This window comes from Esox lucius, chromosome 1 (genome assembly GCF_011004845.1).
Source record: "Esox lucius isolate fEsoLuc1 chromosome 1, fEsoLuc1.pri, whole genome shotgun sequence".
Lineage (NCBI taxonomy): Eukaryota > Metazoa > Chordata > Actinopteri > Esociformes > Esocidae > Esox > Esox lucius.
Window position 1 is genome coordinate 26,726,918 of NC_047569.1, and position 72,089 is coordinate 26,799,006.

General features: G+C 42.4%; 1 protein-coding gene across 4 annotated transcripts; it reads right to left on the reverse strand.

Annotated features, from left to right (window-relative positions):
- Positions 1-20,272: 20,272 nt before the first annotated feature.
- On the reverse strand, positions 20,273-52,041 carry tbx4 (T-box transcription factor 4). Of its 4 annotated transcripts, none has more exons than XM_034288662.1 (9): positions 51,999-52,041; positions 45,123-45,268; positions 44,764-44,858; positions 38,011-38,130; positions 31,227-31,374; positions 24,338-24,490; positions 24,070-24,158; positions 22,423-22,661; positions 20,273-22,240 (listed from the first exon to the last, which is right to left on the reverse strand). In XM_034288662.1, exons 2-9 carry the CDS (start codon positions 45,264-45,266, stop codon positions 21,558-21,560), a joined length of 1,671 nt encoding a protein of 556 aa, XP_034144553.1. In that variant the 5' UTR covers positions 45,267-45,268; positions 51,999-52,041; the 3' UTR covers positions 20,273-21,557. The 4 variants fall into 4 exon arrangements, with proteins under 4 accessions (XP_034144553.1, XP_010867183.1, XP_010867122.1 ...); XM_010868881.3 differs by lacking the exon at positions 51,999-52,041 and adding an exon at positions 49,982-50,035; XM_010868820.3 differs by lacking the exon at positions 51,999-52,041 and adding an exon at positions 49,545-49,968.
- Between the last annotated feature and the right edge of the window lie 20,048 nt (positions 52,042-72,089).

Here is a 72,089-nt window from a genome sequence, read left to right on the forward strand (position 1 = left end):
TATATTCCTCTTGTCAATAAACACTGTCAAACAATGTTAGACTTAGGGGCTCCTGGAAAAAAAAGATAATTTGTCCTGTACATAATTAATATCAGCATTTGCTTCTTAATATCTGCATTTATCTTCTTAATATCATAACCCTAACCCATATGAAAGAATAATGTATATAACAGTGATATGTATGTTTTGACTGCTATGGTGTCTGCAGGGGTTTCACTAAGTGCATCCTCTTTGAATTATGTATAATTTGTATTATATGTTTGTATCAAAATCAACATTTGAAATGGCTTTCTTTCCCTCTGGGGGCTCTATTTTTCTTGCCATTAAGTCAGCGCTTAAAAAAACACAATCGCTGTCAATTTTGACATGTTAGGAGGATTTCCATTCATCTTTGAAATAAATTACTACGTTTGATTAATAATAAAATAAAATTAGGGTGTAGCAAAGCAGTGACCAGACATGCTCTTTCTATGTAAGCCATGTTGAATACATTATGTAGGCCATGTTGAATACATTATGTAGGCCATGTTGAATACATTATGTAGGCCATGTTGAATACATTATGTAGGCCATGTTGAATACATTATGTAGGCCATGTTGAATACATTATATAGGCCATGTTGAATACATTATGTAAGCCATGTTGAATACATTATGTAAGCCATGTAGAAACACCATTGGCATCGATCACAGCATTGAGTCTTCTTGGGTAAACCTTTTTCCAAACCTGGATTTAGACCAGTACCTGTATATGTTTTACAATGTGGTTCTATGCACTATAGCATTAAATTCCACAAAGAAGTGTCGCAGGGGTTAACGAATATCGTTGCTGTGTCTCGTCATGCTGACTTGTGGCGGCTTGATGTGTGTGTTCTAAGTCAAAGGCCAAAGAGTGTGTTCCTGCCTGTGCATTAGGATTCCAGCCTATACTTCATGGTTGAACGAGCGGCTCGATAAGAACTGGATGGACATCGGATGTGCTCCAGAAGACACATATCTCTTCATCTACTGTCCCGAGTCTGCAGGCAGGTGCTGCAGTGAAGCAGGCCTTTAATCTCAGAATTGGGGAGAAAAACATTTGAAGTAAAAAGGTTTCAATGATTCCTGACAATGTCGTATTGTGTAGCACATTAGCATTGAGGGGGGCTATTTCAGACGCAGACTACCTCCTTTGTTCTAATCTACAGGACTATTTAAAATGACACAGTGCTTTCTTTAACGTGCGCCACCACCTGTACACCAGGTAGTTACTTGAGATAACTTCTTAGTCTCTGAGCCACTCTATTGGATCTATCAGACAGTAAGCTGACACTGATAGAAAGGCCAATACTATTAGGACTCATTGTATAATGCGTTATAGACATTTCGTTAACATACTAATGTTTGTAATTGGCTAAATACAACTTAATACAAAGGCACAACCAGAGTCAACATGCAATCTTTTACTCAGCTCCTCGGTTGGCTATTAGCAGGATAACACTACCAGGATCTGCCCGGGCCAATCCGGCTTATCCACGGCAGATATATAGGTATGCCTATGATGGAAGGCATCTTTGTGGGAGTTGCATAAGATAAATAAAAGCAAATGAATAAAATAAAGTACAGCAAACACAGATAAGATAAATGAGTTTCCTTTAGATTTTTGGATACTGAATGTGCTACTGCATCTGCCTTTTGGTCTCTGTCTGTCTTGACTGCCTTTGACAGATTAGGTCGGGGGTGGTCCTTCTAGTTGTTCCTAAGCTCTTTTTAACAGGTACACAAATGAGGAAGAACGCGTTCATGTTGTGTTGTTGTCATGTAATCGCATTACCTGTCTCTTGGTGGTCATTATCACTATCATTCACACACACTGTTCCAATCTGTTCAGATTAGGCCACATTCCAAGGTACCACAAGGTAACCAGACCCGGGCTGGGTGTAGAGGACTGAGAAACAAGCCCTGTTGGCAATTCCTATGATGTTGTTTCACAAAACAGATAGCGTGTGTCTTGTGCTATGCCTGGTTATCGCCCCAGTCATCTCCAAGCAGACAGCTATCATTGGGATCAGACTGAAGCCTGGAGGTTGGCACCTCTAGATACCCGCACTCACACCCACACAGCTCACCCACCCTCCTCCATCTGATAGGAACACCGTCTGTCCTGTTCCTTTCCTCATTCTGTAATTATATCACAAGCTTGTTTTTTTTTTTTTCATCTGTGAATGTCCACTGTCTAAACTGTGTGTTTGTGTGAATGTCTCTGATACACGGTCCCCAGCTCCATGCTGGCACTGTTTTAACCATCAGAGATATGAGCCTTGCTAGCACACTCCCACACACACCTGCAAGCGGATACACACCCTTTGAATTACATTCATTGAGCTACAAACAAACAGAAACGGACTCCAAACATGACACACTCCAATCTCCTACACCCAAAGCCGTGTTGTGTAGTCGTACACCACCATCCCTCCTTAGAAGAGGCAATGCATTGGAGTCCGACTCGTTGTTTTGGTGTGGCGGGCATGTTAATGTCGCTGAGGTTGTTGCTAAGGTTCTTGTCTCCAGTGTAAAATTGTCGGAAGCGATGTTATTGCAGCGAGAGCGGATGTTTTCCAAAGCCAGACAGAGGGCAGTGATGCTATCCTACCCATTAGCTGTAATTGTGCTTATTTGGGGAGGAGTGGGTTCAGCAGGAAAGAGGCAGCGGAAAGGGAGGTGTCATCCTCTCCCAACAGGAACAGGGGGCTTTAAGGGGAGCGGAGGACTTTTTTGGGGGGGGGTTGTCTTGGTTCTGCTCTTCTACAGTTCGCGGCTCAGGGCTAAATGATAGACTGTAAACAGAAACATGACTTGATAAATGTCAGGTGAGTGAGGTGACTGGGACTCTCCAGTCGGGGGTTGTTATGCTGTTGGTTAGGCTCGTCACAAAGTAGCTGCCATTCTGTTGGCAGTGGATCACCCACAGCCAGGGTTGTCACCGGAGAGTGCAGTGATTGTTAGGGACCACCGGAAGGCAGATGAACAAAATCTATTTTTAGAGATGAGTTACACATTTCACTAGATAGATGTGTCTTGGAAACATTTCTCTTGTATGTAATGACGGCATCTGACATTTTTTAAACCCCTTAAGAAGACGTGTCAGCATGTTAATTAGAAACAACATCTGGTCATGCACACATACACACACATTCCCTACTTGACCTCCTCATAAAGGTCGTTCTTTCAGCGTCACCCAGATAAGAGTCCTGTTCCCCTCTGTGCTACTCAGAGCCTGTGTGTCTTCCCTTTGGCTCCTGCTCTGCAACATGCAAAGCTTGGGACTGTGTGAGTTCCTACGTCTTTTATTGGCTTTGTTCTCTGCTCTGAACCACTCAGTGATGTAAAGCCTTTGTGAGTTTGTATGCATTCCTTTTGGTTTCTTGTCCCCACCACTCAGATGTTTGGTCTGTATGAACAGTCTTGGCATTTTTAGTTTACAATAATACTGGGTGATTGGTAGACTTGATAAGTTTCCATTAATTTCACAGTCTTTATTTATTTATATATTGACAACAACCTTAATATAAATTGTTAATTGTTTATATCCATGAGCATCTTTTCGCCCTTGAAATGCTCCGTCTGGTCATGTGGGTGTTAGTAAACATTTTGAAGGTAGTGTTCACGGACAGCCCACTTAGAGGATGGGTCATTAGTCTGTTATAGTCAGATTGGATTGAGTCATGCTATCATGATGTGGACCAAAAGTTCCAAACCACCTGACCATGAAGATATTTTGACAGACACCTGTTTTAATGAAGGGGCCACCACGAGGCCACTATAATTCAGTTCCTCATGGCCTTAACCCAGAGATTAGGAGCAATTTGCTTTCCTGTCTGGGCTGACCTGGGCTTATTGCACCTGGTCGTCTGAAACCAAGTTAAAGGACTGTTTGTCAGGGTACAGGACTGTAAGAGAACTGTCATAATTCCCATCTGGTCCTATCACACATGTACTGAAAGCACCTATAACCCAATTGCTGTTTAACAGGAGTGCTTGGTTCAATACACCTTGGTCTTTACCAACGTGATTGTCGGTTAGATATAACTGAGGTAGACCAGCTGTTAGCTTTTCCTATTCTCATATGGTATATACAGACTGCATTTCCATAATGAAATATGTTATTTGTAAAAATATAGACCTCTTGTTCCTTTGCCCCAGGTTTGTTCTTACTATCTGGAAATGTATATTTGTCTGTTCTACTAAACTGGTTACAGCAGCCATAATCCCATGAGTAGCTAACCCAGGTTGGTACCTGGTAACACTGGTAACACTCACAAGTGGACGTGGCAGCTGAGTCACTTATCCCATCTGTTTACCTTTTATTTTTATTTGCCTTAATTGGCATTACAGGATATGTCCGACTTAAGCACGCAAAATGCCAAACGAGGTTGCTGTGTGCTTCTCTCTGGGTCTTTCTTAAGGCATGTAATCACCTTGAGGAGGCTTCTTCTCCTTTAGCTAACCTGTCAATCACAGAAAGGCCTGGCGATCCTTGCTAAGCTGTATTTGTAAATTTAAACACTTGATCTGCTGCGGAGCTTCGGGTCTGAGGGGAAGCTCTAAGACGCCAGCTCAGTGTTCAGACAGAGACTTTAAAGACGACAAACATCTTAGCTGGAGATTTGTGGAGCTTCTGGTGCTAATCCTCCCCAGACCCCGCTCTGGGAGGCCTGGCCCACTGGTTCTGGTCTGAGATGAATGCAGTTGAAGGATCACCAGGGGGTGTCTGCATTCCAAACAGCACAATAGCTCACTATATCAGGAAAATAGGATGCAGTTTGGTATACAAACAGACAACTGCCGATGCACGGTAGCCCGCAGGCCCTAGGGGTGATCGGTTGAAAGCTTTTTTATTAATGAATCAACAATTACTGTATATGACTCTTATGTTCAATTGGACTGCTTACATAATGACTTGTTGAAACTGGTGCACAAATCGTTATAATAAATATTGAATTCCTATAATTGTGCGTATATAATATGTGTATATAGTTAATGAGCCCTCCATTATTCTCATTAATCGTTAGTAGGTAAAGGTTAATTATCATGCTGTAATATCCAGTCAGCTCTTCTCTGGCATTGTATTTTAAATCCCTCTGGTGGCATTTTTCTCACAAGGGCGTGTGGGACTGATTATCATTATCAGTTTTAGAGTGGCTATATATTTTATAGAAAAATGGCAGTTCTCCTTGTCAGAGAATATACTCTGCAGTTCTATAATTCCTCCCCCTGACCAGTAGAGGGGGTAAGCACTCCAAGTCGAGCTGACCAGGCGGCTGGGCTCATTGTATCCCTTCACAAGGCTGTCATTGTGTTCTTACTTCCCATATCTAACAGCCCATCTGTATGTGTGCTCTGATGTCACGCCTCATCACAACACAGCAGCAGGAAAGCCTGAGAGGATTCGGCCATTTTGAATTAAACTGACCTTCTACTTCTCCCTCCAGTGTGTCCCTATCAGCTGGTGCCAGTTCATTTGTCTCTGAATTAGATCAACAGAAACCCGGCAGTATTTGAGAGGGATCTTTCTCTGCGCTCAGGGTCTGCCTAAACACAGTCCCACAGGGAAACCGGAGCGATATAACCCCTTTAATGGTGTTGGACCTGGTGGCTGAATCGTTCTACTCCCTCTGTCCCAAATGACATGCCATTCCCTACGTTGGCACCTTAAAACAGGGCTCCTTCAGCCTTGTGTTCCATTTCAGCTGAAGGCTCCAGACTACTTGGCCCTATTGGCTCCCAGTGGCTGCACACACAGTGGAGCACATAAAGACGATCTCGTCACTGAGCTGCAGTGAACCTGAAGGGGGGACGGTGGAGGCCAAGCGGACGGGGGGAGTGTTTGGAGCCGTGGTGCTGGCCCTTCCAGCCAGACATCAGGCTCCGGCTAGAGGTGGGAATGGGTTTAGCTGGTGGGGGATGGGTGACAGTAGAGGCACAGGCTCTATGTGGCGGGTGGCTAGTTGTAGAGTGTGTACACTGGCGAAGCGGGACAGGGTAAGGCAATGGTTTCCCTAATCTCCGGCCGTCGTTTAATCAGCCGGTTACAAACTCTTTTTAATCCTTTTTCCGCCTCATTAACCGGACTACTTTTTAATTCGCTAATCGAGCCCTCTCCTGTTAGAAAGAATGATTTGTATCTTCAAGCTATCTATTGATAGGATACATGCCTGTCAGTCCAATGATAATGGTAGGGAAACACTGTAGGCTGTCAGTCCAGTGATAATGATATGGAAACACTGTAGGTTGTCATCAAGGATAATGGTAGGGAAACACTGTAGGTTTTCAGTCCAATGATAATGGTAGGGAAACACTGTAGGTGGTCAGTCCAATGATAATGGTAGGGAAACACTGTAGGTTTTCAGTCCAATGATAATGATATGGAAACACTGTAGGTTGACAGCAATGATTATGATAGGGAAACACTGTAGGTGGTCAGTCCAATGATAATGGTAGGGAAACACTGTAGGTTTTCAGTCCAATGATAATGATATGGAAACACTGTAGGTTGTCAGCAATGATTATGATAGGGAAACACTGTAGGTGGTCAGTCCAATGATAATGGTAGGGAAACACTGAAGGTTGTCAGTCCAATGATAATGATATGGAAACACTGTAGATTGTCAGTCCAATGATAATGATATGGAAACACTGTAGATTGTCAGTCCAATGATAATGGTAGGGAAGCACTGTAGGTTGTCAGTCCAATGATAATGGTAGGGAAACACTGTAAGTTGTCAGTCCCACATTCCCACCTACTTGTGTGATTTATGCCGTATGATTGGTTGTAGTCAAATTTCTACATGGAGGAGGCACTGCACATGATACTCTTAATCATATACAGTGGGGAGAACAGTATTTGATACACTGACGATTTTGCAGGTTTCCACTTACAAAGCGTGTAGACGTCTGTAATTTCTATCATAGGTACTCTTCAACTATAAGTGACGGAATCTAAAACAAAAATCCAGAAAATCACATTGTATGATTTTTAAGTAATTGATTTGCATTTTATTGCATGACATAAGTATTTGATACATCAGAAAAGCAGAACTTAATATTTGGTACAGAAACCAAATGAGATGCTTCTTACAGAACCACTCCTTAGTTGCCCTGGCTGTGTGTTTCAGGTCGTTGTCATGCTGGAAGACCCAGCCACGACCCATCTTCAATGCTCAGGGAAGGAGGTTGTTGGCCAAGATCTTGTGATACATGGCCCCATCTATCCTCCCCTCAATACAGTGCAGTCTTCCTGTCCCCTTTAAAGAAAAGCATCCCCAAAGAATGATGTTTCCACCTCCGTGCTTCATGGTTAGGATGGTGTTCTTGAGGTTGTACTCATCCTTGTTCTTCCTCCAAACACGGCGAGTGGAGTTTAGACCAAAAAGCTCTGTTTTTGTCTCATCAGACCTCATGACCTTTTTCCATTCCTTCTCTGGGTCATCCAGATGGTCATTGGCAAACTTCAGATGGGCCTGGACATGCGCTGGCTTGAGCAGGGGGACCTTGTGTGCGCTGCAGGATTTTAATCCATGACGGCGTAGTGTGTTACTAATGGTTTTCTTTGAGACTGTGGTCCCAGCTCTCTTCAGGTCATTGACCATGTCCTGCCGTGTAGTTCTGGGCTGATCCCTCACCTTCCTCATGATCATTGATGCCCCACGAGGTGAGATCTTGCATGGAGCCCCAGACCGAGGGAGATTCACCGTCATCTTGAACTTCTTCCATTTTCTAATAATTGCGCCAACAGTTGTTGCCTTCTCACCAAGCTGCTTGCCTATTGTCCTGTAGCCCATCCCAGCCTTGTGCAGGTCTACAATTTTTTTCCCTGATGTCCTTACACAGCTCTCTGGTCTTGGCCATTGTGGAGAGGTTGGAGTCTGTTTGATTGAGTGTGAGGACAGGTGTCTTTTATGCAGGTAAGGAGTTCAAACAGGTGCAGTTAATACAGGTAATGAGTGGAGAACAGGATGGCTTCTTAAAGAAAAACTAACAGGTCTGTGAGAGCCGGAATTCTTACTGGTTGGTAGGTGATCAAATACTTATGTCATGCAATAAAATGCAAATTAATTATTGAAAAATCATATAATGTGATTTTCTGTATTTTTGTTTTAGGTTCCGTCTCTCACAGTTCTCTCACAAGTGTACCTATGATAAAAATGACAGACCTTTACATGCTTTTAAAGTAGGAAAACCTGCAAAATCGGCAGTGTATTAAATACTTGTTCTCCCCACTGTAGCCTTGATAGGCTCAGATGAAACTGAATAAAGAATAATACAATTTAAGTAATTTACAGTCCATTATAATTCAACTTTTGTTTACTCTCATTGTCATGCCAAAAGGTGAATTTTTTGAGCAGTTTTTTGCATAGGGCAGCCGGTTTTCATCCAACACTTTTCTGTACATCGATCCATTCATTATTCTTCTATCCAGGCAGTCGTCCCAATCCCTGATGATTAGAAACATCCCCAAAACACGATGCTTCAACCACCACTGCACAGTAGGGATTGGGTAGCAAGGTGCCGTTAGGTGTTGCGTTAATACAACGATTCGCATTTAGATGAAAACTTTCCGTTTTACTTTTGCCTCACAAGAAAATGTTTTCCTATGTTTTCACGTAATACAGGATTTGAGGTGGGCTTTCATTAGTGATGGTTCTACCATACAGGGCAGATTTGTATTTGGGATATCGCCTGTAGCATTGTTAAAGTTGCCATTGGCCTCTTTGTGGCCTGCTTGATCAGGCTCCTACTTGCTCTGTCTGATTTAGGCAGGGACTTAGTGGTGTCATTCACCTTCTGCTTCTTATCATCTTGTTCGTGCTCCAAGGAATATTCAGATATTTCAAATATTTTACACCCACCCCCTGATCTGTCTTTCTGCAAGTTTGTGCCTTCGTTTTTTAGAATCCTCCTTGGTTGTCATGGTTTAATGTTTATTTTCAAATCACTATGTACAAAACAGAACAGAACCTACAAAAACCGTTGAATTCATCTGGAACTCATGTGAATTGTTACGATGGAACACAGGTGGAGGACATTAAAATCACAGACGCCATGTCATTTATTATGTGTTACACATTTGACTCTTGAACTAACTCAGGCTTGCAGAACTAAAGGTGTGAATATTTACTGTGTAAAGTGATATTTCTTGAACAATTTGTAAAAATTTGTACAATTGTATTTCACTTTAGAATTATAGTATATTTTGTGTCAATGTATCCCCCCAAAACACATCCAATCAATTTTCATACCTTCTTGTATCTCAAAAAATATACCATCTTGTAACTCAAAATATTCAGGCCAATCTGACTGAATTTAATCTTGTAAATTCAGTCCTCTGAAAATTGCAAAATAACCTGGGAGGTTAACTTAATGAAATATGAAAAAAAAATCTGTGTGTTTCAGATTAAATCAAAGCAGTAGAAAGTACCTAAGATAATCAAAAAATACAATAAATTCCAGTGGACTGGTTGGCAAATTTCTCTCTGTGACTGACTACTTTATGTAGGAATTGAAAACACTGGTTATTGTGTTGGAGTTTACCCCGGTGAACGAGAGGGTCGTTTCCCTGCGCCTACGGGTCGGGGATAGGTCTCTCACTGTTGTTTGTGCCTACGGGCCGAACGGCAGTGCAGAGTACCCGACCTTCTTGGAGTCTCTGGGAGGGGTGCTGGAAAGTGCTCCGACTGGGGACTCTATTGTTCTACTGGGGGACTTCAACGCCCACGTGGGCAACGACAGTGACACCTGGAGGGGCGTGATTGGGAGGAACGGCCCCCCTGATCTGAACCCGAGTGGTGTTCAGTTATTGGACTTCTGTGCTAGTCACAGTTTGTCCATAACGAACACCATGTTCAAGCATAAGGGTGTCCATCAGTGCACGTGGCACCAGGACACCCTAGGCCGCAGGTCGATGATTGACTTTGTTGTCGTCTCATCTGACCTGCGGCCGTATGTCTTGGACACTCGGGTGAAGAGAGGGGCGGAGCTGTCAACTGATCACCACCTGGTGGTGAGTTGGATCCGATGGCGGGGGAGGAAGCTGGACAGACTCGGCAGGCCCAAGCGTACTGTAAGGGTCTGCTGGGAACGTCTGGCCGAGTCTCCTGTCAGAGAGATCTTTAACTCCCACCTCCGGCAGAGCTTCGACTGGATCCCGAGGGAGGTTGGAGATATTGAGTCCGAGTGGACCATGTTCTCCACCGCCATTGTCGAAGCGGCCGCTCGGAGCTGTGGCCGTAAGGTCTCCGGTGCCTGTCGAGGCGGCAATCCCCGAACCCGGTGGTGGACACTGGAAGTAAGGGATGCCGTCAAGCTGAAGAAGGAGTCCTATCAGGCCTGGTTGGCTTGTGGGACTCCTGAGGCAGCTGACGGGTACCGACAGGCCAAGCGGGCTGCAGCCCGGGTGGTTGTGGAGGCAAAAACTCGGGCCTGGGAGGAGTTCGGTGAGGCCATGGAGAAGGACTATCGGCTGGCCTCGAAGAGATTCTGGCAAACCATCCGGCGCCTCAGGAGAGGGAAACAGTGCCCTACCAACGCTGTTTACAGTAGAGGTGGGCAGCTGTTGACCTCAACTGAGGATGTCGTTGGGCGGTGGAAGGAGTACTTCGAGGATCTCCTCAATCCCGCTGTCACTTCTTCCATTGAGGAAGCAGAGGATGAGGGCTCAGAGGTGGACTCGTCCATCACCCGGGCTGAAGTCACTGAGGTGGTCAAGAAACTCCTCGGTGGCAAGGCACCGGGGGTGGATGAGATCCGCCCTGAGTACCTCAAGTCTCTGGATGTTGTGGGGCTGTCTTGGTTGACACGCCTGTGCAACATCGCGTGGCGGTCGGGGACAGTGCCTCTGGGATGGCAGACCGGGGTGGTGGTCCCTCTTTTTAAGAAGGGGGACCGGAGGGTGTGTTCCAACTATAGGGGGATCACACTTCTCAGCCTGCCCGGGAAAGTCTATGCCAGGGTTCTGGAGAGGAGAATACGGCCGATAGTAGAACCTCAGATTCAGGAGGAACAGTGTGGTTTTCGTCCGGGCCGTGGAACACTGGACCAGCTCTATACCCTCTACGGGGTGTTGGAGGGTTCATGGGAGTTTGCCCAACCAATCCACATGTGTTTTGTGGATTTGGAGAAGGCATTCGACTGTGTACCTCGCGGCATCTTGTGGAGGGTGCTTGGGGAATATGGGGTCCTGGGTCCTTTGCTAAGGGCTGTCAGGTCCCTATACAACCGAAGCAGGAGCTTGGTCCGCATTGCCGGCAGTAAGTCAGACTTGTTCCCAGTGCATGTTGGACTCCGGCAGGGCTGCCCTTTGTCACCGGTTCTGTTTGTAATTTTTATGGACAGAATTTCTAGGCGCAGCCAGGGGCCGGAGGGTGTCAGGTTTGGGGACCACACGATTTCGTCTCTGCTCTTTGCAGATGATGTTGTCGTGTTGGCCCCTTCTAACCAGGACCTTCAGCATGCACTGGGACGGTTTGCAGCCGAGTGTGAAGCGGTGGGGATGAAAATCAGTACCTCCAAATCCGAGGCCATGGTCCTCAGTCGGAAAAGGGTGGTTTGCCCACTTCAGGTTGGTGGAGAGTGCCTGCCTCAAGTGGAGGAGTTTAAGTATCTAGGGGTCTTGTTCACGAGTGAGGGAAGGATGGAACGGGAGATTGACAGACGGATTGGTGCAGCTTCTGCAGTAATGCAGTCGATGTATCGGTCTGTCGTGGTGAAGAAAGAGCTGAGCCGCAAGGCGAAGCTCTCGATTTACCAGTCAATCTACGTTCCTACTCTCACCTATGGTCATGAGCTTTGGGTCATGACCGAAAGGACAAGATCCCGGATACAGGCGGCCGAAATGAGTTTTCTCCGCAGGGTGGCTGGGCGATCCCTTAGAGATAGGGTGAGAAGCTCGGTCACCCGGGAGGAGCTCAGAGTAGAGCCACTGCTCCTCCACATCGAGAGGGGTCAGCTGAGGTGGCTTGGGCATCTTTTTCGGATGCCTCCGGAACGCCTTCCTGGGAAGGTGTTCCGGTCCCGTCCCACCGGGAGGAGACCCCGGGGAAGACCTAGGACACGCTGGAGGGACTATGTCTCCCGGCTGGCCTGGGAACGCCTCGGTGTCCCCCCGGAAGAGCTAGAGGAAGTGTCTGGGGAGAGGGAAGTCTGGGCATCCCTGCTTAGACTGCTGCCCCCGCGACCCGGCCCCGGATAAGCGGAAGAAGATGGATGGATGGATGGTTATTTAGGCTGGCCTTCCCCTAGGAGGCCTTTGTCATCAGAGCTTTAAGAAGGAGCGGGCTGATACTGAAAACATTCTTTATCCAAGCTACAACTGGGACCTAATATCATGGGGCAGTCAGGTGGTCAAGAGTGTGGGGACAGTAAACAACCGGTAGTTCTAGTCCCCAAGTTGACAAGGTGAAAAACCTGTTCTGTACCTTAGCCCTCAACAGTTTACCCTAACTGATCCTAGGTTGTTGCTTTATATAAAAATGCCTGGTAAACAAATGGTAAAGAAATGAATAAATAACCAACATCCTCTGGGAAATCCTTAGGGCCAGACTGGAACTAGACGAGTCCTCCATGACACAGCTTCCTGACCAAGTAACTTGACCATTTTGTGGTCTTACAGATGTCTTAATGATTTATTTTTATTTTCAGCGTACATTGAAACATAACGGCCTGACATTGTCCTCAGTGATATGTCAAAACAAAGTTCCCTCAGAGAAAGTTCCATTGTGGCTTAGGGACGAATATAACGTTTTGGCAAAACGCTTTACGGACATAAAGGGAACATTCTCGAATCGTCTTAGTAAAGTATACTCCCTGTCTGCTCTGTTGATTTTGGTGTTGTTTATTGTATTTGTATATTACCAAAAGCTAGTCAATCTGGTTAAACAAATGAAAATAAACGTAGTAAAAATCATGTTAGTGCTTTCTTGCACGCGAGAGAACTATTAACTGGAAAACTGTCATGTTTGTTGTGTTCCTTGTGCCCACTGCTCAGGTTCTATGGAGCAGAGTGGGTGCAGGGATAGAGCAGGGGGAAGGAGGAGACAGTGTCAGGAGACAATGACAGATGCCTATTGGCTATAGAAAACCAGCCTTGGCAGTGATTGGAGAAACAAGGAGGAGAACAATGCTGGACACCAAAACCTCTGCAAATGTCACACTCGTTTGTGCATCATCAGGCACATATTCCAACACACACAAACACACAATACATTAAATTAGCTGAACACTTGCTGGCTTTAATCAGACCTATGCAAAGAGGGATGAGGTCATTTTCAGTGCATACATCTGCATCATCAAAGCAGTTCAGAGCCTCGCTCCACCACAACTGCCCATAATGAGATTTTGTCCTGTTTGCTCCCTCCAACAACATGTGCATATCTCGCTGAGCTGAAATAACTATGGATTTGGATGGAAACACGTTTCTACCACGCTATTAGTGCTATGCTCTGGTTGGTTTCAAGGCCAATTAGGCTGAGACGGAATGCTAGAGCAGAGGTTTTTGTTGTTAGAGTTCTAGTTTGTTTGTTGGGTTCGTTCTGTGTTCCGCTGCCATTACCGTCATACTATTCTCGTTTCACAACGACTCACCAATCTTAGCGAGGCTTGTAGACCCCTAACTTAATCTGGAGGATAAACAGTTAATCCATCCCTCCATTTCCTCCCTAACAGTCTAATCCAGGGAGCTCTCACGATATAATTATTAATTTTTACGGATGCTTTTATCTAAAGCCACTTAGTAAAGCAGGAGCTGGCTTTTATACTGCAGGGTTTAGTGAAGCCCACCAGATGTAAGACCTACCTTTGATCAAGGGACACGGGGCAGTTAAATGTCCCACCGCCAGAGTTATCCCCCCCCAGTGGCACACACAAACAGACATACATGCACACACCCACACCGTGATATAAGAAGATTCAGAGTTCCCAGGGTCCTCTCCGGCACTTCCCGCTGCCCCTGATCGTGGCCGAGTTCCAGTCTTTGCTGTTGGTGCAGTGGCATGACATCACCTGGTGTGTATCAGGTGGAAGAGGAACTGCTCTTCCGAACGGGTAGATAGTATGTAAACTATAAAAGGGTATGAGATGCCCTATTTCCACCTTACAGTTCTACTCACTCTCCACGACCCACCTATTGCTGGCTTTGCAGATAAAGAGAAACATGCCAAACTCTGCACACACACACCCATCCCACCCCCATACACACACACACTCTTTCCTCCCATTCCCTCCTCCCCTCCCCCACAGCGGATCTCTCCGCATGTGGATCAAATCAGAATCATCCACTAATTGACTATTTACAGGGCTCCAGAAAAGCAGTAATGGACTTGATATTAAATCCCTCTTCAACTGTTTAAAGCGTGTTTTCAGACTCTCTGGGCTGGGGTGAAGGAGAGAAGGAGTCAGTGAGGGCACACGTTTTTTACAAGACGGCCCAGTTAAGCCCATCCGAGTGGGTGGGTCGTCAGAGTGTGTCCCGCTCAGCAAGGGCTATTTCCTAACCAAGACCCTGTTCCCTATTTAGTGCACTATATTTGACCAACGCCCATAGGGGTTATATAGGGGATAGGATGCCATTTGGGATGCGCGTCCAGGCAGCTCTTAGATGGGATTATGGGACGACAGCGGGAAGGGAAGGGCAACGTGGAGCAAAGAGCAGCAGTGGAGAGAGGCACCGGCACGGCCAAATCTCAGCACCAATGTGTTCCAGATGGAACCCTAGGCCCCCAGTCAGGTTCTCACAGATAGGGTGCATTCAAAATGGCACCCTCTTCTCTTCATAGTGCCCTACTGGCGTGCGATTTGGGATGCAAACAAGAGCACTGTGAAGACAATAGGGTGTGATTTGGGACGCATGCATATATACAAGGCCTTACCTATGCAGCTCAGGAGTGGGGATACACTTCTGGCTGCTTTACAACAGAGATTGAGTGTTTTATGTGGAAAGTTAGATAGCATAAATTGTTACGTCTACTGCTATGTCTGTCTTCTAATGCTCTTTTCAAGACAGCTAGTAGCTACAGCAAAAAAAACTTGATTTGTGTGGCATTTTAAATAAAGTTGTGTTGTTTTTCTAGTGGAGTGTATTTTAGGCGCCCCTTCTCTAAACGTTTGTTAAACCACATAATGCTTCCCTCTGTACCTTTCATATCACTGTTACCATCATTGGCCTTTGTCCATATGAGGGATATTTTATATAAAAAGTCCAATATTCCTTCCTTTTTTCTGTGCTTAAATTCCTTTCTGCTCTTAGATATGGATGTTTCCAGCTGCAGTCCGATTCAGCCCACTCCGGATCCACCCCAGCGCTGATTAGTAGAACCACCTGTATTAGATGGCCTATAAAGACCAGAGAGAATGTGGAGGTCAGAATAACCACTCAGGCTAACGTCCGCCACACAGACATGGAGGCCTGCCTAACCAGTGACTTTCCCCGACTTTCTCTTGGTCATGCTATGCATATGTTATAGCATATCTGTGTTACATATAGTAATAATATCCAATACATATTCAGTACATACATATGTTTTATGGTACTATATTTCTTTTATACATTTGGCATTTTTGTCTCCATGTGTCAATGGAAGGTTCTAGATGTTTCATTTTGTATAATGTTAACATTTCTTAAAACACAGTAATTTTATGTGAGATAAATAATGTTATAATAAATAAAATAATTATTGTTTATATTATTTTTGTAACATGTACATGTAATTTACTTTATGTGTAGTTAAATGTTTTTTATTCCATTAAAGTCACAGTAGAGGTGTAGAGTTATAATCTCTGGACATTGATTTTGTTGGAATGGGGACATTTTCCACCTAGAGCCTCAGTAGGAACTCAGTAGGAATGTCAACATCCAGGAGGGGGAGGAATAAATCAAGGGAGAAAGAATGAGAGAGAGACCCAAAGTTCATTCTCACCCTCATTGGGAACGGAGAGAAAAAGATTGAGGATGAGAGTGAACATGGGGGAGAGTGAACCTGGGAGAGAGAAAAAGATTGAGGGTGAGAGTGAACATGGGTGAGAGTGAACGCAGGACAGAGAAAAAGATCGAGGGTGAGAGTGAACATGGGTGAGAGTGAACGCAGGACAGAGAAAAAGATTGAAGGTGAGAGTGAATGTCGGAGAGAGAGCTGACATAAGCCAGGGCCGAACCATCACCATAATTCAGGACCTAATGATTGCTGTGTGAGAGAGGAAGGAAACTCACAATCCCATTGCTGCTGATTGCCTTACATAGTGGGTAAAATGAGCTGAATTTGAACAAGCTTGCTGATTGAAATTGAAATTGTTTGTTTGCTCCAAATGTCTTTAAAAGCATGCCATCACTCTCAGTATTCCAGGTAGTTTTTTAGAACTTTCTTTTAATTCCTATAGTGGATATAAAAAGTCTACACAAACCCCTCCACCCTGACTAAGGCCCTGGTTCCAGCTGAAGAAAAACAGCCCCAAAGCATGATGTTGTCACCACCATGCTTCACTGTGGGTATGGTGTTCTTTGGGTGATATGCAGTGTTGTTTTCGCACCAAACATACCTTTTGGAATTATGGCCAAAAAGGTCAACCTTGGTTTCATCAGACCATAACACATTTTCCCACGTGCTTTTGGGAGACTTGATATTTGTTTTTGCAAGCTTCAGCCGGGCTTGGATGTTTTTGTTTGTAAGAAAAGGCTTCCGTCTTGCCACCTTACTCCCATAACCCATTCATATTAAGAGGACAGGAGATTGTTGTCATATAGCACACAGCCAGTACTTGCCAGAAATTTCTGCAGTTCCTTTAATGTTGCTGTAGGCCACTTGGAAGCCTCCATGACCAGTTTTCTTCCTGTCTTTTCATAAATTTTTGAGGGATGTCCAGTTCTTGGTAATGTCTCTGTTGTGCCATATTTTCTCCACTTGTTGATGACTGTCTTCACTGTGTTCCATGGTATATCTAATGCTTTGGAAATTATTTTGTACCCTTCTCCTGACTGATATTTTTCAAAAATGAGATCCCTCTGATGCTCTGGAAGCTCTCTGTGGACCATGGCTTTTGCTCTGAGATGCAACTAAGAAAATGTCAGGAAAATCCTACAAGAACAGCTGAACTTTATTTGTGATTAACCCATCTTCAATGCTCTTACTGAGGTAAGGAGGTTGTTGGCCAAGATCTTGTGATACATGGCCCCATCCATCCTCCCCTCAATACGGTGCAGTCGTCCTGTCCCCTTTGTAGGAAAGCATCCCCAAAGAATGATGTTTGCACCTCCATGCTTCACGGTTGGGATGGTGTTCTTTGGGTTGTACTCATCCTTCTTCTTCCTCCAAACACGGCGAGTGGAGTTTAGACCAAAAAGCTCTATTTTTGTCTCATCAGACCACATGACCTTCTCCCATTCCTCTGGATCATCCAGATGGTCATTGGCAAACTTCAGACGGGCAGGGGGACAGTGTAGTGTGTTACTAATGGTTTTCTTTGAGACTGTGGTCCCAGCTCTCTTCAGGTCTTTGACCAGGTCCTACCGTGTAGTTCTGGGCTGATCCCTCACCTTCCTCATGATCATTGATGCCCCACGAGGTGAGATCTTGCATGGAGCCCCAGACCGAGGGAGATTCACCGTCATCTTGAACTTCTTCCATTTTCTAATAATTGCACCAACAGTTGTTGCCTTCTCACCAAGCTGCTTGCCTATTGTCCTGTAGCCCATCCCAGCCTTGTGCACGTATACAAATTTATCCCTAATGTCCTTACACAGCTCTCTGGTCTTGGCCATTTTGGAGAGGTTGGAGTCTGTTTGATTGAGTGTGTGCAGATGTCTTTTATACAGGTAACGAGTTCAAACAGGTGCAGTTAATACAGGTAATGACTGGTAAACAGGAGGGCTTCTTAAAGAAAAACTAACAGGTCTGTAAGAGCCGGAATTCTTACTGGTTGATAGGTGATCAAATACTTATGTCATGCAAAAACATGCAAATTAATTATTGAAAAATCATACAATATGATTTTCTGGATTTTTGTTTTAGATTCCGTATCTCACAGTTGATGTGTACCTATGATACAAATTACTGACCTCTACGTGCTTTGTAAGTAGGAAAACCTGCAAGATCGGCAGTGTATCAAATACTTGTTCTCCCCACTGTATGATTTCAGTCTCAACAGCCGTTTGTCAATGCAGGCTGTAGATGATATTGTCACAATTGTAGCTATCCCCAGTTTAGGAATTAAAGCTGCAAGTCTCAGTGAGTAAGGCTCAGTGTTCAGCTATGCTATTGGCCTTATTCCTCTACCTTTGCGCTGAGGAACACATGCAGTGTATGTCTGCCAAGGTGCACCAAATGCTATATGGAGGATTTTTCCTATTCAATGATTCCCCCATATGGACAAATTGATTCACAGTTTATACATTAGCTAGATTAATCACCCTGAGCAGGTGTACAAAATCTAGTTATGCTGAGAGACATAGATTACGAGTCATTATAATATAGTAATTATTTTACCACCATGTGGACAAACTGAATGTACTTTCACAGCTTACATCTTTGTGTTGTGGACATTTACATCAACTGATATTTCCATAAGGATATATGTCTAATTAATATGCATTAATGTGCCAGACAACACCCACATGAGTGTTTGATATGCAATTATTAAATACCTTTGTACATAGATGGATAACAAATAAATATTTTTCGGGAAGACTGGTCTTTAGGTGTTAAGCATGTAGCGTTTAAAGCGTTTTTCTGAAATTCTGACGGGCCGAAAATCCCTTATGGCGGAGTTAAGGGGTCCCAATAGCAACTATGTTTGCTTTTTGAGGAAACTGACCTACAATCTTAAGACTTGTTCAAACGTGGTGAGCATGTGACTTTGTTAAGTTGGCGGGTTCAATAGCTCCTGTTTGGTCGGTTGTAATATCCTTGCACGCGATGTACCAAGTTGTCTTATAATACAATTAACAGTGTTTTATGCTTGCCTGGTTCCTTTCTTATGAAGGCTATATATACTGACCTGATTTATGCATCCAAGATCTTGGATCAGAATGCCACATATGGAGTTGAGACACCACATTTTAGTTTAACCATGTATTACATGCACAAATTGACAAATAGCGGATTTCACCAATGTTATCAATATAAACTATATTTTTTTGTAGCTTATGCTTTATCTGAGATGGTCGATAGCCCATCTTCTCTGGTTGTATGGTTTGGGGAACATTCCAAATTGCACAGGATAAATGAAAGGTGGTTGATATGAAATTTTGTCTGAAAATAATCTAAGAGAATAACATGAACATGTGAGACTTGAGTTTAGTAATTTATGAGCTAAACACATAACATGTCTGCTCTGCAAGGTGTCTGGGTGTTTTAAATATTTCTCAATTACCCGATGCGATGTCAGAGGTCACCAAACGTACCCTGTGTTCGAAGAGTGAACTAAATTAATTCAGACCTCACTTTGAGTCAGGTTTGATCTCTGGAAATTGCGTCAGACCTCTAGTGCACACACCAGTAATAGGCTAGTCAGAGATTGAGCAGACCAGCGCTATTGCGCACAGCTGATCGTCACACACGCCAACCAGAAACAGCAAAGTTGCGAACCAAACGTCACTGGGGCGACCTTGAGAACGAGCGTGTTCGTGCATTCTTTCTATATAGTTTAATTTCAATATATAGTCTTCAACCACTACTGGCAACATCCCAACCAACATCATTTTGGGTCTGTAAAAATAAACTTAGGAATAAAGATGATTCTGATTAGCACGTTTTGGCACCATCAATCATGTCTGCTAAGCCAAATAGCGACCAAAAGCCTCTGATGATGGCATTTTGTTTAATTCACCATCTGTAGCATATTAGGTTATATTAGGCATTTGAATATCGGATTCGCAAATTCAGTATGATGATGTGGGTGGAATGATGTATTATAAAGGTGTGCCCAGAACTTCTAATTCCTTGTATAACTACATTTGTTTGCGGTGAAGATTTGTTGAAAATCGTGCACACCTGCTCAGCATTTCCATTATAGTCTTGAACAGGTTAATAATTAAATTGATTAAATTGTCTTTGTAATGACTGATGTGACTACATATTGGATCACAAATACAATTTGATTTCGGGCGGAAATCAAAAAAATCAAAATTAATATTAAATTCATGTAACATAAGTCATGTATCGACAAATGTACTAATTGACCTGTTACATTTTTGCATCAGACCTCTTCAACTTTAGGGACAAAACATGAAGGGAAGCCGGTTGGATGGATACAAATATTTATTTCATCGGGTGTGCAAAAAAATATTCAAAGAAGTTATATTGAATAAAAAAATAAGATGAGTAAAGTACCAGTAGACCAGGCCACAATTCTGGTGCATTCTCACCTATTCCTACTTGTGTGAGTGGGAGTGCAAGCCAGGCAAAACAGGATTTGGGGAATGCTTTGCCCATTCGTCTCTGTTTCAGTTCAGCTTTGCTGTCCTCCACCTCTTGAACCATGCCTGCCACACTCAGGCTTTTTTCTTTACATTTGCAGTCTTACAAGGATTTTTCAGACTTGGATTTGTGCAAACCTCATTGTTCTGTACTGGCATTGGCATAACAACAGTCTCTTAAGCTCCACATGTGGATGGCTGGGGACCTTTATTGTCTTTGAGTTCCCAGCTCACTGGGAAAAACGGATCTTCAGAATCATAGTGCAGGTTTGGAGCCGAGCCCTAAGCACTTAAGTGCTCTACTGGGTTTTAAAGACTTGGGAAAACACTAAGGGGCCATTAGCCTAGAGGACGGTTGGCTTTTCGAAGGGATGTCCTGCTAGCCTACTCAGATCTAGACCTACACCCCTAGATGTGTTAAGATAGCCTATGTGTAGTGCACATGCAGCTCATGTTGACAATTTCAACAGATTTGTAACTGGTAAAGTTTCTCAACAAAATCCAGAGATATGGCACAATTACATTTCGTGAAAGTCTTACTCAGAAAAAAACACGTGGCCGAGTACTTTAATCTTGCACATAAAAATCAGAATCTCTCTCCATCCTTGTTCTTGCGCTTAATATATTTTTCTTACAAATGTTTGGCTAGAAGATATACCTCACCCTAAACACACTACTTCAAAGTACTTCAAACACATCAAAAGCCATTATAGATATTCTCCTGTTTTATGAACACATCTCCTTATGGCATATTGATCTTTCTGAATGAAAGGGAAACTACCATTATATGGCACACTTGAATAATCATACAGAAGGGTTCGTCCTCTGGAATAATAGTAATTATCCTCTCAGTCCCGATGCTCCTCCAGTCTGGGTAATTGAAGTTCAGGGGCATTTTGGAAAATGCAGGCTACCGTTGGAGTGTGTGCACGCTGCTTCTCATCGTACTAAAATACTATGGCTTCCACTGTGCAAGGTCGTCATGGCTGTTTTTCAACATAATCTCATTTTCGATGCCTCACAGGCAGGTCAAGGATGGATTGCTGGGGAGGGTCTGGTTGACTCTGGGCCGACTGGGTGGGTGGACATCGCCACTGCCTCACGGGCCATATAAAACTCCTTAGCCCGAGCTATCAGTCCAGTGGGCTCCAACACTGCCCATTGGGTACTGGTAGGAAGAGTCTTGGATGGACGAAGGGCCGCTCTGTGCTGGGAAAGCAGAGAACTCCCTGTGAAGCCGGAGGGGCGACCCAGGCACAGGCTTCCTCTGGTACAGGGGAGGGTGGACCACCGGCCTGCTTTCCCTGGAACCAGGAACAGGTGGAGAGGAAGAAGAGGCGGAGGATGACGAGGGGACGGCAGCCAGGCTTCGCTGTGTGGTAGCCGGGCTAAACACCCCTTGTTCAGGCTGGGGGCGTGGGGGTCCGGAGGGGGGGTGGTTGGGCACCATGGAGGTGGCGGTGGCAGTACTGGTGAAGTGAGCGGTGAAGGGCTGGTAGGGGACCCCCTCTACTGTCTGCACGCTGTACCGGGGGTAGGGCTGCACAGACGCCCACATGTTGCAGTTCAAAGAGGGGGGAGCCAGGTCCGCGTCAGCACCCCCAGCCCCATGGCTACTGTTCACCTCCACCCCCCCGTACATGCAGGCCTCCCTGGAGCTTATGGCCTCGCCGCAGTAGGGGTGGGACAGAAGTGGAGGCTCGTATGAGGGAGGGGAGCGGAAGTAGTGCTCCTCGGAGACTGCTGGAGGCACTGTGTCCAGGTACGGCCTTTTGCAGCCCAGTTCCAAGTGCCTGGCGTTATCTGTAAGTAAATAAGGGCTGGATGAACATCACTTAACCAAAAATGGCACCCTGCTCTCCTGTGATGCTTCATACTTTTTTGAACAGTGTGCGTTCCAACCATTTTATGTTGTTTACTATTAATCTATAGCACCATCAATATTGTTTTGTGTGATGTCCCAGTAGGTCTGTCGCTGACCCCACCTCTGTGTTTGAAGCAGTGATAGAGCAGGCTGGGCTCTCGGCTGGCAGGGAAGGGGTTGGAGAGATGGTCTTGATGGTCTGAGTTCCCCAGGGGCACCCCATCTTCATACTGGTAGTGGGAAAGTACCTGGGGGTGTCCGGAGAGATGAACCCCAGTTCCCAGGTTTCCCGTCAGGTGACCGTGTGAGGACAGGAGCCTCTGGCGGCCCATAGTCTTAGAAATGACTGGATAGTGTTTTCTATGGACAGAAGGAAAAACACGTTTTTAGGAATCCATTTTCCCCAGTGGATAGATGACAGGAGGATTAGCATGGCAGAGACTGCTTTTCCCAGAGAGTGATGTAACGAAAAGGTTTCTGGGACCAAACCCAGTCAGGGAATACCGCGTTATGTTCAGCCATGCTCACATTCAACCTCACTACATCAAAAGAAATATTAGACTCTTTAACAAAGACATCTACATATATTTCAGTATGTTGTCTTCCCAGGATGTAAGCTAAATTAAACTGTTTTGAAAACATACGTAACTTGTCTGAAAAAATCTTAGCCCAGGTATGAGATTGAGCTGCCTTTATAGGTTCAGGATCTGAAAATACTAAACCTATGAAACTGGTCTGTGAGATTCTTGTTATTTTTATAACAATATTTTGTCAAGCATTGTTATGCTTTATTTGACAGGAGAGTGAGGAATGATGGAGGTTTTTGCTAAAACAGCAGTGAGCCAGATTCAAACACAGGCAGCAGATGTACATGTGCACCCGAGGCAGTCACTTAACCTCAGATTCTGCTACTTCAGGATTTTTTTGTGTCATTCTATTTTTCCATCCAGTGCTACGGCTTGAACAGAGCTGTCTTCTCTCAGCCTCAAGTTGGACTAGACCCGTTCGTGCTTGTAAACAGGCTAGAATAAGGAAAATGCTTGATTTAATGCGTAGATTTGATCAGTTGTGCATTGTTACCATGGCCTAAATAGTGTCCAGGCTACCAAAATGAACTTATTTTGAATTTACTGGATGTTAGCTTAGAAAAGATATGCAGGTAGAATTTCTGTTTTGTGTATTAATAAATATCATAATTTGAAAGGGCATTAAGGGAAGAGTAAGTTTAATGTATTTCTTACCCCTTCAATTTTAGATGTTCACATAGCTACACTTAAATAACCTGGTCTCCTTACCACAAAGCTACAATGAAGCACATCCATGCTATGTTTAGGATCTAATATTGTAGTGCACAGAGATCCCAACCGATGTATGAAACAATACTTTTTTTTACTTTGTTTCAGATACAAGCTCACCAAACCTACAATATAAAACAAGACTGTTTTTCACTCCGTATTTTTACACCTAAGTTCCTTACTATTTCCATGTGGTTTCCTCCTTCACAGGCTCCATGAAACAATGACCAACTTATAAATATTTGGTCACATGATTTATTTTGTATATGGTTCCCTAGAAACAAGTGGTGGTTTAACTTACCCTTTGGCAGGGCCTAACCCACTCTCCCATAATCCATTCAGAAGTGAAGTGAGCATGGCACATATTCAACAACAAGCTAAAGAAAGCCAAACAAAGAGAACTGATTCCATGATCACGTAAGAATTAAAGTCTACCGAGCCTCATGTCTGTAACCATGCTGTACAGTGCATACCCCTGGAGTCTGGAAACACGCAGGTCCCCTTCATCGCTGCCTCTGAAACCCTTAGCAAATGGGTTGTTCTCGATCTTCAGCTGAGTGATCTAGTGAGAAACCAACAAAATGTGTTACTGCACTTGACGAAAACACACTGCTGAAAATGTGCACAAAGCTGTCTTTCTATGATTGTGAATATCGAAAATGAAATGAAATATAAAAAAAAGAGAGGAAGACAAACAATTCTTCTACAGCAGTGTCCCTGGCTGACACAGACATCCTTTACCTTGTGGTTCTGGTAGGAGGTGACGGAGATGAAGGCGGTCTCGTGGAACACGTGAGTGCAGTAGGCTGTGTTCTTGGAGCCAAAGGCGTTGTTCTCGTCAGCCTTGACGATGTGGAGCCGAGGTTGGTACTTGTGCATTGAGTTCAGGATGATCTATCAGTGGGAAAGAAGGAAAGGTAAAAAGAAAGATAAAAAGGTCAGGGTCAAACAGACTCCAGCTGGGGATTTTGCTTTGTCTCTCTTGTCGCTAGCAGCACACAGTCCTCTTGGCAGCAACAGTGAATGACCGGACTTTGACATGTAGGCTAGATCTCCCGCTTTAAATGAATAGTTGTCCCGGGCCTATACTCTGTGCTAAATGCCAAGTGATGTAATTGTATTGAATAGACTCACAGTGTTAATGGGGTGCTGGATTTGGTCAGGTTTTCCATGGCCAGCCACTTTGCAGATATATGTAAACGTTACAGCATTGCTGCAGTCAGATTTTGTGGGGATAAAAACGCCAAACTGCCCACACAATGTGAAGATCTGGCAAGAGTTCATTGTACTGACGCTGAGAAGCAAATTTACTCTCAGGCCACACCCCCTTGGTCACACCAATATGACCTGTGTAGTGTTTCAATCCGAGCATGTGGAGCTCAGTGTTTGGGTCAGCTGGACAAGGTCCGCATGCCGGCACCAGTGTTCCTCAGAGTAGCCCAGTAGCCTGGCCAGCTTTACACTAGGGCGTGGTTACCTACTGCCCAGCTCTGTCAGGACTGATGAGCACCAAGCTCTCCCCCCACTACCGTCTCCCCTCTAAAACCTTCTAGACTGCCAGTCCGTCAGTACTGGAGCCTGTCTCACGTTCAGGGGCTGGGGTCATAGATGAATACGGAACATCTTTAAGCCCACATGCTGAGGCAGGGCATGGACAGAGATAAGCGAGTGGTTCATTGGCTAGTTGGAACCCCGTGGTGTGAGCTGAGCCAGAGCATGGATAGAGATCAGCCACTGTCTGCTTGACTGGAGGCTCCAGTGATGACCTTTGTCTAGTCTGCTGGTCTGGCCCATGTCTGTCAGGAGGCAGTGAAGGGTATCTCTGCGGTCTGGTTGCATTGATCAGAAAAGCCTTCCTTGAGAAATTCAGAACCCAAGCATGCATTCTCTTTCATCTGTAGGTCAATCGTCTATGGGAGCCCTAGACAGTCAGTTAGGTGTTGTATTAACCAAGGCCTCACTCATTGACAGCTGGGAAGTGAAACCATTCTAACTTGGACCATCTTTTCGCCAACAGAAGCAAAGGAAAGGCTCTCAGATCAGTGTCAGTGCTTTTATGGCAGACGCTGGCCATGTCGACAGCTGATGGGTTGTTAACGGGAGATGGTCAGACGCGGAGGGGCTGTCATAAATTGGAACATCTGCGTTACCCCCGAGGTTAAAGCGGACAGCCATCTTGCTGTCACTTGCTTTCTTGTGACACTATTATTTTTAAACTATTTTAGAATTAAAACTTTTATCAGCAGAATATTTTTGGGACAGTAGTGTCAACAATTTTTATTTTAATGGGTGAAATGCACTAGGAAATGTATAAATTACATATACATTTGTTGTTTGTAATAAAAAAATTAGAAAAAAATAAAAAGCACAGTCCTTAGTTTGTAATCTAGCTAATGACTAGCCCAATATACAGATGGGAAACTACTGTATGCTTGAGTCTTTTTGCCACTATTCTGCATGGGTTAGGCTAAAGGTGATAACGTTTATTGTTTAATAACACACCTGCCTGATATTATTAACCAATATCTTCAGTCTGGGGGAATAAGTAATATTTTAGAGGTCAACATTTAATTTTCATTCATTTCGTAGTGGCCACCCACGTACAGACACACACATAGTCGTGCTGCAACGTTCACATAAACAAACACACTTGAAAAGACACTCTCAAAGACTCAAGAGTCTGTCATTGACTGTCATTAGCTCACTTCACAGGCCATTTGATTTAGACTGTGGGTCAGTTTAGTGGGTCAGCTGGGTGGAGGGTGGATCCATTGCTATAGAGACCAGGGGAAACGGCCCTCTGGCTCTGCTGCTGACGTGGGCTGTTCTGTGGCCATCAGCAGAGCTTAGTAAGACCAAGCCCCCACCGCCACCCCACCCCCCCGCTCGTTCTTTCAGTCGCTGTCTCTCTCTCTGTCCTCATTACTCACCCTTATCACTGGCAAGGCAGTGGACTCAACCTGACAGCGGGCCCCGCCGTTGATCCCAGAGGTTATGAACCTAATGAGTGCTCCTTCTGATGGGATGGCTTTGGACAAGTCTTCCCAGAGTTCCTCTGGTCAGGGCTGTCACTGCGCGGTCACACCTCACCTCCCTTTGTGGCAAGAGGATGGAAATGTCTCTCTTGTTCTCTCTGTAATTCTCTCACTCTTTTTGCCGCGCCTTTCCTTGTCCTCTCTGGCCTGGTACCTGCTATAGTCTTGTTATAGTTTTGATTTGACCTACATTTGACCTAAACTGTAACAACTGAAACGCATTAGTTATTTGGTCAGCTCCGGGGATGAACTTTCTTGGTTTTGAACATTGGAAAAAGGAAATTCTGAACCAAAGCCCAACCCTTTTCCGATATAGCCCATTTGTTTGTGTTCCGTTGTGGAAACAGTGTTCACAACACACAAAGCTATTTGCAGTCATAGCAGTGCCCATTTCATACCTTCATTTAAGTTCGTTCAACAGCTATGCTTAAAATGTTGTTTTGTAAAAGAGACTTTTTAGCATGCCTGCCGACTGGCTTTAGGAAAAGTACAATTTATCAAGTGTGGCTAGGTTTGTGTGGCACACAGTCTGAGGCATGACTGGATGCCTCGATCAGCAGTGGGAGGAGGCTGTAGTGTTGCTCGTATATTCAATACTGTTAATAATAGACCAGGTAAAAACACTGTCCTCAGTTTAAGCACTGCCTTCACTCAATAGCGATTTGACCAAATAATTGATGATTACAAGAAAAACCGGATTATGTTTTTCCTTATCTGGCGTGTCTCATATTTTCCTAGCACAGTCTGTATTATATAGACTCTCCCCACAGAAGAATGACTACACAGCAGTATACTACAAACCTGTTTACAAAAAAGTGGGGACGCTGCGTAAAATGTAAATAAGAACAGAATGCAATGATGTGCAAATCATTTAATCCTTATATTGAATAGACAATAGTACAAAGAATAGTACAAATGTTGAAACTAAGAAATGTTATTGCTTTTGGAAAAAATGATTGCCCATTTTGAATTTGATGGCAGCAACACGTTTCAAAAAACATTGGGACAGGGGCATGTTTACCACTGTGTTACATCACCTGTTCTTTTAACAATACTGTAAGTTTTTGGGAACTGAGCAGACCAATTGCTGTAGTTTTGAAGGTGAAATGTTTTCCCATTCTTTTCTTGATACAGGATTTAAGCTGCTCAACAGTTTGGGGTCTCCTTTGTCCTATTTTTCATTTTATAATGAGACAAATGTTTTCAATGGGTGACACATCTGGACTGCAGGCAGGCCAGTTTAGCACCTGGACTCTTATACTAAAGAGCCATGCTGTTGTAATACGTGCAGGATGTGGTTTGTCATCGTCTTGCTGAAATAAGCAAGGTCTTCCTTGGAAAAGATATCAGCTGGATGGCAGCATATGTTGCTCCAAAACCTGTATATATTGTTCAGCATTTATGATGCCTTCACTGCAAGACACCCATGCCATGTGCACTAATGCACCCCCATACATCATGGATGCTGGCTTTTGAACTGTGCGCTGACAACAATTCAGAAGGGTCTTCTCCTCTTTAGCCCAGAGGACACGGAGTCCATGATTCCCCAAAAGAATCTCACACTTTGTTTCGTCAGACTACAGGACGTTTTTTCACTTCCTCTCAGTCCATCTTAAATGAATTCGGGTCCAGAGAACGTGGCAGAACATGGTTTCTTCTTTGCATGGTAGTTTTCACTTGTGAACTGTGTTCAGACAATGGTTTTGGGAAGCATTTTCACTACAGTCCGTTGTTAATGCAGCGCACCTGAGGGCCTGAAGATAACGGCCATCCAAGATTGGTTTTCACGCCTTGTCCCTTGCATACAGAGATTTCTCCGGAGTGATCCCCTCCCCATCTTTACTTCTAAAAGACTCATTCTTTCTGGGATGCTCTTTTTGTACCCAGTCATGTTACTGACCTGGTGCCAATTAACCAAATTAGTTGTGAGATGTTGCACCAGGTTATTTTTTGTATTACACAACCTTTCCAGTCTTTTGGTGCCCATGTCCCAGCTTTTTTTAAATGTGTTTCTGGCATCAAACGGGCATATATTTTTCAAGGAACAATAAAAATCTTCAGGTTCAACATTTTATTTATTGTCTTTGTACTATTTTCTATTAAATACAGGGTTTAAATGATTTGCACAACTTTGCATTCAGTTCTTATTTTGGAGACAGGGTTGTATATTCTACTGTATCCATTGATGGTGTATATTCCTTACAGAAGGATGTACCCCACTCCTTACAGAAGGATGTACCCCACACTGTATCCTCCTGCCTCATAGTGTTTGATATAGAATTTTATATCATAATATAAATATTATTTTATATATTACATAAATATATTGTAATATTACATACTATAGTATTAACCCCCAAAAAATACACTGTTGTTAATACTATATCTTGAGGCGCAAACAGGCCCAGCCTGCTTCATCAGCTTCATACCAACCGGCCAGCGAGAGAAGGAGGCCCTGAGCTCACACCCCCACACCACCAGGAGGGAGTAGGATAGTATGGGGAAGAAGACGCCAGCGAGAGAAGGAGGCCCTGAGCTCACACCCCCACACCACCAGGAGGGAGTAGGATAGTATGGGGAAGAAGACGCCAGCGAGAGAAGGAGGCCCTGAGCTCACACCCCCACACCACCAGGAGGGAGTAGGATAGTATGGGGAATAAGAGGCCAGCGAGAGAAGGAGGCCCTGAGCTCACACCCCCACACCACCAGGAGGGAGTAGGATAGTATGGGGAAGAAGACGCCAGCGAGAGAAGGAGGCCCTGAGCTCACACCCCCACACCACCAGGAGGGAGTAGGATAGTATGGGGAAGAAGACGCCAGCGAGAGAAGGAGGCCCTGAGCTCACACCCCCACACCACCAGGAGGGAGTAGGATAGTATGGGGAAGAAGAGGCCAGGAAGAGAAGGAGTCCCTGAGCTCACACCCCCACACCACCAGGAGGCCGCTCCAGAGACAAGGTTGCCTTCCGATCACAGTGGTTGGTTTTCTGTTTATGATTGCTCCCACAACTCCTCCACTAGCACTTCTTTTTGTTTTACTAAAACAGTCACTCTGGCCCTAAACACATGCTCTGTGTCTGTTCCCTGTGTCCAATACAATCTAAAATAATACCACATTCACTTTTTTAACCGCTGTCAAACCACAGAGTTTTAAACAGTAGGCACCAAGTCTCACAACATCCAGGAACGCTCGAAAAACTGAAAAAACAGACCAGGCTTGTGGTTCAATGGTAGAACTAACAGGTGAGTCTCTAATTGTTCAAATATAAATGCAAACCTAGATTTTGCAATGTCTTAATGCTGTAAGCTGAAACAGAATTTACTAACACAACATATATTCCTGAACACAGCAGTGCTAGCAAACATTATCATGAAATTGCTTTCAAGTCTGATCACAGGTTACTATTAGAGAAGCAGTGTGCCATATTATGCCATATTATTTTTGGTAATACTAAATTATTTAAATAGCATATGTTCCACCCATTCTAGACGTTGTTAATATTATAGACATTGTTGACATTATAGAGATTGTGTACATTAGCTAGAGCATAAAAATATAATTAAAAAGTAATATAACCACTGTCTTTGGACGGTTAATTATCAGAAAGTTAAGATTGTATAAAGAGTGGAAGTAATGATGGTCTCTGAAGGGAACCAATCAGTCAGCATCTGAGAGACATTTAGATCTGCAGCCTCAGTAAAGCACCTCCCTGTTCAGTCACTTCTCTATCCCCTGATTGGTTCGCTAGATCGTCACTTTTCTCCACTAACCCTATATTTCAACTACATGGGTAATGCTACGCAAGCTGAAAGTTGGCCAGAAGAGCTCATCACACTTCAATTGCCATTCTATGAGCCATTGCAGTCCCCTCTCCTCTTCCCCTGAAGCCAATGTCACGACAATCCATTCAACATCCCATAACTAGATATCGAGACAAAATACATAAAGTACGTTACATCACAAAATCCCCAAAGTGATGCAACTTATCATAGTCCAAATTGCATTAGCACATGTTCTAGAACATAGGACCATTGGCTTACTTTTTGGCTTACTTTTTGATGTTTTTATATTCCCAGCAGTGCTCAAGCTGTCAACACATTCAGATGAATACAGCTGTGTAATGTGTTAGTTGGGAAATGTGGGCAGGGCTATGTATTGGCTTTGCGTCCCCCACTGCCTGGTTTCAAAGGACAAGAGGTCACCTGTCCAAAGTTCCTGTTGTTGTTGCTGTCATTGTTCAATTGTCCTATGCCCACAATATGCCCACAACTCTGTGATATAACTCTGTCATATGCCCACAACTCTGTGATATAACTCTGTCATATGCCCACATCTCTGTGATATAACTCTGTCATATGCCCACATCTCTGTGATATAACTCTGTCATATGCCCACATCTCTGTGATATAACTCTGTCATATGCCCACATCTCTGTGATATAACTCTGTCATATGCCCACATCTCTGTGATATAACTCTGTCATATGCACACAGAGTTTTTCTGGTCTGCTTTTGCTTTTGTTGCTGTTAGTATATATATGAGTGAATGTCAACCTGTGCTCCTCTGAAGCTGATGGTAGACAGAGGGTCACTCACATGCCCAAAGGGGTCCAGGTGGTTATTAGTGAGCTTCAGCTTCTGGAAGGACACCAGCTGCCTCATCCAGTGGGCTCCTGTGGCGGGGGAGTCAGGGTGAACATAGAGTCGTCCTGGCATGGCCGGCTCCGCCTTGCCTGCCACCATCCTGAGAAGAACACAGAGGAGGAGACGGAAGAGTGGCAAGAAGACAGGGGGAGAAAATAAAAATGAAGGCGCGACATAATCATCATCATCATCACAAGAACCCTTTGGCACTGGAGATGGAGACCCAACAGCAAACCTATTGTCCAACGCTTGTCACGGCATAGCCAGCGTTTCCAGCTTCCACACGACTCAGTGAGACCCATGAATCCCCCTTTCATACCAAACACATGCAGCCACAGGCAGCAAGGATACAAAGCCGCACTATGGGGGGGGGGGGGGGGCTGGGCGAGACATTCACCCAGACTAGGGGGAGGTGGTGCTGGTGTTGCTGGTGGTGCTGGTGGTGGTGGCTGCTTCAACCATAACATCACTGCTAATTACGCTCCTCCAAGGTGGGGCTGAGAGAAGCCAGAACCCTGTGCTGGCAAACGCTGAGATTTCAGGACATCCCACAAAGATCTACAACAAATGGCTGCAAAATGTCTGGGTTTCTGCAGCGGAAAGTAGAGTGGTTCATTTTTATGGCGCCTGTGTCCCAAATGGTGTCCTATTAGCTGCTTAGTGTACTACTTTTAACGAGAGCCCACAGAAACCCTGGTCGAAAAGAGTTCAATACATAGGGAATAGGGTGCCATTGTGGATGCAGTTCTTTCTGTCCGGATTTTGGTTTCTGTTTTCAGTATTAACACACCTAACCAGTCCCGTTCTTTCTTTCCCGTTTGCGTGGCCGGCAGTGCTAAAGGTTGTTGCTGCTCCGGTGGGCAAGGCAGGCTTTGATAGCCTCATCCCAGGCGTAGGGTCACTGGGAGGACAGCGGGTACAGCCCAGCTGTTTTTAGCCAGTCGGTTTTGACAGGCGTCTTGCCAGCGCCCTGCGGTAATAAACTGTGTGCTAATGACAATCTGCAGCTACGGTTAGTGTGGCCACTGAGACACGAGGCTCTGATGCTAACGAAGGAGCATGCATGGCATGCCATGTATAATAGGAGGGTCTTAACAACAAAGTTGCACAGAACTTTCCACTTAAAATATTATAGTACTACAAAAGAAATGTTTTGGATGATAGTGGCGCTGTATTTGCATTCTCTTTCTCTCTGCCTGAGAAGTGTTCTTTACTCTACAGCCAAGATGCTTCACAAAATGTCGGAAGAATGTCCTTTCTGGAATAAACAAACACATTTTTGTGGGAAGAGAAAATTAGGGTTCTCCTTTTCACAAGAGCATTGATGGAAATGACAGACACTAGTCGGTTTTCCTCATTACTCAACAGAAATGAATTAATTCTCCATCTACTCAGTAATGTGAACTGAACGTACAGTTGGGAGAACAAGTATTTGATACACTGCCGATTTTGCAGGTTTTCCTGCTTACAAAGCATGTAGAGGTCTGTAATTTTTATCATAGGTACACTTCAACTGTGAGAAACTAAATCTAAAACAAAAAAACAGAAAATCACATTGTATGATTTTTGATCACCTACCAACCAGCAAGAATTCTGGCTCTCACAGACCTGTTAGTTTTTCTTTAAGAAGCCCTCCTGTTCTCCACTCATTACCTGTATTAACTGCACCTGTTTGAACTCCTTACCTGTATACAAGACACCTGTCCACACACTCATTCAAACAGACTCCAACCTATTCACAATGGCCAAGACCAGAGAGCTGTGTAAGGACATCAGGGATAAAATTGTAGACCTGCACAAGGCTGGGATGGGCTACAGGACATAGGCAAGCAGCTTGGTGAGAAGGCAACAACTGTTGGCGCAATTATCAGAAAATGGAAGAAGTTCAACATGACAGTCAATCTCCCTCGGTCTGGGGCTCCATGCAAGATCTCACCTCGTGGGGCATCAATGATCATGAGGAAGGTGAGGGATCAGCCCAGAACTACACGGCAGGACATGGTCAATGACCTGAAGAGAGCTGGGACCACAGTCTCAAAGAAAACCATTAGTAACACACTACACTGTCATGGATTAAAATCCTGCAGCGCACGCAAGGTCCCCCTGCTCAAGCCAGCGCATGTCCAGGCCCTTCTGAAGTTTGCCAATGACCAACTGGATGATCCAGAGGAGGAATGGGAGAAGGTCATGTGGTCTGATGAGACAAAAATAGAGCTTATATATAGAGGTCTAAACTCCACTCGCCGTGTTTGGAGGAAGAAGAAGGATGAGTACAACCCCAAGAACACCATCCCAACCGTGAAGCATGGAGGTGGAAACATCATTCTTTGGGGATGCTTTTCTGCAAAGGAGACAGGACGACTGCACCCTATTGAGGGGAGGATGGATGGGGCCATGTATCGCGAGATCTTGGCCAACAACCTCCTTCCCTCAGTAAGAGCATTGAAGATGGGTCGTGGCCGGGTCTTCCAGCATGACAACAACCTGAAACACACAGCCAGGGCGAGTGGCTCCGTAAGAAGCATCTCTAGGTCCTGGAGTGTCCTAGCCAGTCTCCAGACCTGAACCCAATAGAAAATCTTTGGAGGGAGCTGAAAGTCGGTATTGCCCAGCGACAGCCCCGAAACCTGAAGGATCTGGAGAAGGTCTGTATGGAGGAGTGGGCCAAAATCCCTGCTGCAGTGTGTGTAAACCTGGTCAAGAACTACTGGAAATGTATGATCTCTGTAATTGCAAACAAAGCTTTCTGTACCAAATATTTAGTTCTGCTTTTCTGAGGTATCAAATAGTTATGTCATGCAATAAAATGCTAATTAATTACTTAAAAATCATACAATGTGATTTTCTGGATATTTTTTTAGATTTCCTATGATAAAATTACAGACTTCTACATGCTTTGTAAGTGGGAAAACCTGCAAAATCGGCAGTGTATCACTGCACACTAATACTGGGAGATTTGGGCTCCACTCTGCCTGCACACTAACATGCTGCACATACAATCAGAGGTTAGGCACTGTAAACTGTAAAAATACAGCATTTGATCAAACTCACAAGAAAACATTTAAAGTCAAGAAACTCAAAATTATATCACAGCTGGCTGCCAAACAATTATACTTTGATTTAACCCCCATGCAATGTTCTTGAGCAAACTCAAAATTCTATTTAGGCTGGTAAACCTCAATGCCATTTTTGCAGTGCAAATGCATAATCCCTTCACACCTGGTTGCTTTACGGTTGTACATTGAATCAACCTCCATTCTAAAATGCAAAGGGATATTTAACTTATATTGGATTCTATCCTGAGTGATGACATCCCTCATGTGGAACATTTAATTACATGCCACAACCTGCTTTCAAAATGACTTGTTGAGACTACCAAAATTATACAAACTGGAACCACCCTCTCAATAATAAATACATAGGATTGTGTAGCACAGGACTGATGAACCAATGTAAATGCAAAAAAACGGTATTGAAACACCAATTATGAGGATCAACTTTCAGTAGACCATGCTAGAAAATGTCAATTTGAGCAAACATATACATTTGTATTTTTACTCAAGCTTGTTCAAATTCAGTTCACCTCAAGCCGTTTGATCCCACATTCAAATGTAATAAAACCAATGAAAGAAAGGGATTTGATACATCCATCTAATTTCAACCTGCATTCTTAAGGTTACAAAATGCCATTTAGGTTCATCAATGTAACATTTTATGGCATACAGATGCCATTAGTATGTGCGTTTACGCAACACAAATATTAACTTACAATTGGGTCACAGCTGGTTGTCTTGTAAGTTGAATACACATTGTTCTTTCAAAGTACAATGAGTCATTCTCATTTGAGAATTTCCACCTAACACAGGTTGCCCCGCTGCTGCATTCAAACTGAGCAGTGTTGTTATGAACCCTTTGGCTCTAGCAAGTGTAACAAGTGTAGCAAATATGAATTTCATCGACTTCAAACCATCCAAAACAACACATCAGTGGACAGTCTTACCAGAGTTTGTTGTGTAATCCTGAGGTGTGGCTGGAAAAAGATCTCTGTTCACCGAAGTGTATACGCAATGATACTGGATTATCATAATCTGTATTTCGCTATTGGGCTGGCCAAGGCTCTAAGTAAGCCTAGATCCTTAATCTTTATTTTACTTTCTCGGCTAATCAGAATTTAAGGAATCCTGAATGTATTAAAACAAAATGTCCTGTTAGTGTAAGGACATTTTACTTTATAAACTATTTTAAATATGATTAGATTCTTTACCATCTACATTAGAAGCCTCTGGAAATGTCCCTTCCTGTGAGTTGCCTGTGAAGCCCAACTTTTAAAAATCATCATCTGAAGAAAGTATAAAATTTCATGCTTTTAACTGTTGCATAACAATTATATACCAGCTATTATCACAGGCATTTTCAGTTCTCACAATAACTTGCTTCCTGGTCATGTTTGAGATGGGTACTGCTTCTAGGATGTTTAGCACCTCAAGAACTCTGACAAATGTCATACTTGTATCCATGCGGCACAGTTGGGTGCATCCAGTTACTATATTTGCATTGATCCCAGACAAATGGTGAGAGGAAGGCATTTAAAGTGCTTTGGGTTAAGCTGTAGGGTTGAAAAGACAAGTGATACTTTCACCAGAGACAGCACAGGATGGAGACACAAGAGTTCTTGTAATTAGAGAAACACCCTCCTTTTTATAGTATGGACAGAAGCAATATTCCGACTAAAGTTGACCTGCCGAATATTGGGGCTGTGTCTCTATGTATATTTTTATATACATTTTATTTCTAGTAATTTAACGGACTCTCCAATACAGAGCAACTTAAAGAAAACGCCCTGTGCATATGCAGATAATGGCTGTAGTAGTACACCTAACTCAGCGCAAAGGAAGAGAAAAACTAAATTTCCAAGCATTTGTTCGAGGGACCATTTAAGTGGGAGGCTGGGAGTCTCACTCTCAGCCTCCGACACCACAACATTTATTGACACTTCTTTCTGCCTGTAAACATATGTCTCCTGATGTCTTTAGCCAAGCAGCATCTGAGACAGGCAGATGGGGAGACCTGCCATAACTAACAGGGACCTATAGGGAAAAAAAGGGCCAGCCGTGCTAGGACATGACACGGGATGAATCCAGAAGCCTATGGATCCGTGGAAGGGGGAGGGGCTCCATAGGCCAACAGGAACAGCCGGCCCTTCCTGCCTGTTCCTGTTTTTTGAGACGCCTGTTCCTGGAACAGACGACCAGGCAGTGGGGCAGAACAAGACCTTGTGGCGTTCTTCTCCTCTGAACAACTGCTGGGGCTGATGGTTTCTCCGTACTCCCAGATCCAGTTCTACGGAGATCCCGCCCTGGAGCCGGAAAAGTGTTGGCACCTAAAACCGTGGGCACTCTCCGCAACCGACGAACCTGGTCACTACACCCACCCAAAGCCCCACTCCCCGAAAAAGAAGGGTTCTCCATTCATATCCTTTGTTGTGGTTGGTCATTTTGTAACCATATACCATGAAGGAGGCAGGGATGCACAGAATTTAAATAGGTATGTTAAATAACAAAAAGCAGACACATGGTAAGAAATACAGTCTTGCCACTCACAGACAACAACACATGGACAATGGCCGACAAAGACGATGGGAACCAGAGGAAGATATATGCACATGATGATTACGGAATAGGAACCAGGTGTGCATAATGGTGCCGAGACAAGTCCAGGAGTGATTAATGAAAGGGCATTTGATCGATGGTGACTAGTAAGACGGGGACACCAATCGCCGGCCCAGAAGGGGAGGAGCAACCAGGCTTGACACCAGGAAATTAGCATACCAAAAAGCTGCATTTCACATACTTCTGGACGACCAGCTTACAAATGCTCTAGTTTTTGATTATTCAAATTGTTTTTTTGGGGGGAATGTCACAATGATTCCCTAAACGATTCACTGCTTGTTTTCTCACAAAAACAGGAATTTAATGAAACGTGTACAAATGTAACTAGAAAATGACAGAGGGATTACACTCACTGGAGATAATAGTGTGGCCGTGTGGGAGGGTGTTGAGAAGAAGGGTGCCTCTTTTCCATTGGCCAACAGAAGCTGGTGCGCCTTCTGTTGGCCAATACAAAATTCTACATTTTTGGATGCTCTTTTGTATACACCCACATCATTTCTATTGAGTAAATACTGTGAACCACTATCGTTCCACTATTACTCATTGTTATTATGGGCTTTTTTTGCACCGACAGTTAAGCTGCTGTGTAGGTGACCACATCTTCACCAAAGTATTTTTATTTTGACTTTTAATTTAAAAAATCTTTGACATCCAATTCATAATTAAGGCCCAACTTCTTGCAAAATTCAGGACAGGCAATGTCGAGATGTGTCCTCCCAAGCACATTGGACGTTGTTCTTTTCGTGATGCTTGTTCAAACAGGAAGTCTAGACTTCAAAGCACTCTCAGGCCTTTAACATCGAGCTCGCAGCCCAAAACCACCTTAAAGAATCTCTAGAACCTAATCCATAAAGCAAAATTCAAACACTGGTTTTATAGCTGCTCCATTCGGGGCTTTTAAAGGAGTTTTATAACAAGTGACTTCTACGTCAAATAAAGGTTTACTTTTTTTGAAAATGTATCTGTAAAGATACCTTTTTAAAACAAAAGTTAACACTGAACCGTCTTATAATTTGTTACCTTAACCGCTACAAGAGAAAAAGACGGAAACGTTATCAATGACTTACCACTTGTTCTCACAGAACTTGTAGCGATGGTCGTCAGCAGGGACAATGTCTGTGAGGAGGATATACTTGGTTTTAGGGTTCATCCCCGTCACTTTCACTTTGTAGCTGGGGAACATCCTTCTGCAGGGGACACAAAAGAAGGTGCTTACATTCGATTAGACATGGGCTGTGTCCTAAATGGCACGTTGTTTTTTATGGGCCCTGGTCAAAAGCAGTGCCCTCAGAAGCAGAGCTGGCATTGGGTTCAATATACCTGCCTTTGGAGATGTAGCATAAACAAGGATCTGCTTTTAACCAAAGCTAAAACATTCCCTAAAACAATAAAACATGGCGAATGTGTAGTCCCCCCTTAAGGTCTGAGTACTGGTGCTGTGGATATGGACTGGTTGGCTGCTAGCGATTATGGCTACAATGCAATATTGACATAACCTTATTGTTAATAAACCTAAAAATATACTTATTCTGCCGCGGCCATACAAAGTAAAGACACCTATTTCATTGAATATATATTACCTATTTTATAGTATATATACAGCTCCGGAAAAAATTAAGAGACCACTTTTTTTCCTTTCCTTTCCAAAAAAGTCGGAAAGGAAGGTTTTGAGTGAGGAACAGACGGGTTAAAATTAAGAGACCACTGCAAATTGAACGCTTTTGTTTATAACTTTCCGTTTCAACTTTTTTGGAAAGGAAAGAAAAAGGTGCAGTGGTCTCTTAAATTTTCCTGGAGCTGTATATATATATATATAGCACAATAGTAGAAAATAATATTTTACCAAATGTAAAGAATTGCCAGTGCGATTAGAAATTATGTCAGCTCCCTGGAACGGTTACTTTTTTATAACATGACAATTTTAAAAGAGTTTCATAAAAATGTTTTTAAGTTTAGGAACCATGTAACAAAATGGGTCAGCCTTCCTATTATTACTGGTAACAAAGTGACCCAACCCTGATCCAATTTCCAAAGACTTTACTATCATAATCTAGACGTTTATTTAATGCCTAATGCCTTTGTGCTGCTCTCACACCTTGAAGCTTTGAGGGATGTTGAACAGGAATGAAGGTGGTAAGGCGCTTTGTGCTTGATTACATGATGTCACCCAAGCTTTTTAAGTACCTTCTGTCTTCTAGCTACCTGAGTTTTTACGTACCACTCCAATCTGTTCACAAATTGTCCTAGGAAAAGATTTCCCCTTTCAGATGAGCTTCAGATGGATTTAGCCCCAAGGTGTCTGTGCGTAGGCTGAGTGCTTGGGGGTAAGCATGGATAAGAGGCTCTTCTCCAGCTTTACAGAAGGGTTTTAGCCAGCCCTGAGTGTAGTATCAGCGCGGAAAGTGTTCTGCCTGCATCATATTAGCGGACGATTAGCACTCAGACTGTGGCTCAAACCCAGCTTAGAGACTGATTGGGATGCGTAAGGAGCTAGAAAGGTCACAGAGGATCACCGAGAAGATGGAGGTACATATGTAGGTGTGTAAAATGCGTTGTTCCTAGAAATCACTAAGTGTTGGCCAGGGCTTTCTCCAACTTTTAAGCACCCAGACCGAACAAGATCAAGAACACTGGAAAGCACACAGGCGAGAACACCTCACTAAGCTAGATACAGCTGCATGGAGCCCTGATTGGCTCCGTTGAAAAGAGTGCAGCGCTTGCGACGCCAAAGGTCGTCACACAGTTCGCTGCACGGTAAGTCACTTTAGAAAATTATTTAGACCCACCTGTTAATCTCATAAAAGTCAGTTTTCTATCCGTCCACAGAGACAAACTGTCACAGATTCACAGAGGCTGATCGAGTCTTGACTACCTCTGACGATATAAGTGTGCAGCATCCGTGCCATAAAAAGACAAGTCTGGGAACGTTGTGAGCAAAGCGGTACTCACCACTTTCATCCACCTCAGAAAGAGAGCCTCAGGAATGACAGACAGAATATGCTAATATAGCAGACTAGGCCATAAAACACATTTGTGCGTTCGGCGCTACCTTCCCTGACCTCTTCCCTGAGAAAGGTCTCTCTTTTTCATCCAGTCTACGTCAAGCCACAGGGATCTACAGTACCCTTATAAACCCCTAAGTGCTTTTTAATGGTGTCTTGGAGCGGTGGGATCGGCCAGCAGCTTGTACAGCCGACCCGTCATCGTACCACACCGCCCCTGAGAGTTGGCTCGTCGGAAAGGTCTGTGCTCCGGCACGGTTCATCTGCCGCTTTCCTGGAAATAGTGAATGGGTGAGGCAAACTTCTGAAAGGCTGACGGTGACAGGCAGATATGCCCGCTTATGCACACTAGACATGAGGATCTGAGTGCATCCAAAGTAGTGTGCTACATAGGGAAAATGGTGTGCGATTTGGAACCTCTGCTGCTAACGCACATGTTTTTAAAAGACTCAGCCCGGATTGCCTGGCCTGATATAGGAGCCCTAAAGCCCGGTTCATGGCTCACATAACTGTAAATACTCAACCCATCCTGTAAGGTAAAGGAGATTAAAGGCTGGTAATCTTCCTCTGTCTCTCTCTCAGGCTCCAAATCCAATCAGGAGATCAGTCCTGGTGTCATGCTCACAGAAAGACACTTTAATCTGAGGGGAACATCCAAAACAGACCCTTAGATCATCCAAGCCCCACTCGCACCATCCAACCAGGTCCACAAGGAGGCAGGTCTGTAAGGTCATCTCTACAAGAGAAAAAAGCCTATTTCTATGTAACCCAGCCTGCCATTATTTCTATTGGCTTTTCTGCACATCCATAAGAATTATTCAATTTTCCAACAAAGTCATGACTCATGAAAGCCATGAGTGTACAATACTGTGTACAGTTACTGTGAAAACATTGTCTCTGAGTCTGTTTCCAAAAGGCTCAGTTCACAGAAAGATCCTCAGCTCTGCGAGGGGGCCCACACTGGATCACGTAGCATAGCTAATGGCTAATCGGGGATGACAATGGGTCAGCCACCACAGCCTCAGCAATGTCGGATGACAAAGCCTTTTATATTCAATGAAATGCAGATCTTTACCACAGACCACATGGAAAATAAAATAACTCTGATTCAATATGAATATACACTTGCTAATGTGCCCCAATCCAGCCCTTTTACCTGGCCTTCTGTGCACCCTGTGTGACTTCTAGGATTTTTTAAACTGGCATAGCTCCATAGGTGATGCTGTCCAATACCCATCACCCATAATGCTTCCCAGCCACTCATCTGGTAGCAGTCCAGTAAAGGCTCGAACACAGGCTATAGTGGTCAGCTTGGAGATACAAAGCAGTACCTTAGAACTCTGTACCACCTGGGAGGCCCACAATATAAAATGTTTGAGAAACTCTCACTCAATTACCCCTCCCTGCTGCAAACAACATGCTTCCATTCTAGCTTTTACAAGGGGATGTATGAGTGACTTAAAGGGGAAGTTCAAACATTTTTGCGTGCCTTAATTTTCACTCTGTGCTTTGTACGTGAACTTGTAAAATGTTTTTTTTTATATTTTGTTCAGGTGAAAACTGATTGTCATTAATTTACTTTATCCAGAATCAGAGTCTAATTTAATATGATTTGGATGTTTTGTATAGAAGCTTTATAATATGCTTTGACACAAAATCTGACCACAAATTTTCTCTGTTATGAAACAAACTTTCAACTCAGAAAGAGTGAAAATAAGGCCAAGTGTAAAAACAAACAATCCTTAAGAAGGCAATTAGCAACCCTGTTACGGTCATCCCTGTGACGGTCAACCCTGTGACGCACAACCCTGTGACGGACAACCCTGTTACAGTCAACCCTGTGACGGACAACCCTGTGACGGACAACCCTGTTACAGTCAACCCTGTGACGGACAACCCTGTGACGCACAACCCTGTGACGGACAACCCTGTTACAGTCAACCCTGTGACGGACAACCCTGTGACGGTCAACCCTGTTACAGACAACCCTGTTAAGTATCAAAGTAGTTATTTTGTTTCCTAAATATGACACAATAAGCACGTAACTTGTAAAAAGGCCATCTTTATGTCCATCACCTAGAAAAGCAAAACAGGTCTATAATCTAAAGCATATCTTTTTTTTAAATAATGAACTTTAAAAGTGTTGCATTTGTTACAGAAAGGATCAATCAAAACACAGGAATAGTCAGAACCAGATGATTAATAGTTTCTCCCAAGGCCTGTGTTTTTCTGTGCTTGTGCGTGTCGATGTCTCAGAGTGTTTGTGTGTGTAGAGGACTGGAGAGCATGAGAAATGGAGATGGAGAATGTATATGATATCACTGTCGGTGTGAGTGTGTTTGTGTGGCGGGTGCCAGCTGTTTCTTTCCAGGCAGCCCAGTGCTACGACCCTCCCTGCCTCCTGGGCCTGCTAGTTCAGGGATACAGTCAGCCTGTCTCAACTGGCACCCTATTCCATTCATAATAACCTGGACCTGAAGCGCTTCGGTCAACAGTAGTGCACTGTACAGGGAATAGGGTGCCATTTGGGGCTCACGTCAAGTATCTGGGAACCTCCAGCACTGAGGGAGATCAAAAGCAGCAGCAGTGGGATGATGGAGCGCTCCGGGCCCCGCTAGACACTGCTGATCGCGGGCGCCGGGCTCCTCTTATCACCCCTCCACCTCCGCTCCCACTGACGGCTGTATACAGAGAGAGAAGGAGCGCCATGTGTACAGAGAGAGAGAGAGAGAGAGAGAGAGAGAGAGAGAGAGAGAGAGGCAGGGAGCGCTGCCTGGGTACTTTGAAGAGCAAGGATTAAGAATGGGACTGTGGCCTTCATAATAACAAGCCTATGTCTACGATAAGCACAGAGCTCCTCAGTCAGAAGTTCACCTCGCCCTGGCCTTTCACTTAACCTCTTCCCAGGAGTGCTGACTGGACACCACCTACCCTCTATAGCAATGGTTTTGAAATGAACTCAGGGACACAGGGGAACTGCAGTGGAGTCCCATAAAATTATATTATGCAGAATATTAAAATTATATAGTGAAGAACATTTTGTTAATGAGTGCGGATTGTGTGAGACAAAATACAAACTTTTCAGAAAGTACAAACTTTTCTGAGACGTTAAGATCTTTTTTTTAAAGAAAATGTTGGTTTATTCTCAATTTAATAAAATATTCGAATTTGAATGTTTATGATTCCTTTTTTTTTTAAAGTACATATTTTAAGGTTTTATTAGATTTGGAGCAGATTTGCAAAATATTCTGCACGTGAAAACGGGGTGCTCAGAAATTCTAACACTGGAAATAACAACATAATAACATTCTTCAAAATAATAACATTCTTATTGCATAATATGCTAACTGCTCACTGTAATCCTTCCCAACAGAACAATTTCCAGAGAACCTTCATTCATTGATTTATTAATACATTTTTCATTAATTCTTATCACTACTTCCCAATATTCCTTCTGGATAACTAGATGAAAAAGTCTCTGTTGGAATATATTTGCAAAGAATTGTTTTGGCAGTCTCAGTTGCACCTTGAACAACAATATTTATGTTAGCGCCTGCAGATCAAAATGTCAAGCTAGAGCTTGTGTAGCAGTAAAACAGCCTGGCTAATTTTACTCAAATGTATGGTTACTATGTTGTATTCCCCTTTTCATATCAACCAACAATCTAAGTTAAAGAATGTTACTACATAAAATCAAACGTACATAACGTTGAATCATTTGTTTCACATTCTTTACATTTTAGATTAAAGTGGAAACATGAAAACAACATATCAATTATACATTTTCAAACAAACTAATGTAACATTATTCAATGAAATGTAAGATTAGTAAAACCTCCATGTCAAGAATATCTTAATGTGATTTTAGTTATCTGGTCCTGCTGTTAATTGAAGCACAGTGATACATTAAGTTGTTGTATAAATACAAAATATCTGACATAATTCACATTTTACATTTGTTGTGTTTTTAAACGGTTGATTTTGCTTTAGTTGTCATGGAATAAAAACAACACCTAAAAACCGGACAAAATGCACTCTAAATGTTGTTGAACTGAATGGCCTGCTGGAACTGATTCTGCTCCATTCTAAGCAAAGATAAACGTGGGCTGTTTCCCAAATGGCAAATTATTCACTAGGGTGCACTACTTTTGAACAGAGCCCATTTGGGACGCCGACCTAGTCGTCTCTGGCTTCTCAGGCTGATTGACTGTATAAGCCTAGTCAGTAAGACAGATTTTCCAGCAGTGCAGCTGGTGGAGCCACACAGCAATGCATCGCGCTGTAGCCGGGCCCTTCAAAGGTTTTAAGGGATTCTCAGCACACTTTATCAGCTGGACAAGGAAAAGCCCATCTTTCACCGTGATGGGACCTTTTACATTTTGGACTGGGAAAAAAAGCCTCCATGAGGAATGAGGGGTGGATGGAGGTTGGTTAGAAACCATCGACTCATCTTCTGGTTAATGTCCAGGTTAAGGGCCAGACTAATCTAATCCACAGGACCGCATTAAATCCAACACACAGAGCAATGCTGTCAGCGGTGTTTTCAATTAGATATTGACTTGGGCAGGAATGCATCTCCTCACTACACCTGACAACTGGGGCTCTTCTTGACTGTATGTAGCATGTTGTAATTGGTTGCCTCAGCTCCAACAGTTGCTCATAGCTGATCTTAAAATGAAGTTGCCGGTAAGCTACATCGTAACACTAACAAAAAAAGCTGTTCAATTAGCAGAAGTTACCTGTATCTTTAGAATATGAGTACAGTACAGTGTAGTTTACTGCCATGGCATTGCTAATGTATTTGCTGTAGGTACTTACCTGCCTGCTTTAGTAATGATCATTTCTGTCCCGGCCTCGTGGAACTTCTTCCACAGCTCCCTCTCATGGAGAACAACCTTGATGTTCTCAATATTCTACAGGGGGAAAGGTGGAACAAACAATGAGTGTTGGCAACCAAATAATTTGCATTGATGGCCCCAGACTCTGACCTGCTATAAAAACACCAATAATTTAATAGGACCAGGGATTATTTTAACACGGTAATGGCTTTCGAACATTTAATATAATTCAAATTTAGAGCAAGGAAATGCTCCATCCAAGGATAGGAAACTTCAGCATATCATGTCTTTGCAGTTGTAGGGTTGGTTGTGTTGAGAGACTACATTACCCATGATTACCTGATCTGGCTCATTGTCATGGGGGATGCTGGCAGTTGTAGGCATGCCCAGGTGTGGTGGGTCAGGACTGACATCTGGGGTCCCTATAGGCTGGACCCCAGTCACAATGTCATCCGTCACAGCTGAGGCCTTCTCCTGGAGCATCTCTTTAGGACAAACAGTGCATTCAGTTGCAAAACACAGACTTAAAATAAACATACCATAGTTGACAAAGACATACCAAAAATTGCATATTACTCAAGAGAAACAAAGTCATCCTGCACTGCCTGCTATAGTACTTGAATAAAACAGTGTGACTGTACAGCCGCTCCCACAGTAGATAGTGGTTAAAGTTAAAGTTAAAGTGAAGTATTTGTATATCATTTCTGTTCGTTATATATTTCTAATACACAATGCAGTATACTTATCCAAAATAATGTCACAGGATTAGAATCCACATTTGTAGAAAAAAAGATGTCATAGGGGGAAACATTTGAAGAAATATTTGAAGAAAAACATAACTTATGGACTAAAGAGACCTTAAATGATGTTGTTCAACTCACATCCTGTGTTTTAGATTTGTCACTGATGGAGTACTATTTAATAAAATATATGTCTTGATTATTTACACACACAAATATACATATATTCATGTATAATAAATAGCAATATTGAATAATATAACACTAAAAAGTAAAATGTTTGTCTGACAATAGTATCTCTTTTCAACCAATTAAAAAAATTGCTAAAATGTGTCTTGCACTGAAAGAATACACACTTGAAATTGTATGCAAGAAAGAAATCCCAGTGCTTGTTGTGGAACAGTTCTTAGAAATATTTTTTTGTTTGTTCTTCGAAACCAGGTCACTGTTTTGTCCCCAAGCTATTACGAGTCTGAGACAGTATCAGTTGAATTCTGGAGGCAAAGTCATTTTAAGGTGGCTCATTGCAGCAAAGATCCATGTGCCATGGGGGGGAATTTTGTCACAATGACCCAGATTTTATGATGGACACTCAATCATGCAAAATAGAGCAGATGTTTGCAGTAAGGGCCCATGTGATTTTAAAGGAGAACTTGTGTCATAATCGTTAACTGTATACGTACACAAATCTCTGCTCTCCACTCATATGAAAAGTTGGAATGGTAGAAAACCTCATTACTCCACACGTAGAATTCAATAATTACTATGAGCATTCTACAACACAAAAGTAATTCCCAACCAGTCACACACTGAGGGGCATACGGTAATTATCAATCTACAACTGCCAGCTAGGCTTATTTGTAAATACACAGACATCATTTTGGTTATATCATAAGAAGTGTGTATTTGTCACTTCATTTTGATGACCATGGCAGCAACTCCTAACAGGCTTGAGGGAGTTTAAGATCAGGGCATGTTTTTTCTAGCACGCACCCACAAGCCTGGCTGCCTATCACGCTGCTCACTTCACCCCTGGAAATGCATGCAAATAACACATTGGATGAAATACTGTATAGACTGTTGAACTCTGTATGCTTGTAGGCGCCTGACCCACCACAAGACGTCGTTGGAGTGTGATGCCAGCCATATGACGCTATAATTAGAATTTCCAAAACAGCCAATCCCCTTCAAGTAAGCACTCTGTCCTGGGTGGTAGTCAAATTCTATTTCTAATATTCTGTCAGCGTTTTCATTTGGATTTTCTGACATTTAGCTTGATGAATTAAATAAATACATTCCTAATATTGTGTGAAAGTGTAAATGGTAATAAAACCTAGACATAAAATAATGATAGTTTTGTGGCTACAGTGTTTCCATTTAAAACGTTTGGTACAAACACTGGTGTTAAAGAAGCTGATATTTTGGGTTCGGATGCGGTAAGACTGTTGAACTAAGCTCATTAGACAGATTTAGTAAGTTATATTCTTTAAGGATACACATAGTTAATTTTAGTTCAAAGACATATGTATCAGTTAAGTATCCCAGTTATAAGAACATGGAGTCAAAATCTATTTGTTCTTTAAAACAGTTTGATTAAATATTTACTCTTCTAGCATTACGGGGGGAATGACTTGTAACTGCTCCTAAACACTGTTCATTCCATTAGTCCAGGTCACCATCTGAAACTCTCTCTCACGGCTTTAAACCCAGCTCAAAGACAAACATCTTCTCACAAGAAACACAGGCGGCCTGGTCCAGCCTCTTCTGATCCATGCAGTTCAGTTCCACAGGGCACTCTTTAACCATCCATTTTCCCATACCAAGTCCTATCGGCCCTGGTCAAAATGTGTTCACTATATGGTGAATAGGATGCTATTTGGGACATATGAAGCTCTACATTGTTCATATCTGAGAGTTTTTACACTCACGCCTGCCCTCCCTTTATCCCAGGCCTGTAAACAATGTGAGTGCTCCCTCTCAGGATGAAAGAGGAGAAGCCGCTCGCTCTGTAAACCAACGTAGACATTTGCTAAAGCCAATAAAGATAAGGTCTGACAACTGTGGCCAGGCACACTGCAAATTAGCCAAGGTACTTTTTACCCTCACAAACAGGGCCCTTTCACTTACCCTGTTTAACAAAGCACGGTAAGCTAGAGCTCTGTTTATATCTCTGTCACCCCCAGACATATAATCCACTAAACTATTCATGGCAGGTTGTCCTGTGTGGGTGTAGGGAGGCTATTTTCAGTCTGATATGCTGGAAGCTGGCCGAACTCAATTAGCAACTGTTGCTTTTAGGCAACAAAGTTCTTTATTAGGAGCAATGCCCTGACAGTGAATGGAAGGGCGAGCATGTAATTACTGTGTCTGTATCATGATAGATAATTGTCATTTTTGTCACTCTGTCCGTCTGCCTTGATATGTCTGTTTTGTTTGAAATGTATAGAAATGTATAGATATGATGCTTGATGCATGTTATTTAAACAGCTGCCATAAATTCAAGACTGACCTGCCATTTTATGCAGCAGCCAGTGTCATGCATCTGGTGTTGTGTTGCAGAGAAAGAGATACAGCGAAGAGAGGTAGAGAGAGAAGAGAGAAAGTGGGAGTGTGTGTGGTGGGGGACTGTCTGACTTTGTGAGTATATTGTACCTCTGTTGTATCTGGTAGCTACACCTTAGCTTTTTCCATAGAACTTCAACCAAAATTCCAAATCCTCACATAACATCGCTTTGGGCTTCTTAGTCCTCCGCTGACATCATGCAGACTATTTTGCTTGGAAAGAAATTGATTACAACAAAAATGTAATGGCTCAAATGTAGAATGACATGAGAATGGGGTTGTATATGTCTGGCCTGGAAAACAAGTCTTATATGTTGGATTCCCTCAACAAAAATGAATTAGGCCTATATTTTAATATTTTAAATTATCTGTTGGCTACAAATGTTAATTCCATACAGAATCTCTATGATTTCATTTACTGTAAAAATGTGAAATGTATTATTGCCCACATTTTGTAGATATTCTACCCTACTGTTACAGTGCTATGTATTTTGGTATTTATTTTAAATTAGTGTTAAAAGTATTATTTTAACTCCTAGACATAGAAAGATAATTGTATTTTATACATGTTATTGTTAATTGTAATTTCAAATAATTATTATTATTGTTTTCCGCAACTTACACTGGTGTATGAACTAATTAATTACTATATTTTACATTATTAATATTTTTTCATTTATTCACTATAATAATTAGAATCATACTTATATTATTTGTAACATTATGTAATAAAAATGACCATTATTAACCTAAATTACTTAAACGTGAGGCTGAACATAATTGATGCTTGTTTCACTTCATATATTATGTCAATTTCCAAGAGTTTTTAATAACTTTACAGGGCCCTAAAACGGGTATCATTTTGTTATTTTACGTGTAGCCTATAATACAAATTCATATTTTTACATCCCGTTAGAGAGTTGTTGTAATTTCTACATAGCACAGGATTTCTACACACTGGCTGTGAATAAAAGTGCACTCTCAGACAATTGCTCTTTACATATTGTGGAAATTGAGTAAAAATCTATGATCTCAAAATGTTAGGAATATCTTATTTATAGTAACCTGAAAATCAGACGGTGAAAATTTCTAATATTTATGCTGTAACTTATTTGAGCACAGGTGAAATGCACAGAAATAGTGACTTAAAAATGTTACTCTTAATATTTAATAACTTAAATTACTGCAGACATGATGAGTATAGTAGGCTATACCGCATCATCATACAGCCGTTACTTTAGGACACTGCTGTAACTTTTAGTCTTGCTCACAGGATACAGATCGCACCGTTATCACGTTAACCCTCACTTTCCATAGCCGTCGCATAAGTGCAAAGTATATCCAACACTAATCGCATTACAGAAGCTCAGCCTACCCTGGATTCAGAGCTTGCTTGCAAAGCATGAAGATAGTCAGATTACACTGAAGATAGGACATAATATTGTTATATTAGGCCTACCTCATGAAATAGGCTATAATAAGCTTGAATCCATTTCTTTTCCAAATGGTAATTTTCTGTCTTCACCAAGGAATTACCGGGTTGTTACAGTAAGTTCCACGGGGACGTAGTAAGGGCAGTTGTAGGTCGTCCAGCATCTCATCTTAATATGCTTGCTTATCTTTCCCGGTTTCATGCAACTCAAGTAGATCACACTACCAGTCACGCGTGAGCGCCCACGTCAATAACCCTGCTTTGGTGCGATTCAACGCTCGTGAACTGAACTGTAGCAAATTCCGCGCGTGTGCAATGCGGTTTGAGCTTCAGAAAGAATGAACTTGGTATATTGTTTTCTTGTTAGGACAAAAACTTTCCTCAACCTCTTCAATTGTTAAAGCACAGGGACGGGTGAACTATTTCCACCTCCACCCCCCCGCCCCTTCCCTCACCGCTCTCACCGTCGCAGACCTGACGTCGCTCCCCTCCCGACGAAAACACCTCAGAGCGCGATGCGCGGTTCCTCTGGAGCCAGAATCTCACCACACCAACGACTATTGGAGCAATAATCGTTGTATGACAACCTCATCTCCTCCCCCATCCCACTAGCGATTGGTTATTAAAATAGCAGTCTAGTGAAGCGCTAGCCTATACAAGGAGCCTATTCAGTTTCATATGGGCTATAATATACATAATAAACTATTCAACTAACAATTAGCCCGCTATTTCACCAGAAAGGCGGTAGCAAAAAAAGAGTTAGACTAACCAAGAGCAGAAAGCTTAATTTTTGCTACCTTGAATAAATCAGAATTGTTGGGGTCAAAATGCTCGTTTGTCCAGTGAAAGCGGACTTCTGAGGGCCACGGGGGAAACAACTACACTAGCACCTAGTCTACCATTTGTCTAGTTGAGGCTATAGCGTAGACCGTTATTTCTGACGCCATGTTTTCCGATTAAAACATCAATAGACGTCTAAGAATTATGCTAAAAAGTCATACATTTTCAAGTGAAATATAGCTGAGGTTTTGGAGTAAATGGGTCGAAGCAAGAGGCTGAAAGACCAATAAATCAACAATAGGCTATAGTTGGCAAGTCGGGTCGGTCGGTAGCTTGACTCACAGTATATCTACTGGTGACATGCCCAAATGAACGAGAACAGCCTAACGTCGTCCCGCCACAGTCTGTCATTTCCTCAAAAGTGATTTTAACCCTTTCAATATCTGTCGGCCAACGAGACTGTTGAGGAGGAATCTAGATTATTTAATATGTGGACATGAGTGGTGAATTCTATTGGTTAATGACAAGTTTTTTAGACCACTTCGAATTTTATCTTAGGATAGGCCAATATATTATCACATTATAATTACAAAATACCTTGATTTTGAACCAAATTCGATCTTCATTGAATGTATTCGTCCGTTTGTTGAAATTAGACTACTTGTGTATTTTTTAAGTGCGAATCATAAAGCCTGAAATATAATATAATGTTTTGTGCTATTTCACATATTTACATTTTAATTGGGGTGATTTTTATTTAAACAAAACGAATACTATTCTGAACATACGAATAGCCGACTAGCCTAGACATAATCTACTGCTGCTACCAATAGCATACAACTACGCCAGCACTACAACTATTATTACCACAACTAATAATAATGTTAATAAATAATACTATACTATTAATCCTCAAATATTAAAATCCTCACGTATTTTTTCGATAGGCCTGTTACTTTATTGTTAGACATATACAATTAGCCTAATTTATAAAAATGTGAGAGAAAAACGAAAATAACAAAATTATATATATATTATATTTTTATCCGGCACATCCATAGAAGACATCTCATAGCAAAAACACACGCAAATGAGACACTAATCTACCTTAATTCAAGTGGCGCCTAAAGGCCAAAGCCTCCTGAGTTCACGTGAAGGCCTTTTGTTGCTTATGAACTGTCCGTCCAATATCCAAGGCAGTCTTCAAAAACATAGCACATTTTCACGGAAGTGGAATAGAGACTATTTGGGAAAACATGTACACACACATACACTTTTTCAGATTCTACCTCGAACCCAAAAGTGTTCTCAGTGGAACCCAATATTTTTTTTTCCTAAAGGAAGCGCTCAAGCATGCATTCGAGTTATTTTTTGTAATGAGGATGTAGGCTACATATTGACACTAGCCTACATTTATTGTGTGTATGAATACGCAGTTAGTCGACTATGGGCAAATACCTCCACGTTCCACCGAAAATAATCTCGATCACACTGAGAAGGATATTTGAAGGAGAGGAGCATTTTTTACTGTCAAATTATTTAAAGTGTGCCGCTATAGTGAAGGCTTCAGGAAATGCAGATGTGTAATTCCATCTCTTACACCATACCTCAATTTATTTAATATGCATTTCAAATAACCAAAGGCTCATACTCTATTCAGTATAAATATCCTGCACGTGATGTAAAAGTAGCTGTTCTTACCTCCACGTTTCTGAGCTGCCCTTCACACGAACTTGACCCCTGCTCTGCCCTTAAACAGTGTTTTCCTTCGGGGAATCTTAGGGTGTTTCACTAGAACAAACTTTAACCGTGGTATAGAAGATGCTTCTGCTATAAAATGGTAGATTTTTTTTATAGGAGTTGAATTGAGTTGGGTTTCTCAAAGGGAATTTAAACTTCACTCACTCCCACCGTCACGTGATGCAGAAATTAGGAACAGGAGTCCACAGGACTCGTGGGCTTGCCTAGCACACAACGTTAAGGCATCGTTAAAAACTTCCATATTACACATTCCTTGATATTTTGGTATCCGGTCAACAAACTTTTCGTTTCATTGCTGATTAATAGAGTTAGTTGATTTATGTGTTATATACATTTTTCAGACTATGCTACAAATGAAAATTTGAGTTTAATTTAAAAATCATACCGTTCTTTTTAATTAACGTGTCCTAATTAATGGAAAAGGCGCACTTCAATATGTGGTTCAGGTGTAAGATCGCAGGAGTTAGAGGTGAGCCTTTTCGCCTTCCGTTCTTTATTGTTCCTTTAGCAATGGGGAGGCAGAGGAAATCAGAACGCACCATCAGACCGTTTAATAGAATGTCTTCCATGGATTTTGTTGTTTAAAAAAATATTATTTGTCTCAATGTATTGTATAATAAATCTGTAATATATTACTTGTACATGTCTGTAATTATTGTATTTATAAGAGATATTATTTTCTCCAAAAAACATATGCTACCACTAGGTTTGATGGGTTTATTAGTAAAATAAGCAGATTCGGTTATACCTTTTTAGAATGAAAATTCATACTTCTAAATTATTATTTATATTATTCATACCTTGGCTTCTTTAGTGAAAACAATTCCCAATTGTGTTTGTATAGGCTATTGTGAACACTGTTTATGTTATTGAGAAGGAATTAATCAACCCTATGGGAAAGAAATACAACCTTAAAAGACAGACAAGATAAATGAAGATATCCTGACCTTTGGTTATGAGTAGGTTTGCACAAGGTTTGATACATACAAATGCACTTTTAATGAGAAAATCTTAAATAGAGAAATAAATATAAGTACAACTCATTTTGAAGAGTTTACCAAACCTATTGGCATCTCAGCTCAACAAGCTTAAAGATGCCTGGGAATTTAGTGAATGTTAACCAATTATTATAAACCTCATATTTTGGGTTGGTTGTTTAATATGTTGTTTGTATTTGCATACTCTGTAAGTAGAATCATTATCATACCACAGCCATGAAATTCATTTGAAAGTTTCATAGCAAGTAGTTTGGATGCCATGGGGTACATACCTGCACATACATGACATACCGTAGAACACAATTTATGGAGAACCGTTTTGGCTCATTAGTGCCACTTTTTAAACCAGTGGACAAAAATCCTGGAATGCATCTTTAAGGTATAGTATGTTATGCATTTTCTTTCTTTAATTTCAAACTGTTACAATAGCAGATGTTTTAGTCATTATCATAAAAAACAAAACATAACATTGACATTGTGCTCATTGTCATTGGTTGATGCATATTTGCAGAACCAATTTGCATCTTTAACTAATTCGACATTTTGAATATAGCACATAACATTGAGATCTTTTCATTTGCATCCTATACTTTTCTGTTCTTTACCGTGTGAACCATGTTGTATTATCAAACGTACTTGGATTGTGTTCCATCTGACTATGTAGAATGGATGAGTAGACTGAGCTTAATGAACAAGTAAAAACCAAGCTTTGTTATTTTCATTGAGTTTACCTGTTCCACTTGTGACTTTTTTATGTTGTGTAACAAGGTTAATATAGCCACATGGAAAAGTGAGCAGCAGTATCAAAGCAGATGCAGTAGTCCATTGGCATATTTAGGTTGGACTGAGTGAGGGTTTTTATTTCCTTGGGCAAATATTTGCCTGTGTAATTGTCAGTGGGTGAGAGAGAGGAGTCCCAGTAAATAATCAACAAAAGAGGAGGATGCTGTGTTTCCTTAACCTCTATCTCTTTCTCATTCTTCTATTTAAAGCCACACTGCAAGGGGTCAAAAATGTCATATCTTTCTTAATCTAGGAGTAACCTATGTATTTCCTTGGTTAGAATCATCGAATCTTTCGCCTTTAACTTCAAGAAATCAGTGCTTCTCGTGGCTAATTTGTAGGTAGTCAAAATGCCAGATCAGAAAGTGACAAATGAGAGCTTATTAAATCTACATTTATCACAATCTTGTTAGTTAAGCAGTAGGCTGGGTTAGCTACAAGGCTAATACCCACCATTCCTTGGAAACCAATCTGATCAGTCATTTCTCCTCCAGTAGGCCGTTGTTGGCCTTAATAAGCCACCCGTGGTTCTGAGTGGCTGCTCATACAGAAAGTGTACGTCTCTCCCAAAATATCTTGATGTTGGTCTGACCGGATCTCCAGGCTTTGTCTATGGTCACGGTGCCTCATGAGAAACAGGAAGTGGTTGGTGACAGCAAGTTCTCCATACAGGGGGGCAGACTAACTGCGTGGGGGTGATGTTACACCCCTTTTACATCCCTTTAATTGATGAGTGTTACTTATATTCCTCAAACACACACCGTTTTGTAAACCTCAATAATTTATTGTTTGAGTAGTTTACTATTATTTACTAGTATTAAATAGCACTATAAAACAGTATAATTCACATTCAGTGGAGCGCATCATCGGCTGCCATCCTTCTTCTGTGCAAGGCATTTACCATACACAATGCCTTAGGAAAGAACGGAACATCATGAAAGACTACAGCCACCCAGGCTATGGTCTGTTCACACTGCTGCTGTCTGGTGGATGTTACCGGAGCATCAGGACATGCATTTCCAGAGTCACAGGTTTTACTCCCAGACCTTAAGGCTCCTCAACCAGCAACATATATGCTCTGGCAATTTTCTATGAACATTCATGTAAATTAGCACAGTTTATGTATTCGTTTGTAGGCACTACAACACATATATTTCTAATAATTAAGATTTATATTCGTACTGTCCATATTCCCATTTCTACATTATTTGAAATTGCTTCTAGTCAGTGTTGCTATGTATATTCTGTATTTTCAGTTCTTATTATTGCTTTATGTAGTTGTTAATTATTACGTGGATGTCGTGGGCCATCTCACAAGAATTTCATTGTTCAGAATGACGCATGTTATCTGGTGCACATGACAAATAAAAGACTTTGAATTTGGATGATTTATTTTTCTTTTAAATTTCTAAGACAAAATCTATTTGTACATTTTTATGTTGTCCTCTGCCATCTGAATTGTTTAATAGTCCTAGTAAAATGTTAAGCCTATAGAACAATGACCTGGATGAATTTGCAATACTTGGCACAGTACTTTATTTTTTATTTTTTATAGGGAAAGCCTACAGTAAAACTTGCACTAAATTGCTTCTTGGCAGCAAAGAATCTCAGATCTTTTTTGGAACTTTAATGGTGTTTCACTTCAACCACAAGTGGGTCATGTACTCAAAATAATGGCCTCAAAAGAAGCTTTAACCCTACCATTTAAAAAAGAAACTCAAAGCTGTGAAAGTGGGGACTCCCGAATGGTGCAGTGGTCACTGCTTCATAACCACAATGCCTGGGAGCCACACATTTGGTGGCGTTAATTGGCTTGGCAATGCCTGGGGGTGGTGGGGTTTGTATAGGAAGGAGTTGCTCTCTAGCGACTCCTTGTGTTAGCTGTAGGCGCCAGCAAGCTGTGGTTGTTCGCACATTTATGTGTTCTCATTCAGGCATGTAGGTGTACCTCCTGAGTGAGCAATGTAGGAAGAAGCCAAATAGCTTGGCTAGATGTACATTGGAGAACGTCTTCCATTTTGATATCATAGGCTGTTAAAATATATATTTTTTGGTTAATATCAGCCATCTTATTTCAGGTACTTATCCGACGTTAGTCCATAAACGTGGCTTATCAAGCTTTGTGCAGAACATAATTTGTTTTCTGAGAAGAAGCGGATAAAGGCCGATCTACATTCCCATTCAAGAATTCAAAATGGGATGGAAACAATCACTTTAGAATTGAGTTGGTATATTTGTAGCATGTGAACCCAACTGGTATGTTTCTAGCATGTAAAACCATCTGGTATGTTTGTAGCATGTAAACCCATCTGAAAGTCTAACGCATCGTGTGCAAATAATCCCTATTGCCCGCTTCTATCGATTGGTTTAATTTTTCCAACGGTGGCTTGGAGCTGAGTGAAAACCACTGGAAATAGAACCCTGCATATTTATTCACCTAAGGGACAACCGCTGGAAATAGAACCCTGCATATTTATTCACCTAAGGGACAACCGCTGGAAATAGAACCCTGCATATTTATTCACCTAAGGGACAACCGCTGGAAATAGAACCCTGCATATTTATTCACCTAAGGGACAACCGCTGGAAATAGAACCCTGCATATTTATTCACCTAAGGGACAACCGCTGGAAATAGAACCCTGCATATTTATTCACCTAAGGGACAACCGCTGGAAATAGAAACCTGCATATTTATTCACCTAAGGGACAACCGCTGGAAATAGAACCCTGCATATTTATTCACCTAAGGGACAACTGCTGGAAATAGAAACCTGCATATTTATTCACCTAAGGGACAACCGCTGGAAATATAATCTGAGCAGTCTGACCCTTAGGGCAAATGAAACAAATGTGTTATTATTTACATACACAGGTCCGATTAGCTGATAGGATGGAATATGCATTCACATTTTAGTCTGAATATGTAAATTCAGAAATGTCCTAGTTACTAAGTGATTGTTGTTAATCAGTTGAGCACAACAAATACGCAAGTCAGACTATTTAGGGGAATCGTAATTCCTAATAACAGTAACATTGAGCAAAAGTCACTTGAACAGGCTGAAATTCCAGGCATTTTTTTCTTGCCATGTATATGTGTACTGGAGTTTTGGAGTTTTATTAAATTTTTACAGGAATAATTCTCCTACTTCCTGGTGCCAAAACAGAGCAATTTAGGACCAGTTAAACCAGTTTGGTATGGCAAAATCTTTGTATAAGAGCAGAAACTAGGGCTTGATCACCTATACTCTTCACATGGGTAGAAAATGAACTCAAGTGGAGTTGATGCCTTTTGAATTTCCATCGAGGCAAATGGACAGTTTATACACATGGTTCAGTGTTGTCTGAAACAAATGAATCACTGATCCCTGGCTGTCAGCTAGCCGAGGGTGTCATGGTACAAATCTTAGTAGAGACCCGCTAGGTTGTTTAGCCTTGGACTTATACAGTGGAGAGGCAAGAATCACATTCCTATCTGAGTATGGCGGTATTGGACTGGTGCAAATGACCATGTTACATCACTGCCATGTATTTAATTAAATATATACAAATAAATATATTTCTCTGATCACAGTCATAATCTGTGTAGGGAAACAGAAATGTTTCATGTACTGGTAGCCTATTTATGCATTCTTGTTTTTTGTGGAAGACTACTTGGAGCAGCGTAACCAATTAGCATTCAGGGTTTGAACCAGTCGGTTCACACAGTACAATATCATACTGCAACCTGTAGTATTCCTTGATAGTTTGAAGTACTTACTATATAATTCTGGGTAAAACTGCACAATAAAGAAACAATTGTAAAGGGTTTATTAAGTTGTTAAAATTACCTTATTAAGGATGATTGAATAATTTAACCATTTGTAAATAGCCAAAAGGCATTTGTCAAACATGTGCAATTACTTGTGGATGCTTGCCAACTAGTCAGCCAATATTTACTTAAAATGTTTTACCTTTTTTAAATGCATTTACAAATGCACTTATAAATGCACTAATAAATGCTTATAAGACATACCCATTTTTATCATGATGCAACATTATTTTCAAGGGAACATTAACTATTTTGACACTTTTGGTTATTATATAGATTGGGCATCGTGTGGAGGTAATTATTTTTAAGAATTCAGAGTAATCCATACTTACAACATATTTGTTTGTTTTCAGTTTAAAAAACTAGCATGATTGCTATAGTATCCATTGTATTGATAAGAGAAAACATTAGATTGAAAACTATTGTATACAGTACATCAGCACCAACACCCTTCCTTTAATATATTTACCTTTTTTTTCACTTGAAACTGAAATATACTTTGCATGTCCAACTATTCAATTTAGCATTGTACAAACATATTTAACTAAGTAACTTTGTTATATAATTTGCATTTGAAATCAGAGACAAATAACATGGACAAAATGATAGACAACCTGGAGCTAGGACTAGGGCTGCCTTTGGCTATGACAACCACCGACATACATACAGTGGGGAGAACAAGTATTTGATACACTGCCGATTTTGCAGGTTTTCCTACTTATAAATCATGTAGAGGTCTGTAATTTTTATCATAGGTACACTTCAAGTGTGAGAGACGGAATCAAAAAAAAAAATCCAGAAAATTACATTATATGATTTTTAAGTAATTAATTTGCATTTTATTGCATGACATAAGTAGTTGATCACCTACCAACGAGTAAGAATTCCAGCTCTCACATACCTGTTAGTTTTTCTTTAAGAAGCCCTCCTGTTCTCCACTCATTATCTGTATGAACTGCACCTGTTTGAACTCCTTACCTATATGAAAGACACCTGTCCACACACTCACTCAAACAGACTCCAACCTCTCCACAATGGCCAAGACCAGAGAGCTGTGTAAGGACATCAGGGATAAAATTGTAGACCTGCACAAGGCTGGTATGGGCTACAGGACAATAGGCAAGCAGTTTGGTGAGAAGGCAATGACCATCTGGATGATCCAGAGGAGGAATGGTGGAAGGTCAGAGCTTTTTGGTCTAAATTCCACTCGCCGTGTTTGGAGGAAGAAGAAGGATGAGTACAACCCCAAAAACACCATGCCAACAGTGAAGCATGGAGGTGGAAACATCATTCTTTGGGGATGCTTTTCTGCAAAGGGGATAGGATGACTGCACCCTATTGAGGGGAGGATGGATGGGGCCATGTATTGCGAGATCTTGGCCAACAACCTCCTTCCCTCAGTAAGAGCATTGAAGATTGGTCGTGGCTGGGTCTTTCAGCATGACAACGACCCGAAACACACAGCCAGGGCAACTAAGGCGTGGCTCTGTAAGAAGCATCTCAAGGTCCTGGAGTGGCCTAGCCAGTCTCCAGACCTGAACCCAATAGAAAATCTTTGGAGGGAGCTGAAAGTCCGTATTGCCCAGTGACAGCCCCGAAATCTGAAGGATCTGGAGAAGGTCTGTATGGAGGAGTGGGCCAAAATCCCTGCTGCAGTGTGTGCAGAACTGGTCAAGAACTATAGGAAATGTATTATCTCTGTAAATGCAAACAAAGGTTTCTGTACCAAATATTATGTTCTGCTTTTCTGATTTATCAAATACTTATGTCATGCAATAAAATGCAAATTAATTACTTAAATATCATACAATGTGATTTTCTGGATTTTTGTTTTAGATTCCGTCACTCACAGTTGAAGAGTACCTATGATAACAATTACAGACTTCTACATGCTTTATAAATGGGAAAACCTGCAAAATCGGCAGTGAATCAAATACTTGTTCTCCCCACTGTACATTATGTTTGAGGGTGTCTTGCATATGTGTTTGGCATTCATGTCTCAAATAACCACACTCTTTTTGGACCTTGGGTTGAACATTCGATTCCAAACATAGCATTTCTGCTGATTTCATTATGTATTTAATACATTCAAGCTCCCAGTACCAGATGCAGTGCAGCAACACTATAGCATTATTGAACCTTGCCATAATTGGTTGTAGGCAAGGTGTTCTTTGCCCACATTTCAACGGTTGTTTAAGCAAGACAGCACAGGTTATAGCAACTAAAAATCTTGTTATGCCTACAGGAGAACAGCTGCCATTTAACTTTATTAGAGCAATGTGTTTGAATGACAGTAGAATCAACGTGTTACAACTTTACTTACAATGGGTGGGACATTTCTACAGGGGGCAAATCATGGGTAATGCCTTCTAGAAGGCACAGAAACATGTTGTTAACTGAAAGCAAATAGTTTGCATTTGCCTTGTTTAAGCACACTTTTTGAACTGACTGACATTCAAAGTTTCTCCAGCTGCTGTTTTCAACAATTACATTGGCTAATATTTTATAATTTGCCTTTTAGAAGATTAACTTTCAACAAAAGGTTTTGTTTGAAATGATTATTGTCTGGTGATTGTCAGTTATTTCTTTACAGCTCACTTGTAGTAATAGTAATATAAATATGTTTTTATTGTCATGATTGGGGCTTACTGGCACATTAGATCTAGTGAATAGCATAGAGTCCTTTTTATTTTGCAGTTTATCTAACCTTAAAGCCAGTACTGTTATAATTACCTTTAACCCTTAACCCTAACCTTAACCCCATTGCTGTGATACATAACCCTAACCAAACATTAACCCTAACTTTAACCCTAGTGCTGTGTTACCTAATGCTAACTGTAACCTTAAAATGCATTCATAACATATTGATGAGCCCTTGGCAAGATCATTACCCCCCCCCCCCCAAATGGCTTATCCCTATTTGGAGCAGGCGAAAGTAGATAGTTCAAGACACTGCCTGGCAGTTGCGGAAATGTCATGCATTTTGTGTCAATTTGTAATATATGATACATTTTAGTAGCGTTCATAATATATAAAACATTTTAGTAGCATTCATAATATATGATACATCTTAGTAGCGTTCATAACATATGATAGGTTTTAGCAGATTCGTAATGTATCCAAAATGTTGGTAGCACACTGGCATGTAACCTAAGGTAACGTAACATATCATACGAAATCAGGTGTCACAGATTTATGTATAATATATTACTTAATCCCCTGAGACCACATTGCAGCCTACAATACTTGCTTTCATTAATGTCCACTTGAATGGAACTGATAGCACTGAGCATTTTGCTATAATATCCTTATGAGATACCAACCAGCACTACTGTATACGTCTTGGTTTTTTGTAAAAGTATGTACATGCCACTTTAGTGGAATTCGCACCAGTACTTAAATCACCATAAAAATCATTAGATGTTTAGCTTAACTCTTAGAGAGTACCGCAATCTCTGTTCTTCTAAAATTAGCTCTCCAAGCCTTTGAAAGTGAGATGGTGTTTGGAGTTTTAGCACACAGATCATGGCAATGCTATGAGGCATTACCGTCCGTTAGTCCAGTTCAGTCACCCTCTCAGCTTTTGCTCACAGCCGGTATGCAGGCATCATGTGCTATGTGGTTCAGGGTCCGGTCAAGCAAACAACGAAGTCTAACTTCACAACAACCATGCACATGCACACAAACAGACACACACACACGTTTACATTTAATTACGTTGGCATTCATCTTAAGATAGATACGTGAGACATCAACGTATCATAACCATATGAAGCGCAATTGTGCATTTCAGTGCATTTAATAAAATAGAATAATGAGGGGGTGGGGCTGGGGGTGGGGGCGGGGCTGGATGTTGGGATACAGGGTTGGCGCATAGCCTGAAGGTAAAAAAGGGGCATTTTTTCCCTACTGCTCCATTGGCAAGAATCAGCTTTTACTTGAAACCAGTGGAGTGTGCACAGGAGTAGTGTGGCATGGAAGTGCTAAGGAAGGTTTAACACTAGGTGGGCTGCAGCGTTCTGTTGCTGGGGTTTGAGGGCACAAGCCTGGAGCCTGGATTAGGACATGTGGAAAGAAAGCTACTACTGTACGGATGCTGTAGAACAAACATCTCACTCCATTCCTTCTGTGATGACAGATGGCTAAACTGGGTCCCATGTTTCTCCTGTCACATGGTTGGTGATCAGAGAGGGGAGGACTGGAGTAGGTGACTGTGTGTGTCGCAGTGTGTGTGTGTGTGTCTGTTGTGTAAGTCTATGTTGTGCGTGCGTGTGTGGTGCCACTTGGATCTCCCAGAGAGCCTCTGGCACCCCGTAATCCTGATTTAACATTGTTACAGAAATAAGGAATGTAGACAGGCAATGGACTTTTTTTATTAAACCTATGAACCTTAGTCCAATGCTAATTCTATGGATTGTATATTTCTGTCAAAATAAATAACAGTGGTACAAGAGTGCAGCACAAAGAACATAATTTCCTTTGTATCCTCACATTGCTTGGTTATCCAATTGGCAAAAACAACAAAAACACGTATAGCAGTAGAAATAGCTTTTTACAAATATAATTTCATGCTTTATCAACTTTCCACAAAATACGCACGCTAGCGGCCTACACGTCTACATTGTCATAATGGGCGATCGGAATTATAGATTGATAGATCAGGGGCAATTATTTTATTATTATTATTTCTGGTCAATTTGAAATCCGGGGCTATTCATAAAAGGACCGGGGCTAGAGCCCCTGATGCCCAGGCCTAACGACGCCACTGGACGCCAACATTGTACAAAACATTCAGTAGTCAGAATAACAGTGAAGTAACAGCATATGGCTGTATTTAAAAGAAAATAAGAAATGAGAAAATAATAATATTTAATATATAAAAGAACTATCAGAAGACAAAATAAAATATACATTTCTCAAAAAATTAAGGGAACTCTTAAATCAAACATCAGGTCACGATGAACAAAATATATTAAAGACCAGAATCTTTTCTGTACATTGTGTAATTATTTGAGAACAAAATGTCATAACGGTCAATGGAAACTAAAATCACCAATCGACTGCGTGCTGGATTCAAACCCGAAAATCAAAGCAAACAATTGAAATCACAGGCTGGTCCTACCTTCGTGAATTTAATCAACTCCTAATGTCACAAAGCAGTATGTATGGTCCCCACGTGCCTGTATGCACTCCCAACAACGTCTGGGCATGCCCTGATGAGATGGCAGATGGTGTCCTGGGGGATCTCCTCCCAGACCTGGATCAGGGCATCAGTGATCTCCTGGACAGTCTATGGCGCTACCTGGCGACGTCGGATGCACCGATAAATAACGTCCTAGAGGTTCTCAGTTGGATTCAGGTCTAGGGTACTTGAGGGCCAGTCAATCGTATCAATGCCTTCGTCATCCAGGAACTGCCTACATACTCAGGGCACATGAGGCCAGGCATTGTCCTGCACCAGGTCTGATGATGGATCTGACGGTTTCATCTCGGTACCTAACAGCAGTCAGGGTACCGTTGGCTAGCAGGTGGAGGTCTGGGCGACCCTCCAATCATGCTGGATGATTTTGCAGGCAGCATAGCGTTCACCACAGCGTCTCCAGACTCTTTCATGTCTGTCATGTGCTCAGTGTGAACCTGCTCTCATCTGTGAAGAGAACAGGGTGCCAATGGCAGACTTGCCAATTCTGGTGTTCTCTGGCAAATGCCAATCGAGCTGCATGGTGCTGGGCTGTGAGCACAGGTCCCACTAAAGGACGTTGGGCCCTCATGCCACCCTCATGGAGTCTGTTTCTGAAAATGTGTTCAGAAACATGCACACCAGTAGCCCGCTGGAGGTCATTCTGTAGGGCTCTGGTAGTGCTCCTCCTGTTCCTCCTCATTCAAAGGAGCAGATACCGGGCCTGCTGCTGGGTTGATGCCCTTCTACGGCCCTGTCACGCTCTCCTCTTTTTGGGGGTTGTCTGGCTGTAGCCACTCCAGTGCACCTGCTGTCACATTCATTTACACCAAAAAATTTGACATTTACTCACAATCACTTATGCTTCCTAACTGGACAGATGTATATCCATTAAGTTTAACTGACTTGGTGTTATATTGTGATGATACACAGATATAGCAGTGTATACACAGAATATATGCATTAAAGTATTTTGATAATGCAGTGAACTAAAATGATAATACATATTATTATATAATAATATACACTCACCTTAAGGATTATTAGGAACACCTGTTCAATTTCTCATTAATGCAATTATCTAATCAACAAATCACATGGCAGTTGCTTCAATGTATTTAGGGGTGTGGTCCTGGTCAAGACAATCTCCTGAACTCCAAACTGAATGTCAGAATGGGAAAGAAAGGTGATTTAAGCAATTTTGAGCGTGGCATGGTTGTTGGTGCCAGACGGGCCGGTCTGAGTATTTCACAATCTGCTCAGTTACTGGGATTTTCACGCAAAACCATTTCTAGGGTTTACAAAGAATGGTGTGAAAAGGGAAAAACATCCAGTATGCAGCAGTCCTTTGGGCGAAAAATGCCTTGTTGATGCTAGAGGTCAGAGGAGAATGGGCCGAATTATTCAAGCTGATAGAAGAGCAACTTTGACTGAAATAACCACTCGTTATAAATTAGGTATGCAGCAAAGCATTTGTGAAGCCACAACACGCACAACCTTCAGGCGGATGGGCTACAACAGCAGAAGACCCCACCGGGTACCACTCATCTCCACTACAAATAGGAAAAAGAGGCTACAATTTGCACAAGCTCACCAAAATTGGACAGTTGAAGACTGGAAGAATGTTGCCTGGTCTGATGAGTCTCGATTTCTGTTGAGACATTCAGATGGTAGAGTCATTATTTGGTGTAAACAGAATGAGAACATGGATCCATCATGCCTTGTTACCACTGTGCAGGCTGGTGGTGGTGTAATGGTGTGGGGGATGTTTTCTTGGCACACTTTAGGCCCCTTAGTGCCAATTGGGCATCGTTTAAATGCCACAGCCTACCTGAGCATTGTTTCTGACCATGTCCATCCCTTTATGACCACCATGTACCCATCCTCTGATGGCTACTTCCAGCAGGATAATGCACCATATCACAAAGCTTGAATCATTTCAAATTGGTTTCTTGAACATGACAATGAGTTCACTGTACTGAAATGGCACCCACAGTCACCAGATCTCAACCCAATAGAGCATCTTTGGGATGTGGTGGAACGGGAGCTTCGTGCCCTGGATGTGCATCCCACAAATCTCCATCAACTGCAAGATGCTATCCTATCAATATGGGCCAACATTTCTAAAGAATGCTTTCAGGACCTTGTTGAATCAATGCCACGTAGAATTAAGGCAGTTCTGAAGGCGAATGGGGGTCAAACACAGTATTAGTATGCTGTTCCTAATAATCCTTTAGGTGAGTGTACAGTATAATTTGATTAAAGGGAAGGGGAGGCCCACAGTTAGAGGTGTGTCTTAAGGCCTGTTTTAAAAGCCATGAAGGTCTGTGCAGCCCTGAGGCTGTCAGGAAGGGAGTTCCAGAGGTCCAATGAAAGAAAAGGTGTGGTCTTGCATTTTTTAGAGTTCAGGTTCTTGGTTCATTGAGCAGTTTGTCGCTGCCTGACTGTAGAGGGTGTGGAGGTTCATGGAGGACAGCAGGTCAGGTAAGTAGACACGTCCCATGCCAACAATAGCTTTATAGACTAAAAGGATCATTTTAAAGTCAGTACTTTGAGGGACAGGAAGCCAGTGAAGATCAGACAGGAGAGGTGTGATGGAGGTCAGCAAGGAAAGGTGTGATGGAGGTCAGCCAGGAGAGGTGTGATGGAGGTCAGCAAGGAATGGTGTGATGGAGGTCAGCCAGGAGATGTGTGATGGAGGTCAGCCAGGAGAGGTGTGATGGAGGTCAGCAAGGAAAGGTTTGATGGAGGTCAGCCAGGAGAGGTGTGATGGAGGTCAGAAAGGAGAGGTGTGATGGAGGTCAGCAAGAAGTGTGATGGAGGTCAGCCAGGAGAGGTGTGATGGAGGTCAGCCAGGAGGGGTGTGATGGAGGTCAGCCAGGAGAGGTGTGATGTAGGTCAGCCAGGAGAGGTGTGATAGAGGTCAGCCAGGAGGGGTGTGATGGAGGTCAGCCAGGAGAGGTGTAAAGGAGGTCAGCCAGGAGGGGTGTGATGGAGGTCAGCCAGGAGAGGTGTGATGGAGGTCAGCCAGGAGAGGTGTGATGGAGGTCAGCCAGGCGAGGTGTGATGTGAGCAGATTTATCTGCAGCGCTGTTTTGATCCCTTCAGCGCTGTTTTGGATGAGCTGTATTTTATTAACTGATTTTGCAGACAGGCCCCCTGGTACTGCATTCCCATAATCAACTCTGGAGAAAATCAATGAATGTATAAGGTTTCTCTGCATCAGAGAAGGTGAGAGGTCTTGGGTGAGAAATGTTCTTAAGGTGAAAAAATATGCCTAATGTGGGCCTTAAAAGAAAGAGTAGGGTCAAATTTCCCACCCAGATTGGTGATGACTGAGGTGAGGGGAATGATGTGGCTGTCAAAGGCAGGGCAGATGCTGTAGGAGTTGTTGATTTACTGTGGGATGTCTATAAGCATTGCCGCTCTCTTGCTGCTATCGATTTGGAGGAAGTTGTTCTGCAGCCAATGTTTTGCCTCATCCATACAGTTGGACAGGGTGGACATGGTTGTTCAGCCATCTCATCAGTGGTGGACTTGTGACAAACATATTTTAGGGCAGGCTGTACTGACCCCTGGAAGACAGGCGTGTCAAGGGCAGTGTTGAAGAGCAGGAGTAATTAAGGACAATGTCACATCCCTATGGTCAGAGACACCTAACTCATGTACATCCAGGCCTGATGACGGGACTTCTCCAGTGATGATGAAGACAAGTGTATGTCCATGATTGGGTGCGGGGATGTTGACATGCTGTGTTAGGTTAAGACAATCTAGCAGGAAGTAAGTGGCAAAGGAACATTTTGTTGAATCAACGTGAATGTAATTAACACGGACAACAACATTGGACAGAGTAGGTCACAGAAATGTGACCTCAGAGACCTCAGTTAATTAGTTCAGAGAACTCAGTTATAAATGAGAGAGAATTTGATTTAGGAAGGTGATAGATAAGTATAACTGTGAACGGCTTAAATTTAAAAGCCATGCACTCAAATGATTTGCCAGGTGGGACAGGCCGCATTTTCAGGACAAAACAATCTTTGTGGAGAACAGCCCGACCACCACTCCTCCCATGAGCACAGGCCCTTTCCAGATAGTTATAGCCAGGTGGACATGTTTCATTTAATACGTAGGAATATCCATTTTTGTACCACATTTGTGTCAAGCAAAAAGGTCCTAGGTCATTGTCCTTGATAAACTCTTGTAATAAGAGTTTGGTTTGTTAGAGACTGCACGTTAACCAGTGCCAGTCTTAAAGGGGCCTGATTTAGAAATGGAGAATGGACATGTTTAACTTGCTCAAGATAGTCAGATTCTACATTGCATGAAGATGGTACAGTTGAAAAAGAGGGCAATGTACAGAACTTTGTGGACATTGTTGTTTCTTGAATTATTTTCCTACCATCTCATCTTCCTAAATGTTCTTGCAGAAGATTCCAAGTTGCTAACAAATTGTTTAATCCTATTAAAACTATGAAGATCTACTATTGAGTAGATTTGAATGTCCTTCATTTCTGTCTTTTATAGATCTCCAGATAATAGGTGAAACTTTAGTCTAGATTTTCAATACAAATATTCAAAAGAAAACAATCAGCTAGCTGAGTTGATTGCAGGAAAGTAACATTTTTGTTATATTTTCATGGTTGAAAAACAAATACAGAAAAAGTGCATTCAGGGTAATTAACTTACCAAGTTTGAAGTATAGACTTTCAGCCTCCCCGGGAAAGTCTATGCCAGGGTTCTGGAGAGAATACGGCCGATAGTAGAACCTCGGATTCAGGAGGAACAGTGTGGTTTTTGTCCGGGCCGTGGTACACTGGACCAGCTCTATACCCTCTACGGGGTGTTGGAGGGTTCATGGGAGTTTGCCCAACCAGTCCACATGTGTTTTGTGGATTTGGAGAAGGCATTCGACTGTGTCTCTCACGGCGTCCTGTGGAGGGTGCTTCGGGAATATGGGGTCCTGGGTCCTTTGCTAAGGGCTGTCAGGTCCCTATACGACCGAAGCAGGAGCTTGGTAAGTCAGACTTGTTCCCAGTGCATGTTGGACTCCGGCAGGGCTGCCCTTTGTCGCCGGTTCTGTTCATGATTTTTATGGACAGAATTTCTAGGTGCAGCCAGGGGCCGGAGGGTGTCAGGTTTGGGGACCACACGATTTCGTCTTTGCTCTTTGCGGATGATGTTGTCTTGTTGGCCCCTTCAAACCAGGACCTTCAGCATTCACTGGGACAGTTTGCAGCCGAGTGTGAAGCGGTGGGGATAAGAATCAGTACCTCCAAATCCGAGGCCATGGTCCTCAGTTGGAAAAGGGTGGCTTGCCCACTTCAGGTTGGTGGAGAGTGCTTGCCTCAAGAGGAGGAGTTTAAGTATCTAGGGGTCTTGTTCACGAGTGAGGGAAGGAAGGAACGGGAGATTGACAGACGGATCAGTGCAGCTTCTGCAGTAATGCGGTCAATGTATCGGTCTGTCGTGGTGAAGAAAGAGCTGAGCAGCAAGGCGAAGCTCTCGATTTACCGGTCAATCTACGTTCCTACTCTCACGTATGGTCATGAGCTTTGGGTCATGACCGAAAGGACAAGATCCCGGATACAGGCGGCCGAAATTAGCTTTCTCCGCAGGGTGGCTGGGCGATCCCTTAGAGATAGGGTGAGAAGCTCGGTCACCCGGGAGGAGCTCGGAGTAGAGCCGCTGCTCCTCCACATCGTGAGGGGTCAGCTGAGGTGGCTTGGGCATCTGTTTCGGATGCCTCCGGAACGCCTTCCTGGGAAGGTGTTCCGGTCCCGTCCCAGCGGGAGGAGACCCCAGGGAAGACCTAGGACACGCTGGAGGGACTATGTCTCCCGGCTGGCCTGGGAACGCCTCGGTCCCCCCCCGGAAGAGCTGGAGGAAGTGTCTGGGGAGAGGGAAGTCTGGGCATCTCTGCTTAGACTGCTGCCCCCGCGACCCGGGCCCCAGATGAAGCGGAAGAAGATGAATGAATGAAGTTTGAAGTACGTTATGCAAGAAAACATATGAATGTATAATACTGTATACAGTATGATTGAGACCTGGATTGTAAACTGTGTTCAGGTGCACTGCGTTGTGAGTGTGCAGTGGTGGCTGGTAAAGTGGCGCGAGAGGGAGGAGCTCGAGCAGGAGCGATGCGAGGACCTCACAACGTATATATACTGTATATAATATATATTCAAATTTGGTCCTAAATTTAAAATAATCTATTTAAAAACCAATGCATTGTGTTAAAGACATATTGTTTTTTATTATAAACTATGGACATCACTTTATTTTAAATTAAATAAGTGCAGGAGCTGTCTTTTTCCAAGTTGGGGCCTTTAAATGTCTCCCCTCAAATGATCACAATGACTGGCAGAATCAGTTGGTATCCAATGTAAATCTAAATAGAAAGTTGCTGTCTATGATCCAACAGCTCTACCCTCTTCTAACAATGTGCTCTAGATCAAGGCATCGAGTACAATAACAGTAATGTTAGGATTCTGTTGCAGGCATCCAACACTGAATCACACCTATACTTTTCAAGGTATCTTACTTTGATTATCAGGCTAAAATGTGGTAAGAATTGGGTTCAGGTCATTCCCTGAAAACAAGAAGCTTTTTTGATAGGTGTTTGGCCACAGGTTTTATTAAAGGATTTCCAAATGCTATAAGGTATATTATTTAAATAGGCAAAGGCATACAGTAGGCAAGGTAGCCAGAGATGTTTATCCACAAACATTAATCAGGATCAGATATGTAATTTATCCTCAGCAGAGAAGTTGTTAGTTATGCGATTATAATATGTTTTAGTGGAAATGCAACTGGTGATTATATTAATGTCTAGTTTAGGCTTGCAACAACATAATTTGTTAAATGCTAAAAGCAAGGTTAAGAGGTGGATTCATGCACACACAGCATCTAGGGTTCAGTTTCAGAAAAGGGTCAAAGGAGAAGCGTGGCTGTTCTTCATGTAGATATTCTACTTTCCAAACATGCCCTCGTTGAAAGCACAAGCGTTCCATTTCATGTCAGGATTCACAGACGAGTGTTGAGTAAACATGATTCACAACATGAATGCGTAGTCTAATCTGCATTGTTTTATTGAAACCAGAAAAGTTTAGTTCAGCCAGCCCGCAATTAAAAGTGATGAATGTTTTTGCCCTCACCGTTTTCATACCTGAGTCTCCCACGTGAGAGGATGTGTGTTTAACTACTATGCCACAAAGCTATATGTTTGCTGTATGTCGGTATAACGTCTCGATATTAGATCACTGTGTCACGTATTAATATAATGCCAAGTTTGAATATTTCGCCAGATACCATTAACCATTGTGTTAACGCTTCTTATTAAGTTTACCTTTGGGTCCTTTGGGTCCTGCCATTCATGTGGATGTTACTTTGACACGTACCACCTACCTAAGCATTGTTGCAGACCATGTGCACTCTTTCATGGCAACAGCCTTCCCTGATGGCATTGGATTTTTTTAAGCAGGATAAGTGGACCTAACACAATATTAGGCAGGTGGTCATAATGTAATGGCTGATCAGTGTGTAGACATACATATTATATGTGCCCTTGAATAATGTCTTTAGTAAAGTTGCACCTCAGCAGCAGCACAATAAGATTGATAGACCCAAGTTTACTACGACAGCAGCAGCACAGCAGCACGGCAGCATGGCAGCACGGCAGCATGGCAGCACGGCAGCACAGCAACACGGCAGCACGGCAGCACAGCAACACGGCAGCATGGCAGCACAGCAACACGGCAGCATGGCAGCACGGCAGCACGGCAGCACAGCAACACGGCAGCATGGCAGCACGGCAGCATGGCAGCACAGCAGCACGGCAGTGAGAGTTGATACAGGGGGAGAAGACAGTGATGATCTGGATACAGCAGATAGCAGCGAGGCCTTTTAACTCCATGTACAAATATTTGTTGCCTGATAACAAGCTCTGTAGTATGGTAGTTGACGCTTGGTTCAATTATTTGGAGAATGGAAATCAAATCAATATTATCTGCCTATATCTTTGACGTGGGAAATCAGATAAGGAGATTGGGGGCTTAGTTTGTACCCAGTTGTTGTCTGGCAAACGTCAGTTAGGTCTTTATATCATGTTTTGGGATTAGGGGCTTCATCCTTTCTGACCTAAGGTGTTGGAAAACGTTGTGCCATGTTACCCTGGGGTTCTTAAATACTTCTAAGAGCATCTTTCTTTTTGTAGATTGCCATTTTTTTTTCTTTCCTCCATTTGTAGAAGATCCGTCAGACAGTGGTACTATGTACTTTGAATTGCTTGAAAATGGCTTTGTAACCCCTCCCAGACTGACGGGAATCAATAAGATTTATTCCAAATTCCTTGGAAAGGTCTTCTGATCTTGGCATGATGTGTTGCCACACACCCATATGTTTAAGACCAAACAAGCTTTTAATTTTTATGGCTGGACCCTTCCAAGTTACTTTCTGATGATTTTATAATGATTTGCCCCTGTTTTGGTGCATCTGATTCTAATTTTAAGCATTTTATGTGATGGTAAAGCTAGGGAAGTACATAACGAAATACATGTACGTTTATTTTAATTGCATAATTCTTTCAAAGGTTTTTGTGTGTGATTAGTCCTTGGGTTACCATTTTCAATGAGTGTGGTTGTCATTTAGCTTTAACTTTCCAGGGGTGTACTTATTCACATTGATGTGTCTAACTTTGGCTATTGATAGGGCTCTTTACAGCAACATTATTATTTATTGTGTATTTCTGGTACTTTTTAGACTTTTTCTAGTAGACCTTCTATAAAAACCTTTAGGCCTACTTTCTCAGTGGGAAATTGGTTAAAAGATGTATCTATGCCTGAATTTCCTTAAAATATAGATGATTCCCTTTCATTTAACACCCAATTGGATATGTTCCTATGAACTTCATAGGGTCTTGAAAATGGAATTGCCTTATGGAATATTCATTATATTTTAGGTGTTTGAATGACCGGACAACTTTCCTTTGCATGCTCCAAGTCCTAACCACTCTTGTCTTCATGTTGCTCTCTGCTCTTTATGTAGGGCATGAATACAGACCAGTACATGATATAATAGCTAGGCTTTGCAAACTTTGACTGAATAAATGTGTTTAAAGTGGGTGGAGCACTAGAGCCTGTGACGCCTCATAACACATCAACCCAATCAAACGGCTTTGATGGAGCTCCAAAAAAGATGCTCACAAATCATAATAAGCATAGATAGCTAAACACTCGACTGGGCCACAACAACCAGTTGCAACCA

Coding starts and splice junctions, on each gene's coding strand:
- tbx4 (XM_034288662.1), bottom strand. CDS start 45,266: ATGCTCCAGGAGAAGGCCTCAGCTGTGACGGATGACATTGTGACTGGG. Junction 31,375..38,010: donor AAGTTCTGTGAGAACAAGTG/GTAAGTCATTGA, acceptor TGTTCTTCTCAG/GATGGTGGCAGGCAAGGCGG. Junction 22,241..22,422: donor TCACTGCTTCAAACACAGAG/GTGGGGTCAGCG, acceptor ATTTACTTACAG/ATAACGCCAGGCACTTGGAA.